The sequence below is a fragment of the Myotis myotis genome, unplaced genomic scaffold (assembly GCF_014108235.1).
Source record: "Myotis myotis isolate mMyoMyo1 unplaced genomic scaffold, mMyoMyo1.p scaffold_m19_p_6, whole genome shotgun sequence".
In the NCBI taxonomy this organism is placed as follows: Eukaryota; Metazoa; Chordata; class Mammalia; order Chiroptera; family Vespertilionidae; genus Myotis; species Myotis myotis.
The window spans coordinates 96,836,340-96,905,398 of record NW_023416368.1 but is presented as its reverse complement, the minus strand read 5'-3'; the positions used below and the strand labels follow the sequence as shown (position 1 = coordinate 96,905,398).

Sequence of the window (69,059 nt, the reverse complement as noted above, 5' to 3'; positions counted from 1 at the left end):
GTACCCCCTGGTACCAACATAGTTATTAAATATTATTGACTACATTCTCTATACTGTACTTTACATTCTCTTGACTATTTTGTAACTACCCATTTGTACATCCTAATCCCTTCACCTTGTTCACTCAGCCCCCAACCCCATCTGGCAACTTTCAGTCTATTCTCTGTAGCCATGAGTCTGTTTCCCAAAGAATATATACAAATAGCCAACAGGTACCTGAAAAGGTGCTCAACATCACTAATCATCATGGCTATGCAAATTAAAACCATAAGATAACCACCTCATGCCTATTAGAATGACTATCATAAAAGAGACATTAGTCCTGGCCTGTGTGGCTCAGTGACTAGATCATTGGCTTGTGCACGAGTGGTCATGGGTTCAATTCCTGGTCAAGGGCACATACCTGGGTTGTGGTTCACTCTCCGCCCCCAGGCAGGGCACATGGAGGAGGCCACCAGTTAATGTGTCTCTCTCACATTGATATTATCTCTCTCTCTCTCTCTCTCTCTCTCTCTCTCTCTCCCCCCCCCCTCTCTCTCTACTCTCCCCCCCCCCTCCCTCCCTTTCACTCTCTCTGAAAAGCAATGCAAAAAGTATCCTCTGGTAAGGATTAAGAAACAAAACAAACAAGACATAACACATGCTGGCAAGGACATGAAGAAAAGGGACCCTTCGTGCACTGCTGGTAGGAATGTAAATTGGTGCAGCCAGTATGAAAAACAATATGAAGAGCCCTCAAAAAATTAAAAATAGAACTACCCTATAACCCAGCAATCCCACTTCTAGTTATTTACCCAAAGGAAACAAAAACACTAATTTAAAAAAATATCTGCACCGTAATGTTCATTATAGCATTATTTACAATAGCCGGCTGCGGTCCACCCCAACCCCCACCCCCTCACCCCCGGCCAGCTGGCTCTATGGCCCTGATCAGGGCAGCCAACCTCCTGCAGTCCCTCCCCCTGCCAGCCAACCTCCTGTGGCCCCAATCGGCCCCGATCACCAGCCAGGCCAAGGGACCCCACCCATTCACGAATCCGTGCACTGGGCCTCTCGTGTTATATAAACAGGAAAACATTAGCATTAACCCCTACCTCACACCATACTTCAACATCAGCCCCAGGTAGAATAAAACTTACCAAAAGTTCAATCACAGAAGTTTTAGAAGTTAGTACAGGACAAGAGCTCTGTGACCGCAGGATGAGGAGGATTTTTTAAGCAAGCAAACACCTTTTAAAAAATCTAAAAGTTAACTATGTTGAAATTTAAAATTTCTGTTCTAAAAAGACATCATTAAAAGAAAGTGAAATGTTCTGTACATGTCTGTTAGGTTCATTTGATCTACAGTATAGTCTAAGTGCAGCATTTCCCCATTGGGTTCCTGTCTGGATGATCTCCCCAGTGCTAACAGTAGGGTGTTCAGTCACCCACTATTATTGTATGTTGTCTGTTTTTCCCTTCAGATCTGTTAGTATTTGCTCAATATAGATAGGATTTCTGTTGTTGGGTGCATACGTATGCATTTACAATTGCTATAGCCTTTTTTTTGTTTTGGAAAGGAAGGGGGAGGGAGAGAGAGATAGAAACATCAATGAGAGAGAATCATTGATCAGCTGCCTCCTGCACACTCCCCACTGGGGATTGAGCCCACAACCCAGGCATGTGCCAGGAATCAAACCATGATCTCCTGGTTCATAGGTTGACACTCAACCACTGAGCCACCACAGCTGGGCTGTTATAGCCTTTTAATAAACTGGCTTCCTTATCCTATATAATAAAAGCCTAATATACTAAGTGTCCAGTCGACCAGTAGGCCGTTCAACCAATCAAAGCATCATATGCTAATGATATGCTAAGGACACTCAACTGCTCACTATGATGTGCACTGACCACCAGGAGGGCAGACGCTCCAACAGGTAGGTTAGCTTGCTGCTGGGGTCCAGCCGATCGGGACTGAGCAAGATGGGCCAGACATGCCCTGGAGCTCTCCCATGGACCTCTTGGGGGATGTTGGAGAGCCAGTTTCAGCCCAATCCCACAAGCCAGGCTGAGGGACCCCACTGGTGCACGCATTCGTGCACTGGGCCTCTAGTCATTATATAATGATCTTAATCTCTTGGTACAGTTTGGTGGTTTTGTTTTGTTTGTTTGTTTATTTGTTTAAAATCTATTTTGCCTGACACAAGTATAGCTACCCCTGCTCTCCATTGATTTCCATTTGCATGGTATATTCTTTTTCCATCCCTATACTTTCAGTCTGTCTGTGTTCTCAAAGCTGACGTGAGTGTCTTGTAGGCAGCATATAATTGGGTCTTGCTTTTATAATCCATTCAGGATTATAGGAATTTGCTGATGCCATCCTATTTTTTTTGTGTGTGTGGCTGTTTTGTAGTTCCTTTCCTCTTTTTCCCTCTTCTGTTGTGAAATGAAGACATAGTGTATGCTGTATTCCCTTCTTTATCTTTTGTGAATATACTATAGGTTTTCACAGTAGGTTTTTGCTTTGTAGTTACTGAGGCTTACAAATAACACCTCATAGATAAAAGTCTATTTTAAGCTGATAACAACTGGACTTTATTCACATACAAAATCTCTTCCATTTGCTCCCCCAGCAAATTTTTTGTTTTTTGATATCACAATTTACATCTCTTTATATTATGCATCCAATAACAAATTATCATGCTATAACCATTTTAATACTTCTGTCCTTTAACCTTTATTCTAAAGGAAGGAAATTCTGATACACACTACAACATGGATGACCTTGAGAACATTATATTCAGTGAAATAAGCCAGACACCAAAGAACAGACACTGCAAGATTCCACTTAAAGGAACAAGGTCCCCAGAGTTGTAAATTCCTAGGAATAGACAGTAGAAGGGCAGGTGTCAGGAAATTCGTGTTTAATGGGGACACAGAGTTTCAGTTTGGGAAGATAGTGAAGTTCTGGAGATGGCTGGTGGTGAAGTTTGCACAAAAATGTGAATGTTGTGGACAAAAACAAGACCACATACTAAACCTGAATGTTCAGGGGAGGTTCATGTGGTGAGCCTTCCAAACTCAGAGACCACACAGGATGGTCTAAACATAAAAATTCCTAACTAAAAGCTGGTCATGGCCAGTAGTCATGTCCTAGGCCTGTAGCTTCCATGACAGAGATCAATCCTTACTTAAGTAACCCTATCTACTGTCTTTTTGCATCTAAGATAGCAAACCTTTGAAATGTCTGAGGAATCTTTTCCAACCACTGGAACCATAGCATGAGACCACCTTATTATCTTGTTGCCCACATGCCATCTCTATGTACTCTAAATGTTAACTGTCCTATATGCATCACTGTGAAAAAAGTATGGGTCTCTCCATTTTGCTTTTTATTCAAGCCCCAAAATCCCCCCTCCACTATGCTTTCTCCCACCTCCTTAGTCTACCACCAATGAATTTTATGTGATCCTCCTTACATCTTCTCCTTTTATTCTAATACTAGAGGCCCAGTGCACAAAATTTGTGCACAGGTAGGGTCCCTAGGCCTGGCCAGTGATCAGGGCCAATTGGGGCCTTCCTTCTAGCTGCTGGCCAGGGGCTCCCTTCGTTCTGCACCGCCCCCTGGTGGTCAGCACACGTCATAGAGAGCGAGCGAACTCCCGGTCTCCTGGTTGAACTCCCAAGGGGACAATTTGCATATTAGGCTTTATATATATATATTAAACTGCAAAACTACCATTCTCCAGAGCATTTTCTCAATCTGTTGACATTTTGCTTCCAGCCAATTGTCATCAGTTTGACTCAAGTAAACTCATAAAAATTCTGTACAGCTTTGGACATTTTTACTTCAACAATGTACTATCTGACACTGGAACCTACACTTAAAAATAGTTAAAGTGGTGCCCTAGCTAGTTTTTCTCAGTGGATAGAGCATGGGCCTGCAGACTGAAGGGTCCCGGGTTCAATCCTGGTCAAGGGCACATGCCCAGGTTGCAGGCTCGATTTCCAGTGGGGGGGAAGGCAGGAGGCAGCCAATGATTCTCTCTCATCACTGATGTTTCTATCTCTCTCTCCCTCTCTGAAATCAATAAAAATATACTTTTTTAAATGGTTAAAGTGGCAATTTTTATGTCATGATATTTTACCATTTTTAAAACTGATTTGACATATTTCATCAATTGCCAGACTTTCCTCCTCCAGCCTGGAACCACTCACCTACCTTGTCCCCCACCTCAGTTGGGCCACACTGAGGTCACCTAAGTGAACCCCCACCTGAGGGCAGAAACAACAAAGACCACATACCTGCTTCACCCTCCTGAGGACCTGGCTGCTCCAAACCATGAATGACCTCCAAATCCCAACCCTACCCCCCAAGTCCAAATCTCCCCCCATTGACAAACCTCCACTGGAGCAACTCCTACCACCCCCAAAAATTTCATCATTATTCCCCAACACCTGCCCCCAAATTCCCCCTCACAAACTAAATGGCCACCCTCACTCCCCAAATCGCAACCCTATCCCTAATTGCTAACTCACTATTCCAAATGTTCCCTCCCACCCCACAGGAGCACCCCCCATGCTGGCACTTTCAGGGATGCTCTCCCAACCAAGGACCACTAAGCTGCATAGAGTACAATGGATGCTTGTACTTGTTGGTCTTCAAACTTTTTTGGTTGACCTGGACGTTCTTTGTCTTTCACATCAAAATCATCACTTTTAAAGTGTTTAAACCAGAGTTCATAAGTATCTTGAGATGGAGCATGTTCACCATAAGCTTCCCAAAGTATTCAGCAGCACTTTTCTTCAAAATAAAGTAATGAGTTAAAACTTCCCACAAATGCTCTTTTCTTGGCATAAAATTTGACATTTTTAAGCATCAAAATATCTATGATGTTAACACCATCAGCAAATTTGACATATGAAGTTTTGAAGCTTGCTGTCAGTACAATAAAATAGCATACATATCAAATCGCATATATATCAACATATGTGTAACTCCATCTATTGAAAAAAAATCCGCATTATTAACTGGTACACCTAGTAAATAGACTTTGGTCACTGAGCCATTTTAATTGAGCAGTCTCAATTCTATTTACCAGGCCAGCAGCATAGGCAGAATCAGAAATAATATTAAGCCCTGGCCGGTTTGGCTCAGTGGATAGAGTGTCGGCCTGCGAACTGAAAGGTCCCAGGTTCGATTCCGGTCAAGGGCGTGTACCTTGGTTGCGGGCACATCCCCAGTAGGAGGTGTGCAGGAGGCGGCTGATCGATGTTTCTCTCTCATCTATGTTTCTGACTCTATGTCCCTCTCCCTTCCTCTCTGTAAAAAATCAATAAAATATAAAAAAAAGAAATAATATTAAGAGGCTCTTGGAAATCCTGTAATGTAGCCTTGATAGCTTCTAATTCAGTTCTTTGCACAGAAGTATGACTGGTCTGGATGACTCAGCCTGAATTCATTGCATGATAAGTAGCTTTACCATTATATGAACCATCAGTAAAGACAATTAATGCTTCAGGAATAGGTTCCTGCCTAGTATTTTTTGGTATAATAATAGGGGTGTAATATAAAAATTATAGTAATTTGTTTTTTACTAGGTGACAACTAAGTTCCCCTGAATAGATACTTAGTCCAATTTGCCAATTCAAATCAGTCTGAAATAACATTTGTAATTGCTTCCCAGTGAGGGGAAGATAGATGTATTGGGGTTCTTCTCCTCTAAGCTGCCTGCAGCGCTTTCTGAGTTGAGATATTAACTGAGCCATGAGTTCTATATATGTAACCACAGTTTTAGAGGATTGATGCCCTAGGTCAGTGATGGCAAACCTTTTGAGCTCAGCGTGTCAGCATTTTGAAAAACCCTAACTTAACTCTGGTGCCGTGTCACATATAGAAATTTTTTGATATTTGCAACCATAGTAAAACAAAGATTTATATTTTTGATAATTTTATATATTTAAATGCCATTTAACAAGGAAAAATCAACCAAAAAAATGAGTTCGCGTGTCACCTCTGACACGTGTGTCATAGGTTCGCCATCACTGCCCTAGGTGGAACCACTCAATAATAGTAGGAGAGTTTTTATTTTGGAAGATGACTCCAGTGGGACTATTTGCAGTAGGATTAATCTGTCCTAATAAAGGCAATTGAGGCTGTACCCGTGCTACTTGGGCTGAGGAGATTGCCTGCTCAATTCTTAGTAACTCCTTCCGAGCTTCATCTGTTAATGTTTGGGGCGAGGAAAGATTAGAGTCACCCCTAAGTATATTGAATAAATTTGTCATTTCTTCCATAGAGATTTTTAGATAAGGCCTTAACCAATTAATGTCCCCTAATAATTTCTAAAAGTCATTTAAGGTTTTAAGGCAATCCTTACATATTTCCACCTTTTAAGGCCTAATACATGGACTTTTTAATTACAGTTCCTAGATATTAAAGGGCATCTCCCTCTGTTTTTTTCTCCCAGAGAAATCTCTAAGCCACATTTAGAGAGTTTTATTTTTTAAACTTTTACTTTCTCTTAAACAGCAACAATCAACTTAGTTGCTTTTCAGAAAAACAGGTAGGAGAAAAACATGCTGGTCAATACTGCAATGCATACATTCAAGTAAAAGTAGCTTTCCTTTTACTTATGGTGTCTCATTAATGGTGAGATTTAATGCTTGCATATTAATTTTTAGTATATTTTGTAAATAACAGCAGAAGAGATTTTAAATTTTTCTCTTTTTTAAAATAGTATTCTTTTTGGCTAGTGTTTATTTGCATATTTATGCAAATTTTACTTTGGATTTTACTAGAACCAATTGCTCATAAAATATTGGCTTCTTATATAAATGAGTTTATATGAGACCTTAATTATATTGTAAAAAGCTAACTTATTAAGTAATTAAAGTAGTCATCTTTATTGAAAAAGACCTATGAAGTACAGATGCTACCCCACCCCCCAGCCAATCTGCTTAAGAAGTATTCAGCAACCTTGTCCTGCCCTCCCTTTCTGTATTAACCATTTACTCTGTCCCTGGCAGGGGAGATAAGGGTAGTGGGCTAGTCTTTGTTTAAACTTCTCTGAGATTTTATGACCCTTTTGCAGCTTTTGCAAATAACTTTAGAATTCATTTCTCTTTCAATATGTCTTTTTTCCTTCTCATCATTCAAACCTTCCTTCCATGTCCTTCAAAAATGCAAGACCATGCCTTAGACATTCCATTAAGTATTTCCACTCTAATATTCTTTCTGTTTACCATCAGCAACTTGTACAGATCTTTTCTTTCTTTCCTTTTTTTTTATGTATTAGAATTCTTCACTCTTAGAAACCTTAATTTTTCAATGATTACCAAAAGGTAACAGCCAGCATCTCTTAGATTGACATTTATCAGTACACTTTTTGTAATTATTCTAAAAGACATCAACCAAATTTAAACCGGTTTTTATATTAAAAATTTGGTTCAGACCATAGAATTAATTCTCTTTGTTTTTAATCAGGCCAATAAAATATTATATCCTAGGTTGAAATTTTACCACACATAGTACACATAAGGATTACAGTATATTTTGAACTACTAATTTCTCCAGAGAAAATACAAGAATTATTTTTCTCAAAAATGAAATTTCTATACTTTATGCATTTTGTTATCATAACTATATAATTACTCCTACTTAATTTGAGCTTTTAATACTCTTAGAAGCCTCAAATTTTCGGTGGCAAGTTAAATACTTAGTATTTCTCAGATTAATAATATATTTATATTTTTAAGAATATATTTTAAATAAAATACAAGACATTCAATTAATAGATTCAAATCTATCCTCTGGATTTTTCATATGAGGTAAACTCAGATTAATATTTCAGTATTGTGTCATTTTTAAATATTTAAGTATTTAATAATTTTTTATTATTTAATTCAGCAATGTTCTAAAGTCTTTAAGTTACCAAGGACTTTGGAAAATTATGTATAGGCATATGAGGCTGGAGAAAAGGCAGGGGAAGGAGGGAGCAGGCCTCTAGCCACTTGGATTTTAAAACTGCCACACTCTTCCTTAGAGATAACATCTAAGGTTACTGCTGCCTCTTCTCTGCTTTTACAGGGAGAAAGGCAGCTGGCCCTTTCCTCTAACAGAGAGTATAGTCAGTCTCCTCCTGAGTGACTGGACTTTCATTATTAATCTATTCATAATTATTACTGAAAAGCTTTATTACAAATCCTTCATTTTAGTTACATTTATTTATTTATGTTTTAATAACTTTGAGATTTTAGAAATCCCAGATGCATCCCTAAATTATGAGAAATGTCTCATCTTATCCAAATTTCAAGTGACGGACTGGGAAATAAAAACATGGCGAAAATGAGACTTTTAATAACACTCCCGAGAGTGGGCATCTATTTTACAGGATCACCAAAAGACTAGTAATTAATGGGCTGGGGCCTTTTTTAGTTACCTCCCTTTGTCTAGGGAATTTTCTTAGAACCTGTGTTATCAGTCACATGTACCGCTCATCGTCTTTCTCCCCACCCCCACATTCTGTTTGCTATGGGGAAATTTAGTAATGGCTGGCCATCTACTGTTTCTTTTCTATTAAATTAAATTAAAGGCATGCTTAATAGACTAACAATAAACAAATTAAGCCAAACAAAAAAGACAGATAAAACAACCAACAGCAGACAAGCGTGCATAACACAGACAAAACTTAATAAATCAGAGCTCTTTTCATGGATCTTTCAGATGCTTTACATTGCTTGGGACTTGCAGCCAGATGCAGCCTAGATCTCAGCCTGTTGTTCACAGATCTTACCAGATTCTGCTCTCCACAGCACTGACTGGCGTCTAAAGTTGTTTTAGCTAAAATCTGCCTGTCCCGGTCTCCTGGTACTTACCACAGGCTGTGTTCTTACACTGACTGTACAGAAATAGGAGGCAGAGTAAACCCACCCCATATACACCTCAGCTCAGGCTCTTTGCCTGGTCTGTATTGTGAATGGAGAGACACTGAAAAAAAAAAAAAATCTGCCCGTCATAAGGTGATTTTCAGACAGAGCATTAGAGCCCTTTGTGAAAGGACTGTTAGCCCCTTCTCTCCAGCTGGGGAGCCTCCCACACCAGAGGCGGAGGGTCCGGGGCCTTAGGTGTGACAGACTTTTGATCCCCAGTACAAAGTGGGCATGATGCAGTTCGAACAAGAGCCCACATAGTTAAAGATGACAAGGGCACTCGTCTTCCTTGAGCCTGACTTAAGAGAGTACCTTTTGACACCTTAATTCCTTTATCCTTGAGCATGCAAGCTAAAAATTTACAATGATGGTTTTGCCTTTTACTCAAGTTCTTCCCCATTATAACCTGGCTGAATAAAAGTCCCCACCCACTTACAGTCATGACTCCGAAGCTGGCATGGGCTTTGGGCACGGTGAACTTCCCCACCTTTCCAGTGAATTTCCACTTTTCCTTTTTCACTTCGATTTTCCGCTCAGGCGAATCTTTTCTCCAGGTCCTGTTCAAGGCATCAGAATGCCGCAACCTTTTACGACTAGGGTTCAGAATCTGAAGAAGGGGCCGTGCACAGATGAAAATGCTGTACAAGAAATATGAATTTAGAAGGCATGCGGGGCCAGGTGGAAACCTCTCTCTTGGAGAGGTACACTGACTTCTGGCTGGTCTGCTTTTTATTCACTTTCAGATACACATCTTGCCCTCAGTAAAGCACAGCAAACAGGTAGCAGATAGTCTCAAAGGTCAGTAAAGATCAGTAAAGATTTACTTTGAGGCTATCAGGTCAGGAAATTGCTTCGAGCCACCACTATCTCAACAGAACAATTGGTGCATGTTTTAGCCCTGCTAATTGTCCAAGGTCTATCGGCCTTCCTAGTTCCTTGATGTACCCTCATGATAGTATTGACAATGGATGGCTTCCTGCACCCCCTCACCTTGGATTGGGGAAACAGGACTGGCCTAGATGGGGGCACAAAGCAGGGCTGGCTTAGATGGTGGGGTGTCAGCTGGCAGCCTGAGTGCAGAAGAGACTGAGCCCCTCCCCACCCTGCCCTCAAGTGGGCACAGAGCTGGAATCGGAACAGCTCAATATGACACAGCATGGCTGTGGAATAGCACAGCTGTGAGCCTGGGCAAGGTAAACCCTATGTACAACTCTGGATGTTGCAGCTCCATGCCTGGAATACACAGCCTTCCACAAAAAACGAAAGTGCAATCCACTAGGAGGAGGCTGACTTATATAGACAAGAGTACCTGCTCCTGATACCTGATTGGTCGATTTCTATGCAAATTAGGACTCCAAATCCCCACAGTTTGATTGGTCCAAATAGCATTGTCCTGACTGGTCAGAATGGAGCCACTCTGATTAGTCAGTGAATATGCAAATAAGGAGATATCTGTGCAGCTCCAATTGGACAGGGAAAGTTTCAATCCTGTTGGTCAAATTGCAATCCTAGGAGCTCTCTTATAAGGGTCAACTCAGCCAGCAGGCACACAGTGTAGGAGGTTTGGTAGCTGAATCTGTGGCTTTTCACTGAAATTCAGCCTGTGTGAGAGGCCTCTGTAAACAATGGCTGCTAGGCTCTGGTTATGAATTTGAACCCAGTCAACCATGAGGAGTCCTTTTTGGCAGGTATATTCTTCTTGGTGTCAACAAAGAAGGAAGAGGAAAAAAACAGCAAGGGTTCTTTTTCACACAGACAAGCTTATTCTAAAATTTATATGGAAAGGTGTAGGCCCTGGAACAGCTAAACAATCTTGAAAAAGAAGAAAGTGGAAGAATCACCCTACCAGACATTAAGGCTGCTCTACACCTACAGAAATCAAGACAGTGTGGTATCACAGAGGGACACACACAAAAAGACAAATGGAAGGTAATAGAGAAGCCACAAACAGGCCCACACACACATCACAACTGATCTTTGACAGACATGCAAAAGCGCTTCAGTGGAGAAAGGAGCCTTTCCACAAATGGTGCTGGAGCAACTGGACGTCCACAAAAAAAAATGAACCTGGACCTAAACTTCACACCTTATATGAAAATTAACTCAAATCATGGGCTTAAAAATACAATATAAACTATAACACTTTCAGAAAAAAACATAGGAGAAAAGCTTCAGAACCTAGAGCGAGGTAAAGAGTGCTTGGACTTAATACCTAAAGCACTTCCATAAAAGGAAAGACTGATAGTTTGTACCTCGTTAAAAGTTTAAACTTTTTCTCTGCAAAAGCCCTCATGACAAGGATGACAAAACAAGCAATAGACTTCAAGAAAATATTCACAAACCCCAGTGGAGTCTCATTGCTCATGGATTCTGTATTTTGTATTTTTATTTTATTTTATTTTATTTTAATATATTTTATTGATTTTTCACAGAGCAGAAGGAGAGGGATAGAGAGTTAGAAACATCAATGAGAGAGGAACATCGATCAGCTGCCTCCTGCACACCCCCTACTGGGGATGTGCCCACAACCAAGGTACATGCCCTTGGCCGGAATTGAACCTGGGACCCTTCAGTCTGCAGACCGACGCTCTATCCACTGAGCCAAACCGGTTAGGGCAGATTCTGTATTTTTTAATTCACCCACCACAGCAGTCCACATTTGTCCGAGGTTTCACTTTCTTAGATTTCAGACATCAACTGGGAGTCTTGGATAAGGAGGGACAACTGTATACTTTGTGTCATCTATGGTTTGTAGGCTCCCAGTAATTTGTTGAATGAATGGAGGAAGGAAGGAAGGAAGGAAGGAAAGAAGGAAGGAAGGAAGGGAGGGAGGGAGGGAGGGAGGGAGGGAAGGGACCAGAACATGGCAATCTTGAGTTTTCATCAACAGCATCCCTGTGTCATTATTTTCCCAGATAAACTTCTCATTTTGAGAGCTCTCTGATATAAAACAAAATTTACTCAGAAATAATTCCTTTTTCCATGATCAAATAAAATTTAAAATGAAAATTTAATAGATAAGGTAATAAGATAAACTGAAGCATTTCAATGTTTCTTAATGTCAGGAAGTTCATCAAGGCAATGATGATAATCACATTACAGGATGCTTTTGCCAATGTGCAAGATAAACACCGAGTGGCCAGATTATTATGACCACCTGATGTTTGTAGGCAAATTAGCCATACACTGCATCGTATGGGATATGGAAGCCGAAGGCCTGTTCGAACACCTTTGCTGTCTGCAGTTACCAAGATAAAACGTCTCCAATTCGCACAGGAACACAAGGATTGGACAGTCGAGCATTGGAAAAAAGTCATGTGGTCCGATGAATCACGTTTCCAGTTGCATCATGCAGATGGCAGAGTGAGAATTTGGCAGAAACAGCATGAAAGCATGCACCCCACATGCATGAGTACAACCCTTCAAGCTGGTGGGGGCAGTGTTATGGTTTGGGGCATGTTTTCCTGGCATGATTCGGGCCCTTTAATTCGTGTGGAACAACGTCTGAATAGCACAACATACCTAAGTATCGTTGCTGATCAAGTTCATCCTATCATGTTGATGGCGTATCCCAATGGAGATGGCTTCTTCCAACAAGACAATGCGCCATGCCTCTGTGCTCGTATTGTGCCGGAGTGGTTTCAAGAACATGAGGGAGACCTTGCCTTGCTTAGGTGGCCCCCACAATTACCAGATCTCAATCCAATTGAGCATTTGTGGGACGAAGTTAAAAGAGCCATCAGGCAGCTGGTTCCACAACCATCAAACCTCACAGAACTGGACAGTGCTATTCATCAGGCATGGTGTCAGATTCCTCGCATCACCTTTCAACATCTCGTGGAGTCAATGCCCAGAAGAATCAATGCCGCAGTATTGAAGGCAAACAGTGGCCCAACAAAGTACTGATGGGGTGGTCATAATAATCTGGCCACTCACGTTCAAATATATCCCACGTTCAAATATATCCCACGTTCAAAAGCTGTTAAATCGCATTGTTTACCCATATCTTCAGGAAAAAAATCACTTCTACTGTCATGGTAAACAACCTGCTTCCCTATTTATAATGGTCTGGCCCTCTAGCAACTTCAGCACGAAATTATAGCTAATTTGCCTACAAATGTCAGGTGGTCATAATAATCTGGCCACTCAGTGTATATTAGAGGTAAACAAAAGCGGGAAGGAGCAAGCAGCATTTATACTGAGATTCCATTTATATTTTAAAGAAAAAGTCCATTGCTTTAAAAAATTTAAAAACTACTGATCAGTTTTAAGTGTTGGAAGTATGTCTGGCTAGGATACTGTCAGTTTAGGTAATATTTTTAAAATATATTTTTATTGATTTCAGAGAGGGAGAGATAGAAACATCAATGATGAGAGAGAATCATTGGTTGGCTGCCTCCTGCATACCCCGCACTGAGGATTGAGCCTGCAACCTGGGCTTGTGCCCTGACCAGGATTCGAACCCTAACTCCTGGTTCAAAGGTCGATGCTCAATCACTGAGGCACACCGGCTAGGCTCAGTTTAGTTAATATTTTCCCTTATGTCTACTGAAGTTATATTGTTAGATGTCCTTGTTTATAGAGTTAAAGATATAAAATACCCAACAACAGGCTTCTAGACTCAAATGAAATAGATTACTATTCACTGGACTAGTTTATCTCTAGGTAAAGGGAGAAAGTGGGAAATTCAAGGAAAGGGAATCAGAGTATATAGAAAATGCAAAAAAAAAATTAATTTTTCCTACAAACCATAAAGTGATCAAGTGGAATCAGCCTCATTTGAAAAGAAACTGACTATACAGACTTTGAGTAGTTCAGGTGCCCAGACCACAGAGGGGACTGGGCCACCCCCACTCTCCTCCATGCGCAGCCAGATATCTGCTCAAGGTGTTCAAAATTTAGACACATGGAAATTAGAAAGACTGACAGCACTACCCAGCCAGCCATGGCTCAGTGGTTGAGCATCAACCCAGGAACCAAGAGGTCACCAGTGCAATTCCCAGTCAGGGCACATGCCCGATTGAGGGCGCAATCCCCAGTAGGGGGCATGCAGGAGGCAACTGGTCCATGATTCTTTCTCATCAGTGATGCTTCTAACTCTCTCCCTCTCCCTTCCTCTCTGAAATAAAAATAAATAAATAAATTTTAAAAGAAAAAAAGAAAGACTGACAGCACCAAATGCTGGCAAGGCCATGCTGTTGGTGTGGGTGTCAACTGTGGGAGAAGGCAGGCAGCTCCTCACACCCAGCTTCCTCCTACCTGTGGTCACAGATCCACCCCTGGGCGTTGACCTGAACTTGATGAAAGCCGATATCCAGTGTAGAAATAAATGAAGACCACAGATGAGAACAGCTATTTGCTCAGAGCTCACTGCAGCAGGGGAGTCGGCCACCGTCACACACGAGAAGAGACATTCGGAGGCCTGGTGGAGGCAGGGAGGGCTCCAGGTGTGTCCTGACGAGGCAGTGTGCCGGGGAGCTGGTGGCTGACTGCAAGTGGGCCTCCTGGATTTTCCTGCAAGGCTGACTCACATTTGTATGCTGAGAGCTGCTTTCCTCTTAACAGCCCCAACTGGGGACATCCCAGGGGCCCCTTGACAGGAGCAGCAGCTAACTAGGATCCACACACCCAACAGCGCTGCTCTGCGATAAAGAACCACAGTGGGAACACGCAGCGCCAGGAGGCTCCAAACTGTACTGAGATGGCAGCCGTGCCAAGGGCGCAGCCCTGGGACTGCACCCACATGAAGCTTCGGAACAGGGTCAGCACATCTGTGGTGGTTGGGGCACAGCAACAGGCTGGGAAGGGCAGGAGCTAGCTGCCCTGGCCACAGATGGAATGTTCTAGACCTTCCTGGGATCTGGGTTACACAGTAGTATGCACTTATCAGAATCAAATAGCAGGATTTCTGCATTTCACTGTATGGAAATTTTACTTCCAAGGGGATAAAAAGAATCGAATGATGTTGATGAAGGCGTGTGAGGGAGCTGCTTGGTTGGAAATGCATCAAAAATAAGAAGGGCCCAGGGGGGCTAGAGGATGGGGGCCACACGCAGCAGCAGTGGCTCATCACGAATCGGGCATCATCCACGGGGTATTTACTGCAAAACTCTGTGACATGTTTTCATAATAAAATCATGGAGAACGCTGGTCTAAACACGCACTATAGACAGGGAGGGGCTCCCCCAGCAGGATATTCCACTCCCGTGCCTGGTGCCCACCCGCCCGACTCCACTCACCTCTCCGTACCAGTCTCTGAAAACGGGGTCTCCGTCCTGCCGTCTCACCCTTCCCACTGCATAACTTTTCTCAAACCTATCTATAAATGCTCTTTGCACCAGTGCCACGTCAAGAACACATCACAGCTGGCCAAGTGTGACCAGCCAGGGGGCAGGCACCCCGCCCACACCTTCAGCTCACCACCACCTGAAATATGAGCAAAGTCCAGAGGAAATCATCCCACGAGACCTATCTGGAAGACGAACGAAAGCATGATTGAACTAAAAAGAGGGGGAAACAAAGGAACCCACCGAATGTTCATCGGCAGCCTCGCTGAGCAAACAGAGCAACATCCAGAAACTGGACATCACCAAAAGCACTCATGGTGAGGACGGAGGGAAACACGCGCATGATATGTGGGGGGAAATACAGGACATGAAACAGTGAGCTGTTTATTACACATGGTGTTATCTCAGCTACACAGAGAAACAACGCACGGACAAACCTGGAAGAAAATGGGGTAACATTTTTAAATGAGCACTTCTGAAAAATCCACAGCTGGGAAGGGGAGTATGGAGAGAACGCAGCGACCTGGCAGGCTGACGGGGCCCCAGGCAGGCCGGGCAGTGGGGGAGCTGAGCCCCGGGGCCCCCTTACCACACCCATCACCCTGCTACTCTCAAAACATTTGATTTTGTTGCCCCTCTGTTGTTTTGTTTTTTATTTTATTATTTTCCTTCCTTTTCTTTCTTTGAGTCTATCCTGTTATTTTGTGAACTCCTTAAGTTGGAGGCAAAGCTGGTTTTCAGTCTTTTTTAATAATATGACTGAAGCTCTAGTTACCCCGAATAAATTTACATCCACAACCAAATTTTGTTGTATTTTCATTGTCATTACATTTCTAAGTAGCTTATAATTTATGGGGTGCTTTGATTTGTTTTAACCCATGAAGTATTTAGAAGCAAGTCTCAACTTTTCAAACATATGAAAGGTTTTTTTCCTTTGTTCACATTATATTCTTATGCTACAAGAAGAACCCCTTTTGTTTGTTTGGGTTGTTTTGAGGGGGAGAGGGGGTGTATTTTTAATCCTCACCCAAGGATATTTTTCCATTAATTTTTAGAGAGAGTGGAAGAAAGAGGGAAACAAAGAGAAAAATATCCATGTGAGAAAAACACATCGATTGGTAGTCCCTGCAAGAGGGCTGACCAGAGCCCGGGCCTGGGAGGAGCCTGCAACTGAAGGACATGTCCTGACGGGAATGGAACCTGGGACCCTTCAGTCTGCAGGCTGACACCCTCTCCATTGAGCCAAATACGCTAGGGCCAATTCACACTTCTTAATCCCTTCACCTTTTTCAACCAGCTCCCAACACCCTTCTCCTGTCACCCATCAGTCTGTTCTCTATGGGTCTGTTTTGTTCATTTATTTGTTTAGATCCCACATATAAGTGATATCATATGGAATTTGTCTTTCTTATTTCACTGAACATAACACCCGCTAGTCCATCCATGTTTTCCCAAAGAGTAAGAGTTCATTCTTTCTTATAGCAGTTTTGCTGGGCTGACAGTTATGTTTCTCAGTACCTGGGGAATATTCTTTTTCCTTCTGTTGATAAACCAGGGTTTTTTTTAAAGACTTTTCTTTCTAAGTACATTTAAATGTTTCCCTGTCTTTGGAACTCTGCACTTTCATAAGCTGTGAGTAGGTAGGACTTTTTATTTACAGTGGAACCTCAGTTCTCAAATTTAATTTGTTCCACAAGGCTGTTTGAGAAGTGATTTGTTCAAAAACTGAATCATTTTTTCCCACTAGAAGTAATGTAAATTGAATTAATCTATTCCAGATCCCCAAATGATTCCTGTTTTAACCTACTTGTTGGTTTACATTCTAAATGGTGTTTCAGAGGTGTTTTTAAATTGTGCTAATCACTTACTATGCCATACTCGGTAGTCAGATCAGACACACAAACACCTCTATCATACTTTGTAATTATTTCTTTTTTAAGCTCTATCAATTTGTCCTCACAACTTTCCTTTTCACTTTGCTGCTATCACTAACCTTCTTAGGACCGATGGTGACTTGCTATACATATTTAATAACAATGAGCAGCAACAAAAGCAAAAAAAAATAAACATGAAAATATTCACAGCACAATTTCCTGAGATGTTAGCAACGCAAGGTTTAGTGGTGAACTGACTCATACTCGCACATTCTCTCCTTTGTCTGTCACCTGAGAGACATGTGACTGGTCACAGAAGTATCAGCATGAAAGGATTGTGGGGCTGAGAACTGAAGTTTTGTTCGACAACCAAGACATTTTTTCCACGAACAAATTGGTTGAGAACTGAACTGTTCGAAATGGGAGACATTAGAGAACCAAAGCTTGACTATATACTGCTGGGGACCTACTGGGCTTCCCGAGTCTAAGAATGACTTCCATCACCCTGGCCCGTGGCTCAGTTGGTTGAAGCAACACCTGTACAACAAAAGGTTGCAGGTTCAATTCCCAGTCAGATCATACCTAAGTTGTGGGTTTGATGCCTGGTCGGGGTATGAACAGGAGGCAACTGGTTAGTTTTTCTCACACATCTATGTTTCTCTCTCTCTCTCTCTCTCTCTCTCTCTCTCTCTCTCTCTCTCTCTCTCTCCCCCCCCCCTCCCTCCCTCCCTCCCTCCCTCCTTGGTCAGGGTACGAGCAGGAGGCAACCGGTCAATTTTTCTCACACATCTATGTTTCCCTCTCTTGTCTCTTTCAACAAATCCTCAGGTGAGGATTTGAAAAAAAAGAATGACTTCCATCAATTCTGGAAAGTTCTCAGCCACTATTTCTGTGAACACCACCCCTGCTCCACGTCTTTTCCTCTCCTGTGTAACGCCCACCACCTTGGATCAGTTATATCCCTCTCTGCCCCTCTTCACCCCATCCTCATTTCCCTCTGTCTTTCTGTGCTCATTCTAGGACCAGCTCTTCATTGGAGGGTCATATTTTCAGTTTCCGAATTCTTCAAAAACTGTATCCATGGACTTTTAAAATATTTTATTTCTAGAAATTTTCCTTGATTCTTTTTCAGTCTCTTGCTCTTACTAATATTAAATTCCTTATTTTATTTCTTTAAATATAGTAATATACATTTTTCATAGTGTGTCTGGTTACATAAATATCTGAAAATGTGTGGGTTTTCTGCTGACCTTGTTTCTTTGGGGATTGAGTATTTCTGGGTTCCTCAGGGTTTTTTAGCAATAAAGGTTTATTTATTCCTTAGAACCTTCTCTGTGGAAGGCTTGAGCTGGAGGAAGGTTTCCATAGGAAGTTTCACACCTACACTTACAGGCTCCTAAAAACACTACCTTGCAGGGCTATTTTTGGGTTTTGTTTTTTTTTACTATGACCACCTATTTTTCAGAACTTGTACACTTTTAAATTTTTTGTTTTTTAAAAGTGATTTCAGAGGGAGGAAGGGAGAGGGAGAGATAGAAATATCAATGAGAAACATTGATCAATCAGCTGCCTCCTACTAGGGATTGAGCCCACAACCTGGGCATGTGCCCTGACCTAGAATCCAATCGGTGACCTTCTGGCGCATGGGATAAAATTCAACCAACTAAAGCGACACCAGCTGAGCTACACTTTTTATAAAATAAACTAAAGCAGATGTAAAAACTAGCTAAGAGCCTTCTGGGCACCTGCACCAATTTTCATGGAGCAGGGTTCATGAAGTTGGAGGCAGATGTGAAGACTGGACCCAACTGGCACTTGGAGGCCACTCCAGAATCACTAGGGGCCAAGCCTTCTGCAAGTTTCTGTGAAAGCTGGTGTGGTTTGACCATGTGTGGCAGTCTCCTTCTAAAAGCACTAAGTTATAATGTGGAATCTGAACCAAATATTTTAAGGTCCCTGTTACCTGGAGAACCCTGAAGACGGTTATAAGAATGTCCCGTGCTGAAAAGAACCCAGGGCCAGCCTCCTTTCCCATTTTCTCATGGCTCAGACTCTTGCCCAGGGCTCTGATGTGCTACAAACACCGCAGTCCCATGAGAAGCGCGCATGTCTTTAGCCCAGATACCGGCTGTGGATGCACGTCTACCCAAGAGGGACAGCCTGGCCTGCAAGGCTGGCCTCTAGGCTCAGATCACACAGACACAGAGGGAACTGGACTCCTGAGCCAAGGTCTCAGCATCAGTGTAAAGACTAGCCAGTGGGCTAAATTTTCAGTAAAAGAAAACAGATGCAAAGGTGCCAGAGGCAGAGCTGCGAGAGGTGACTGCCCTGGCTATTAACACAAGAGCTCCTAAGTCCTTCATTTATATGCCTTCCTGTCCAGAAGCTAACACGACTTAATTTCCTCCACCCAGGAGAAGTGCGTCAGGATGAGCCTTGCCCTTGGGGGCTGGCTGGGCCCTCCCCCATCTCCCTCACCATCTCCTCACTTTCAATGCCCAGTCCCACTGTGGGCCCCCTTCCCCTCACATGCTCCCCACCTCTTCCTGGGGCAACTCCAAACCTACATTTGGCTGCAGGTTCTCAGCAGGGTTTTGACACCCTGCCAGGCACCAAGATGCCTCCTTCCCCACTTGGCCCTCCTCCTCAGACCACAGCTCAGAGCCCCCAAAGCCCTGGCCTCTGATCTTCTTGTCAGTCCAATTGGGCCTGGAACTTTGCTAAACTATTTTATCTGCTGTGCTTGGCTGTTCCAGGGAGACCTTCTTGACATATCTAGTCTGCACAAAACCAAGTCCCAGCACCTTCCACAAAATGAAACTAGAATTCCACATGAGCCGCTTGTAAGTCAAACTTTAATATTCACTCTGAGGCACCAGTGGGTCACCCATAATGTCAATCACACTGCAGTGGGAGGATGGACATCAGCGGTTTAAAGGGGGCCTGGTCACATCAGAAAACAGCGGTGGTAAACCAAGCAGAAGCTCCTCTCTGCACACAGGCTCAGGAAGGAGGAGTGGCTGCCCAGGCCACCAAGGGGCCAATGCTGTGGAGCTGGAGTGCCCCCTGTGAAATGGTACCAGGGCTCCTATGGCCAGCACCCTGAGCGCAGAGGTGCGATTGGAGAACATTTTGTGGTGCCGGTGGGCAGCTGGTGCCTCCATCCACCAAAACGACCACCACACCTGCCACATATGATTGCTGACCTGAGACATGCCCCAAGCCCGCATGAAAGACAATTCCCAGAGCCACCTGCCCCTTGCCATCCTTTGGCTGCACCGCCTCGGTGCCAGGCCTGCCCTGAAGCCGGCTGAGTGGTGCAGGCGGTGGGGGAAGGCCCCGCAAGCACAGCTTCTCACTCCTGTCCTTGGCTGATGGACAAATGGCCTCCAGAGCAACACGGTTTGGAACTCATCTGGGTGTGCTGGCATATGGGGCTCAGCTCAGCTGTGGCAGGTGCAAGGCTTGCTTCTGGCTCCTCCAGCACAGAGCCACCAGCAGAGGCAGGTGTCAGCTGGAAGCACGGCGGCTGGAAAGGCCTGGCACACCTGCAGCCGCAGGAATCCCACGAACACTCGGGACCTTCCAAGGAGGCATGTCTTCACAGGGCCAGCCTGCAAGTGTGCAGAGGGGGACAGAGGCGCCCTGTGGGAGTGCAGGGACGCCTGGGCTACTTGGTGGCTGTGGGCCACCAGTCTGGCACAGATGCAGTCAGGGCCACCCGGCCGCTCTCTGTGGTTCTGATGTGGAGCGGGCCCTTGATTTTCTCTGAGTGCAGCAGGGCCAGCCCCACATCCCCCTGGCCTGCCCTGAACTTGCCGACAGCCTGTCCAGATTCAGTGAGCACCGTGGTGCCAGGGGTGATGCCACCCTCAGGGAGGGGGCCCAAGAGCTGCACTGGGAAGAGGCGCTTTCGGATGACACCCGTGTGGTGGGTGCGGGCTGTCAGCTCCTGGCCAACATAACAGCCTTTGGTGAAGCTGACACCGTTCATGAAGACCAGGTTGGACTCCAGGGGTAGGGCCACTCCTGGGGGCAGGTCGTGGACCCCCTCAGGAACACCTGTGGGGGTGGCAAGGGAGAAACAAGGTGAGGGCTCAGCCAAGGGAGACCAGGCATAGCCCCTCCCACCTCTGTAGCACCCCATCCTCTGCTTGCCACCACTTCCCTATCCCCTGGTCCTCAATCCTACTTGCTAGAAAAAAGACTTCCTCTCTGACCCCAGCCATGCTCACTCCACTGGCTCCTCCCGGTGCCTCCCAGCTCTCAATTGGGCCCTGCATTCCAGCCCCTCCCACTCCACCAGTTTAGTCTCCGCTGGTCCCCAGGTGCCCCCACACCTTGCTGGTACCGGTGCCGGTGATAATCGCAGACGTCCCTGAGCCTGCCCCTGGCCACCAGGGCAGGGCTCTTGTCCTGGGTGAGAAGCCGCCAGCCCATGCGGGTAGTGCGGGGGTCACGGGCGAGGATGGCAGAGCCCTGGTGCTTGGGCAGTGGCGCAGCCCCACCCACCTCCTGAGGAGTGGCTGGCAAAACGGCCCAAACGTGCAACTCAGGGCATGGCTCCACCGTGACCCTCCGCCGAATCTTGTGCAGCACCAGGTGCTTCTGCAGCGCACCCAGCACCGAACTGTCACACTCCAGGAGGAAGGTGGGAGCTTGGTCAGTGTGCTCCGGGTGCCTGCGGGAGGAACAGTGGCACTGCTTGTGGTGGTGATACCCTTGTAATTAACTAGTAATTACTAACAGGAAAGGAACAAAGGGGAGGCCAGACATTATAGGCATGTTCCCTGCAAAACACTGGGGGAAGGGACTGGACAAAGGGCAGATAGACGCATGCCCTGTAAAGTTGGGGTGACAGGGAAGGTTCTCCCTGTCAATCCCACCTGGGAGAAGAAGTCATTGGCCAGGATGGGTGTGGCCATGGTAAGGGGGTGCAGGGATTTGGAACACATAATCCCCTCTCTTGGGACTTGGCATGTGGGGCTCTTTTGCTCCTGCTTCCTTGTATTTGACCCCAGGGCCCATGGCCATGTGGACCCACACACAATGGGTTAATGGACTGTAACTAGCCTGCTGCTGAATTGCACCAGCTCCAGCATGATGCGAAAGGCACTCTGGACACTGGCTTTGCTTCCAGTTTTACTGAAACCCCAGCTACACTTCCATGAGTGGAGGAAGGGAAATGGGACTTTGGAAACCTAGGGATGTAATTCTACAGAAATAAAGCTTTCTACCATATCTCATCTTCCTTTGGGGGCATCCAGCAGTACCCTAAGAACCCCACTTCCTGTCCGGCTAGTGTGGCTCAGTGGTTGAGCACTGACCCATGCACCAAGAGGTCACCAGTGCAATTCCCAGTCAGGGCACATGCCCGGGTTGTGGGCTCCATCCCATGTTGGGGGGGTGTGCAGGGGGCAGCCGATTGATGTTTCTCTTTCATTGATGTTTCTATCTCTCTCTCTAAAATCAATTTTAAAAAATTTAAAAAAGAACCCCACTTCCACCAATAACAGTGCGGGGGTGGGCCCACAGGGCATCACAATGTGGAAACAGCACGCAGAACCCAGCCACGGACCCCCAATCCTCTGGTCCCACTGTGCAGTGCAGTGCACACAGGAGACCCCACAGCCACCACAGGACCCCTCCACATCCCTCCCACCCAGGCCACTGGCACAGACATGCACATGCCAAGGGCCAGCAGATTGTGTCTTGACACTCAAGGTGAGGCAGAAAGGTGCTGATGCCCACCCTAAGGACAGATCTGCCTCCTCTAGCCCCAGAAGCCACCAATAAGCCAGGGTCCTAAGGCTGGGTTGGATAGGGGGCCCTCTGGAACGGTGAGGCCATACCTAACCACACCACCTCCCACTTTCCCAAGGCAAGCCCGAGAACCATCTAACCCACACTCCAGGCAGCCCACATCCACAAAAATGCCCCCAGGATTCTGATGTGCTGACCAGATGGATGGTTCGGCTCCTTCAGATAAAGCAGCACAGAGGAGAGGCTAGTGCAGCACTGGACATGTGGGGCTGGGGGACAGTGGGGCTAGGTGGAGCCATCCAGGCACAGCTGGGGTCCGGGTTGCAGATGTGGATTGAGCAAAGTCCCAGAATGGTGGCAGCTAAGACGGGAGCAGGGAAAAGAGTCAAAGGCCATCATCTGGTGCCCAACCCTCACCCGGAGCCTACCAACTGGTCGCCAGATCTCAGTGGACTCCCCCTATGCACACACCTTGTAGTGTCCATACACACGTCTCACATAACCAGGTGCCACAGGGCCACTAGGAACAGAGTAACAGGGTGAGGAGGGTGGGAGAGGACCTGCCACAGCAAGTCAGCTGACCCCTCACTTTCCAAATGTCCTCACAGAATGTCAAAAATGAGGTCAGCTGAGCAGCCGGAAGAAACAGCAAGAAGAGTTCAGAGAAGTTGACACAAATAAGAACAGGAAAAGAAGTTCAGTGTCACTCCTCAGACACAAACACAAATCAAAACCAGCAGTGACAGGCCCTGGCTGGGTGGGTCAGTTAATTAGAGCATCTCTGGATACACCAAGGTTGTGGGTTCGATCCCTGGTCAGGGCACATATAAGAATCAACCAATGAATGTATAATAAGTGAAACAAATCTCTCTCTCTCTCTCTCAAAACAAACAACAAACCACTAAATCCAGCAGGGTCAGCACTAGGCGATCAGAAGGGCTAAAATAAACACAGTGCCACCCCGTGCTGGTGATGATGTAAGAAGCTGACCACTGAGTGTTGCCGGTGGGAATGTAAGGACAGCAGCTCCAGAAAAGGTTTATAGGTCCTTATAAAACTAAACATCAACTACCACCTGAGCACTGCCATCAGCTGCCACTGCTCCTGGGCACTTACCCGAGAAATGGAAACTTGTGTTCACATAAGAACCTATACACGAATGTTAGTAGCAGTTTTATCCATAATAGCCAAAAAGTGACACCAAACTGCCCTTCAGTGGGAGAAAAGTTAAACAGACTGTGGTTCATCCCCTCGATGGAATACTTCTCAGCAAGGAAGCAGAATGGACCACTGACCCCAGCTAGATGGAGATGAAGGACGTTATGGGCAGTGACCATTTGTACAACATTCCTATAATGCCATAATCACAGAGATGGAGGGAGAACGGGGAAGGGGCTATAGGGCTGAGGGGGTGGCAAGGAGGAGGGAGCCTAGTGATGATAGAGTAGCTCCATCTTGTTCAAGGTCACATGGGTATCCATGCATGGTCAAATCACAGAGACCCGTACTCATACACGCTCAAGCACTCAGAACCTGAGCTCTCCATGGATGGCCCATGTCCTTCCCCTGGACACAGCAGGCAAGATGCTGCCATTTAGGGAACTGGTTACAAGGCATGGGACCTCCCTGTACATTGTTTTTGCCACTGTGTGAATCTATAATTACATCAAAATAAAAAGTTTCTTAAAAAGGAGCTGCTTCGCCAAACCGGTTTGGCTCAGTGGCTAGAGCGTTGGCCTGTGGACTCAAGGGTCCCGGGTTCGATTCCGGTCAGGGGCATGTACCTTGGTTGCGGGCACGTCACCACTGGGGGGCGTGCAGGAGGCAGCTGATCGATCTCTCTCATCGATGTTTCTGACTTTCTGTCCCTCTCCCTTCTTCTCTGTAAAAAATCAATAAAATATATATTTAAAAAAAAAAAAAAGGAGCTGCTTCTGGGGAGGGTAGATCCATGTGGGTGAGCAGGAAGGCAGCAGACAGTTGTGGACGAAAAGGGGCCACATGCTAACCTAACAAGCTCAGAAGAGGTCTGCATGGTGACCTTGCTAATTCAGGGACCTAAAGTAACCATAAAGGATAATCTGAAATTAAACTTAACTAAAAGCACTTTATGGTGAGAAATCATGTCCTAGGCCATATCTTCCCTGACAAAGGTCAATCTTTACCTTAACTGAGCCTGTCTATTGTCTTTTTGCATCTATGATAACATCTATAATAATAAAAGCATAATATGCTAATTAGACCAGATAGCCGAACGACCTTCCAGATGTCCTTCCAAATGATGAAGCCGGGGCTGCAAGGGTCAAGCCCCTTGCATGAATTTCGTGCATTGGGCCTCTAGTATCATTAGAATGTCAAAGTAATTTTCCTTTTTTTCCAGACCCCTCAAAGTACAAGTACTGCTCTGTGGAGACCACAGATCCCCTCACTGTCACTGAGTTAATTGTTGACTGTTAACTATCCTGCACCCATCAAAGTAAAAGAAGTATGTGTCTATCATTTTACTTTTTATCCAATCCCAGAGGTTTCCCCACTTTGCTTTCTCCCACCTCCCTAATCTATCACCAATGGATTTCATGTAATCCACTTATGTCTTCTCTTTTGAGTGTAATATAAAATAAGGTGCAAAACTACCATTCTCTGGAGCATTATCTCGATCCTTCATCCGCTGAGATTTTGCTTCCTGGCAATTGTCAACAGTTAGGCGCAAATAAACTCACAAAAATGCTTCACAGGTTTGAATGTATCTTACCTGAATGTTGACAGTCATTTTCCAAAAGCCTTTTAACATTCTTAAGTTTTTTTTAACCATGTGCAGGTATATTTTTACTTTTAAAATCTTGGGTAGCCTAGTTGGTTTGGCTCAGTGGGTAGAGCGTCAGCTTGCAGAATGAAGGGTCCCAGGTTCAATTCCAGTTAAGGGCACATGCCTGGGTTGTGGGCTCAATCCCCAGTAGGGGGCATGCAGGAGGCAGCCAGTCAATGATTCTCTCTCATCATTGATGTTTCAATCTCGCTCTCCCTCTCCCTTCCTCTCTGAAATCAATTAAAAAAAATATTTAAAAATACACAAATAAATAAATAAATAAAATCTTAGGTAGAGGTAGAGACATCATGAGTGGAAACAAGGAAGTGGGGGACCATCTGAACCCTAGTGGCAGCCCAGGCAAAACACCCCCCAAAGACTAGCATACAGATATGAGAGTGTACCACCAAAGCAGCACAGCTGGAACCAGAGCCAGGAGCATCTCCTCAGCAGCCATCAGGTGAGAAAGGTCTCCACCAAGAAGTGGGAGGCCCAGGAAACACACATGTGGTCGGAATGAGAAAAGACCTTCAAAAACTACAAGCCTTGCCCTAGCTGATGTGGCTCAGTTAGTTGAGCATCATCCCATGCATGGAGAGTTCACCATCAATTCTTGGTTAGGGCACATGCCCAGGTTGTGGGCTCAATCCCTAGTTGGGGGGGGGGGGGGCAGGAGACAGCTAATTGATGTTTCTCTCTTTCACTGACGTTTCGTTGTCTCCCTCTCCCTTCTTCTCTCTCTAAAAAATAAATAAAAACATATTTAAGCCCTGGCCAGTGTGGCTCAGTGGTAAGAGTACTGGCCTGCACACTGAAGGGTTGTGGGTTTGGTTCTGGTCGAGAGCACATACCTGGGTTGCAGGTTCCATCCCCAGTACTAGTCGAGGAGTATGTGGGTGGCAACCAATTGATGTGTCTCTCTCACATCAATGCTTCTCTCTCCTCTTTCTTCCCCCCCTTCCTCTCTAAAAAAATCAATGGAAAAAAAATCCTTGGGTGAGAATTAAGAACAACAACAAATACAATCTCTTCAGAGGAAATAGGAGACAGGCCACAGACTGAAATAAATTTTTTTTTTATTCATTTTTTTACAGAGAGGAAGGGAGAGAGATAGAGAGCTAGAAACATCGATGAGAGAGAAACATCGATCAGCTGCCTCCTGCACATCTCCTACTGGGGATGTGCCCGCAACCCAGGTACATGCCCTTGACCGGAATCGAACCTGGGACCTTTCAGTCCGCAGGCTGACGCTCTATCCACTGAGCCAAACCGGTTTCGGAGTGAAATAAAATATTTTAAAAGTCTCCTCTTACAAAGAACTGTCATCCAAAACCCACAAAAAAAGTTAAAAACCAACAATAAGAAAACAAACAACCTAATTTAAAAATGGGCCAAAAGACCTTAACAGATACCTCACCAAAGAAGATGTACACAGAAGGCAAATGAGCCATGAAAAGATGCTCCACATCATATGACCTCAGGGAAACACAAATACACACCTACTAGCATGGTCAACATCCAGAACACTGACATCATCAAACATGGGTGAGGATACAGGGCAACAGGAGCTGGTGGGAATGCAAAATGGTGCATCCACATTGGAAGGTTTCTTACAAAACTAAACATATGCTCCTTGGTATTAACTCAGGGTTGAAAACATGTCGACACACAAACCTGCACACAGATGTTTACAGCAGCTTTATTCATAACTAGAGGCCCAGTGCATGAACTTTGGGTCCCTAGTGGCTGCCGGCCACCGGCCAAGCCTCGCTCCCTTCCCCTGGCCGGCCTTGCCCCCCTGGTCGAACTCCCAAACTCCCAGCCGAGAGTTCACTTTTATTATATAGGATTGCCAAAACTTGGGAGCAACCAAGATGTCCTTTAGTAAGTGAACAAATAAATAAACTATGCTACAACCAATATTATTCGGCACTACAAAGAAATCAGCTATCACAAGCCATCAAAATATGGAGGAGCCCTAGCTGGTTTGGCTCAGCGTTGGCCTGTGGACTGAAGGGGCCAAAGTTCAATTCTGGTCAGGGGCACATGCCCAGGTTGTGGGCTCAATCCCCAGTAGGGGACGTGCAGGAGACAGCCAACCCATGATTCCCTCTCATCATTGATGTTTCTATCTTTTCCTCTCTGAAATCAATAAAAATATATTTTAAAAAAAGATATGGAGGAAACTTAAATATGTATTACTAAATGAAAGGAGCCAATCAGAGGCAACCACATACTATACAATCCAACTATCTGACGTTCTGGGAAAGGCAAAAACTAGGAGGCAGTAAAAAGATCAGTGGTTGCCAGGGGTTGGTGGAGGGGAGGGATGAATTGTGGGAGCACAGGTGATTTTCAGGCAGTGAAGCTACTCTACGATACTGCAGTGCTGGATACATGTCATTATCCATTTGTCCAAACCCACAAAATGCACAACACCAAGACTGAACCTACTAATGTAAACAATGGATGCTGGTCCATATGGGTTCATCATATGTAACAAATGCACCACGCTGGCAGTGGAGATTTCCCATACTATGTGTGGATGGGAAATCTCTGTACCTTCCCTTCAATTTTGTTAAAACTGCTCTAAACGTGTATAAGTGAATAAAGAAACACCTCATTAAAATCACAGTCAAGAAGCCGTAACCGGTTTGGCTCAGTGGATAGAGCGTCGGCCTGCGGACTGAAAGGTCCCAGGTTCGATTCCAGTCAAGGGCATGTACCTTGGTTGCGGGCACATCCCCAGTAGGGGGTGTGCAGGAAACAGCTGATCGATGTTTCTAACTCTCTATCCCTCTCCCTTCCTCTCTGTAAAAAATCAATAAAACATATTAAAAAAAAAAATCATGGTCAGGAAGCCTTTAAGCATAAGTTCTCATGAATTCCACTCACTGCCTTTTGCAGACTCCTGCAGGAAGAAGAAAGATTTTTCTCTGCCTAGCAACAGAATCACCACATTCAGCCAATGAGAAGCTACCACCACCCAGAACTCTTGCTCTCCTCCAATGAACAACAACCCCTGCCAACGCCCTTCTTTCCTCTGCTGGCATGGCTCAGTGGTTAAGCGTCAACCTATGAACCAGGAGGTCAGGGTTCGATTCCTGGTCAGGGCACATGCCCAGGTTGCAGGCTGATCCCCAGTGTGGGGTGTACAGGAGGCAGCCAACCAATAATTCTCTCTCATCATTGATGTTGCTATCTCTCCCTCTCCCTTCCTCTCTGAAATCAATAAAAATATCCTATCTAATAATAGACAAACATGGTAATTAACCGTAACTTCGCTACCCTTCCCATTGGCTAATCAGTGAGATATGCAAATTAACTGCCAACCAAGATGGCGGCCGGCAGCCAGGCAGCTGAAGCGAACAGGAGGCTTGCTTGCTCCAGTGATGGAGGAAGCCAAGGTTCCCCGCCTGCCGCAGCCCAGCTCTGACCTCCAGATGCAACAATGTTGCAATTATAGAAGCTAAACAAACCCAGAGACCTGCTTTCAGCCTCCAGCGGGCTCAGAGCTTAAAGCACCAGTGATGGCAACAGAGTTTCAATTATAGAAGCTATACAAACTCAGATACCTGCTTTCAGCCAGCCATGGCCTCAGAGCTGGAGCCGGCTCTCAGCTCCAGTGACAGCTATAGAAGGTAAATAAATTCCAGAATAAAATAAATTTTAAAAAAATTTAAAAAAAGAGGCTGGGAGCTTCAGTTGCCCACCAGCCTGAAAACAGCCCTCAGCCCCTCACCCAGACTGGCCAGGCACCCCAGTGGGGACCCCCACCCTGAAGGGGGTGTGACCAGCTGCAAACAGCCATCAGCCTGTCATCCAGGCTGGCCAGGCACCCAAGAGGGACCCCCGCCCTGATCCGGATCACCCTTCAGGGCAAGCCAGCCGGCCCCCACCCGTGCACCAGGCCTCTATTCTATATAGTAAAAGGATAATATGCAAGCTGACCCTAACAGCAGAAAGACTGGGAATGACTGGTCACTATGACACACACTGACCACCAGGGGGCAGACTCCCAATGCAGGAGCTGCCCTCTGGTGGTCAGGTCGTTCTCACGTGGAAGGAGCTCTGCTCAGCCACAAGCCAGGCTGATGGCTGCCAGTACAGGAGTGGTGGTGGGAGCCTCTCCTGCCTCCTCAGCAGCGCCAAGGATGTCCGACTGCAGCTTAGGTCTGCTCCCTACTGGCAAGTGGGCATCCCCCGAGGACTGCCGGGCTGCCAGAGGGATGTCTGATTGCCATCTTAGGCCCAATCCCCCAGGGAGCAGGCCTAAGCCAGCAAGTGGTCACCCCCGAGGGGTCCCAGACTGCGAGAGGGCACAGGCCGGGCTGAGGGACCCCCTACCCACGAGTGCACAAATTTTTGTGCACCGGGCCTCTAGTATTTAATAAAATAAAAGTAGCTCTTCTCTCTAGACTTGTGTATGGTTTCACCATGGTTTGCATGTCCCCAGTTGCAATACCTCTGCTATTCCCGAATAAACTCATTATGCTGGTAAAATAACAGGCTATTTTATTTTTAAGGTTGACCTAAGTAAAATCTACTTTATAAACAAAAAGCTACACCTGAGAGAAGTTGCTGCACCCAAGACACAACAGGGTGCTCTGAGAAATGACTCAAGGATGGGAAATTAGAAGCGTGAGAGTTAAAATGAAAAATTCCAGAGAGAGAGAGAGAGAGAGATGCAGAGAAAACAGCAGGTAGGGAGCTAACACAGAGAAAGCAGAAAGGCACATGGGCCTCCAAGGAGGCAGTCAAACCCAATGTTGCTCTCTTCCCAAAGAGATCAGACATAGGTAAATGGCCAACAGCAACCAGGTGGGAAGAAGCATATGAATTAAGCCCATGAACTAACGAGAGGGGTTAGGCCAGAAAAGAGATATCAGGCGGGGCAGGAGAGTGGACTCTGGCCCCAAAGCCTCACATCACAGAAGAGAACTTGAAGATGAATCTGGACATCACCCACCAACCCCCCAGTTCCAGGAGCACCCATCCAAGGAACGGGGCATGTCCACATGCCCCCTTCCCTCCACTGCTGAGGGGAACCAACACATTACCTCTCTGGTGTCTTTGATGGAATGAAGACCCATTCTAAACGAGGGTCAGGAAGTATCATTACAGTGGCCCTCAATTCCCTTAGCACACCAAACAGTAAGCGATATCCCATTCTCAGGAATTAGCTGGGAGAGAAAAACTAATTTTTCTCCAGGTCAAATCAGGGCACAAGCAACATCCAGAAAGAGATGCCAAATCTGCTATCACAAATTTGATATCTGGGACAAGACCTACCGGCACAGCAGCTAGGCAATGACCTTCCAGGCTACAGGGAAAGTATGAAGAAAGAAAAACTAAGAAACTGCTTTACACCATAGAGCAACTTATCCTATATAATAAAGGCTAATATGCAAATTGTCCCCGTCAGAGTTCGACTGACCGGCAGTTTGACCGCTTGCTATGACGTGTGCTGACCACCAGGGGGCAGTGTGAAACAAAGGAAGGCCCTGGCCAGCAGTTGGCAGCCAGGGGAAGGAAGGCCCCGATCGGCCCTGATTGCTGGCTAGGCCTAGGGACCCTACCAGTGCACAAATTTCGTGCACCAGGCCTCTAACAAGAATATAAACTCATAAAAAGAACACAAAGGCAAAAGGATGTAAAGGCAGATGGCAGACACAGCAACAAAATTTGAGAATCAAAACATCATTGCAACCCAAGCCAGTTTGGCTCAGTGAATAGAGCATCGCCCTGTGGATTAAAGGATCCCTGGTTCCATTCCAGTCAAGGGCACATGCCTGGGTTTTGGGTTCGATCCCCAGTAGGGGGCATGCAGCTGGCAGCCAATCAAAGATTCTCTCTCATCACTGATGTTTCTATCTCTCTCTCCCTCTTCCTTCCTCTCTGAAATCAATAAAAAAGTTTTTTTTAGAAAAAACACATCATTACAATGCTGATAAATTAAAGAGTAATGACTGAAATAGATGTTACTGAAAATTACTGATAGAGGGCTCAAGATAATTAAAAAAAAAAACCTTGCAAGTTCTAACATAAGCAAATTAAAGCAATCAGAGGAATGTAGTAAGATATGTGAGACAAAGATGATGGCATCTCTGAATGGAACACAACAGGGGTGGCAAATGTTTTCTGTAGAAGGCCAGATAATAAACAATGTGGGCTTGGGCGTCTATCACAAATCTATTGGACCCAGGGCATAGTAGCCCCAGACAGTATGCAAACAAATGGGCATGGCAGCATCCACTAACATAGGAAAGCAGGCGGTGACTGCCTGCAGGGCATACCTACTGACGCATTCACTGCCACAGCACCCACCAAGCTTCTGGCAACACCACAGGAAAGAAGACCCAAAATAATCATCAGATGAAGAGCCTCTACAACAAGCATGTCAAACTCAAAGGCTAACACGGGCCAAATAAACAAGGTTTAAGTTTATGTGGGCCGCAAAAAAACCAAAGCTTCAATTTTCATAGAAACATAGGTTTATTTCGATAGAGACCTGCTGAATACAAAGGGCTGAAATAAATGAGTCATTGTTAACATAAATATAACATTTTAATAAAAATTAATATTTTTCTTGAACATTAAATTACGACACTGAATAACTGCACAAATTAATAAGCGTAACGCAAATAAACCTATTTTTCTTGTTCTCGGAAAGCGAAATATTTCCTGTTGCGCACACCAAACAAGTCAGTACAAGACTAATGATGTGGCAATGGGCTACTAAAATATTCGCTGCTAGTATTAGTGGAGAGAAATGGTGCGCCTGCGCATAAGGTGCTTAAGGGAAATGAATGCAACAAGATTATAGTAATCAGTCATTAGTGAACGTTGTAGTTCGTTATTAATAATTACGTACAACTGAATATTGTAAAAATTAAGTTACGAAGTTTTTATTAAAATGTTTCCTACATACCGTTATATTGGCTGGGCCGCAAAAATATTCGTTGTGGGCCGCAAGTTTGACATGCTTGCTCTACAAGCTTGCAGGGCCCCAAAACAAGAAGGCGTGAAGCTTCCCAACAGAAACACCAGCTCAGGAAGACGGGCCATGGTTTCACAATTCTCAGTGACAATTCTGCTCCTGGGGTTTTATTCCAGGCAAACCAGCAGGTAAGACCACTTGCAGAGCTATAACGAGTCCAAGTCACCCGAAGCATCCACCTCTCAACAAGCTACTCTAGAACCAGCTCCTGCGAGTCCAGTGAGAAAGAGGCGGCCGCCCACAGCGAGCGGGCAGCGCGTCCCAGGCTGCGGGCCCGCCCGGCGGGGCTCCCACACACTGGAAGTGCGCTGGTGGGCGGTCCCACGACCGGCACGTGGGTCATGGGAATGTCGCCAGATGGATGTAAAACACCAAACACGGCTCTCCCTGGATACAGGGAGACTTGGGAGGGAAATGCGGAGGACACCCAGAACTCGGAAAGTCGTGGCACAAGCCGCTCACGCAGAAGCAACTCCCTGCAGTCGTGGCTCCCTTTCCCGGGCCATGAAGACAGGGCGACCAGGGCAAGACTGAAGCGGAGCGAAGGGCAGGTGCGGGGGCACCCAGCAAACACCACCACCAGAGCCGGCCCGCCCCGCCCCTCGGCCCCTCCCGCCCACCTACGGAAGCCTTGCCGGAAGCCCTCCCCAGGCTACCTCCCATCTTCCGGTGCCCTTCCCATAAATGCCCCTCCTCCCAGCTCCCGACCACTCGTGGGGTGGTCCTCTTCCCTCTGACTCCCCACTTTCCCCCAAGGTGCGCCTCCCCTGGCTCCCCTTCTCCCCACAATCCGCTCTCACCCATAGAGAATGACGTCATACAGCGTGCGTCCCTGGACGTTGAGAAAGTGGGCGTAGCCCGCACGCGCGGGGGGCGAGGCCGCACCGTCCGCAGGAGCCGGAAGCGGCAGGTCATTGGTCAGCAGCCCCAGGAGGAATGGGGCCGAGTCCGGCCCGCGCACGCGCACCAGGGCGCGTTCGCCCAGCGGGAAGCAGGCCCAGGCCGCGCCGTCAGCGGAGTCGCTGCCGTGGCCGCCCGAGCCAGAGGCCAGGCGGTGCCTTGAGATCGCGCGCAGCCGCCAGCGCCAGGCAGGTCCCCCACACCCTGAAGCCGCGCCCCGGAACAGCGCCGCGGCCGCCATCTTGGGCACGAGCACGGCGGCGGGAAGGAGCGACCCGGCCACGGTGGGTTCCACAGCGGCCCCCGGCGGCCGGCGGAACAAGTGCGGGCACGTGGATGGGGCGGAGCCTCGGGCTGGTCGTCAGCCCCACGCCCCGCCCTGCCCGCGGGGTTGGATCCTGTTCCAGGCCCGGCGCGCCTGCCCTGGCCTGCCATGGATTGTCTGAGCAGTTTCTGCTTGCTTACTGCCGCCTCAGCGCTTTTCAGGTGCACAGTTCAGGAGCATTAAGCGCATCCCCAGTGTTGTGCAGCCATCCCCTCCATCCAGCACTTTCTCATCTTCCCACATTGAAACACCATACCCATCAAACTCCAGTCCCCCTCTCCTCACCCGCTGGCATCCCCCTGCTCCCCTCCACTCTCTCTGTGAACCTGACTTCTCTGGGGACTCATATGAGAGGAATTGCTGATGCCACTGTGAACGATGTCCTCCAGGCTTATCCACAGTGTGTCAGCATTTCCTTCCTTTTTACGGCTGAATAACATCCCCTTACATTTTGTTTACCTGCCTCGTTGCTGGACACTTGGGGTGCTTCCACCCCGTGGCTGTTGTGAATGTGCTGCATAGACATGGGTGTGGGGATACCTCCTATGACTCCGCTCTTGGCTTTGTGCATGAAAATCCATCCTGTGTGTTGTTTACGCTCACACTCCTTTCACTTATAATACTCTGATCACCAAAGATGCACGCGCGCAGGAGGTCCACACCGCAAGCAATTCAGCTGGGTGTCCCACAGGTGAAGAACCAGAGCCTCTAGTTTGTGGCTCCCACAACCCTGTCCTTGGGTTCCATTAATTTGCTGGAGTGGCTCACAGAATTCAGAGGAACATGACTTACTATTGCCAGCTTATTATAAAGAATATTAGTGACCTGGTGCATGAAATTCGTGCACATTAAAAGAGTATTAATTAGAGGAAATATTTTAATATTGCTATTTGCCCTTTCTCTATAATAGAAGTGTCAGAGATGAAAGAAAATTAGTAAAATGTATATGAAAATCTTCATCCTGACAGAGTCTGGGGCATGCCAAGGGAACCAGAGTCAAGTCCCCGCCCTCCCACGTGCACCTAGAAATCACGTGAGACCCAGACCCAGCCGGCCCCACCCCCATTGGGCTAGATCCAGACCTGGCCAGCCCCACCCCCATCAAGCCCTGCCAGGGCGGGGGGGGGGGGGGGGGGCGGGGGGGCCGGCCTGAGGCCCCCCGTCAAGCCCTGCTAGGCAGGGGGTGCAGCCTCAGGTCCTCCGGCCAGGGCAGGGGGCATGCCTAGAGGTCCCCTGGCAAGCCCCACATGATGGGGGGCATGGCCTCAGGTCCCCTGGCCTGGCACCGGGGCAGGGGTAGCAGTCTGAGGTCCCCTGGCCAGGGCAGGGGGCATGCCTAGAGGTCCCCTGGCAAGCCCCACATGATGGGGGGCATGGCCTCAGGTCCCCCGGCCTGGCGCCAGGGCAGGGAACATGGCCTCAGGTCCTCCAGCCCGGGGCAGGGGCGCAGCCTGAGGTCCCTCATCAAGCCCTGCCAGGCGGGGGGGTGCAGCCTCAGGTCTCCTGCCCCAGCCCAGCGCCACACAGCCTCAGGTCCCTACTGATTGCTCTTTAAGGCTCATTACAGGAACTCAGCCTCCGCTGTGTGTGCAGCCATCTTGTATTATAGAATCCCTGCCTCCACTGTGGGCATAGCCATCTTGACCATTATGGCGTGACAGTCAATTTGCATATTCCCTCTTTATTAGATAAGATAATTCAGAACATCCAGATGGAAGATGCGCAGGGCAGGGTATGGGGCTTCCATGCTTTCTGTGCCCACTGCTCTCCCTGCATCTCCACACTTCCACCAACCCAGAAGCTCTCCAAACCCCTGATGAAGTTGACGGAGCCTTCCTCACACAGGCACAAATTGATTGAATCACTGCTCATTGGCCATTGATTCTGTCTCCAGCACCTCTTCCTTCCCTGGGGCAGGATCAGATGGAATGGCCTCGTCTCATCCTCATCCGTTTCCATGGCTGGAGCCAGCTCCCCGGCTACTCAGGGAGACTGCAGGGAGGGGGTGCTCTGACACCCCCAGAACAGGGCAACTTCCTTATCCTGCCTTTGGGAAGGGAGGAGGCCATGAGGAGAGAATAACAGGAAACCACCCCTGGCTCAGCAGCATCTGGGAAGTGGGGTCAGACCCCCACACCCGCCATTTCCCAGCTCTTAGCTCCCCACCCCTCCTGATGACTCCAGTCCTGTGGCCTCAGAGGCAGGAGAGCGCACATTTGCATCTGGCTGCAGCCCCAGCTCTTGGGAACCTCCTGAGGCCTGGCCACAGCTCCTTCCAGAGCTGTGGCATGAGAAGAAGCAATGGGGACTGAGAAGGGGCAGCAGTTGGGTGGTGCTCATATGCCAGGGTCCCTAGTGTGAGGATGGACAGGCTACAGCAGAGACCCAGGAAGGCTTGCTGGAGGAGGGGCCCGGGAGCAGCGCTGGCTGGCAGACTCCAGGATGGTGGGAGGTGCTGTCTGTTCCATTCACTGAGGCATTGCCAAGTGGGGAGAAACTGGAATGTTCATTTGACATTTTTTAGTTAATTTGCATTTAAACAGCCCAGGTAGTGAAGCAGACTGGGCTTAGCCTTGACTGGGATGTCAGGAAGATTCCAGGTGGCCCCAGGTTGCCTGCTGGCCCTTCCTGCAGCAGGGCCAGTGGGAAGCAGTTTTCTCTGCTGGCTGGGGTACAGGCTGACGTGAGGCTGGAGGAATGTGCCCCCACCCCGTGTTGTCCTCAGGGGCTGGCAGGGAGCTGCTGGGTCACCTTTGGAATGCCCGGTGGCAGAGGAAGACCTCCACGAAGGGCCAGTGGTCAGGGGAGCCACATACCAGGTCTGACTGGTCACAGCCAGGAAGCCAGCTGGGCGGGATGGAGGGTCTGGGGGTTCTGGGCATGCTGCTTGTGCCCCTCACCACGCACTTGGCCCAGCTGGGAAATCAGAGTTTGGGGAGCACAGACCCCAGAAGGGGCCAGCCCCACAAGTGGGAACTGTGTGAGCAGAAGACCAGCAAGGACATAGCAGACAGACAGACAGGGCAAAACGTTGACAATTGGTGAATCTAGGTGAAGGGTGGTACAGTTTATTTTATGATTCACAATTTCTGTAAGTTAAATATTTCAAATAGAAAGTTGGAGAAATGCATTCATAGATGGTTAGAGCAGCTTTGCCGGGAGGTGGTATCTGGGCCCAATCTTTTTTTTTTTTTTAACTCTACATTGTTAATATCTCTTTTTAAATGTATTTTTATTGATTTCAGAGAGGAAGGGAGACATAGAAACATCAATGATGAGAGAGAATCATTGATCGGCTGCCTCCTTGCAGGCCCCCTACTGAGGATCGAGCCCGCAACCCGGGCATGTGCCCTTGACCGGAATCAAACCCTGGACCCTTCAGTCCGCAGGCTGATGCCCTAGCCACTGAGCCAAGCCGGCTAGGACTGGGCCCAGTCTTGAGGTGGGGGCAAGTTGTGTGCTCTTGGGGGGTCTGCTAGGGGAGGGGACAGAGGTGGGAGGCCAGAGATGGGACAGAGCTAACTCTGATGAACTTGGAGGGGAGTGTGGGGCTGTGATCTCTGTGGGGAAGAGTCCAGGTGATACAACCACCATCTCATGCCTGAGCTGATACCAGAGACCCCACCAGGCACAGAGGCTTACCCCACTGGCCTGCTCCTGAGCCAGGTGGGAAGACAGGGATAGGCAGGGGGACAGTTCTATGCCCAGATTCAGCCCTTCATCCTCATGGCCATCCCAGGTTGACAAGGACACGGAGAGGGATTTTTGTGGTTTGTTTGTTTGTTTGTTTTAAGTAGCTAAGTGAGCACAAAGGGCATGTTCAATGGTTGGATATCCCATAGAAAGCTTGCAGCCTTGAGCACAGCTCAGATAACCAGGATGGATCAGTCCTTTCAAGGCTCCACCTCTTGAAGTTAACGGACTTTTGAGCATCTCAGACACCATGTCTGAGTGAGAGATGGCCAACCACGTTAAGGTATCAGCTCAGGCATGAGATGGTGATTGTGTCACAGCATCAAGGAATTGGTCTTAGAGATGGGACCATGGATGACACCCAGATTGGCTCCTTAGGTTAGGCCTGGGACAGCCAGTGGGGGGTGTGCAGGAGGCAGCTGATCGATGTTTCTCTCTAACTCTCTATCCCTCTCTCTTCCTCTCTGTAAAAAAAAAGAAATCAATAAAATATATTTTTTAAAAAAAGAGGATGACATTAGAACACAGATGCAGACAGAGGTACGGCTATGTGAGGACACAGGAGGAGATGGCCATCTACACACCAAGGACAGAGGCCTTCAGGGAACCAGCCCTGCCCACACCTGGATCCTGGACTTGCAGCCTCCAGGTGTCATATTGGAAATTCAGTGAGCTAAACAGAAGACGCCACAGTCAGAGGGCCAAATTTGGAGTCTTTATTGCAAACACGGGCGGCAGCAAGAGCACTAATGTCTCTCCAAAACCTTGCGGCCCCGAATGAACTTAGGGGTTAGCTTATAAAGGCAAAAAACCCATGTGCTGGGATGGGGACAGTGTGCTTAGCTGAGCAGATATCCTGTAGAAAGCTTGCAGCCTTGAGCACAGCTCAGATAACCAGAAGACACCTGGCATGGGAGGAACCAAGGACAGACCAGACTCCCATGCCGGCAGAGCGGCTTGCAGGACCAGATAATTAAGAAGGGGCAGTAACTAGATTATAGGCCAGCGGTTCTCAACCTGTGGGTCTCGACCCCTTTGGGGGTTGAACGACCCTTTCACAGGGGTCGCCTAAGATCATCGGAAAACACATATATAATTACATATTGTTTTTGTGATTAATCACTTTGCTTTAATTATGTTCATTTGTAACAATGAAAATACATCCTGCATATCAGATATTTACATTACGATTCATAACAGTAGCAAAATTACAGTTATGAAGTAGCAACGAAAATAATTTTATGGTTGGGGGTCACCACAATATGAGGAACTGTATTAAAGGGTTGCAGCATTAGGAAGGTTGAGAACCACTGCTATAGGCTGATAAGAATATACATTAGGTTACTGGCACAGATTCAGATTGCTAGTCCCTCCCCAAAAATGTCTTATTTTTCCCATTATTCAAGCAAGCATGCTTACAGAAGCTAGAAATAGCAGAGTTACTTCTATCAGGGAGGCTATCTGGTTTAGTTACTTCCTGGAATTAACAGAACAAAGGACCATCTGTGTTTAGTGAAAAATTTTAAATGGCTGTTCTTACAAAATGGAGGTTACAGGAACTAGATAGAGTGCCTATGATTCAGATGGAGGGCGAGAGACAGGATGGCGTCGGTCCTTTCAAGGCCCATTGTTCACAGGACTGGGAGAAATAAATGTCTGTTTAAGCCCCCAGTCTGTGGTATTTGTTATGAAGCCTGAGCCGAGAGATACGTTCCAGAATAAAGCCTCCATTTGCACCTTCCCTCTCAACTAGGATGCCCTTAACCAGCTCTGGCTGATGGGGTGTATATTAGTTGGTGTTCTCCAGAGAAATAGTACCAACTTGTGATATATAGAGAAAGATGTATTACAAAGAATTGGCTCATGCAGTTGTGGAGGCTCAGAAGTCCCGGGATCTGCCATCTTCAAGATTGAGGAGAGCCAGTGGCCTAAGTTCCGACCTGAGTCCAAGTCCAAGGACAGGAGAAGACCAATGTCTGGACATCCTGTCCAGAATGTTCGAATCCAGAATGTTCTCCCCCAAACACAAATCTGCCCAGTGCCTCCCCTATCCGCTTGGCTTCCTTTTCAGATGGTAGGGCCCGTGCCCTACTCCCCACCCTTGTAGACCCTTTCACCATCAGATGTGGAACACTGACCTTCAGGACCCCGGCCAGGCTCCTGTCCCTGCGGGAGTAGAGGCCTGCATTCCTTGCTGGCCCTCTCCAGCCATTAGGGCTGTTATGAACCCCAAGTTCCACTGTTCCCCACCCAGATGCCATTTCTCTGAGCTCCTGAGGGCCTCTACCAGAAAGGAGGCCTGGCTGAAGAGCACTGACAAGGAAGCATGGAGGGACTTGGAGAGAGTGCCCACACACGGGCGTTCTTGCATGTCCATTGCCACCAGCTTTGCCACTCTCAGTGCCCATTCCTACCCGTAAGGGCCAGGTATGGCAGGGCAGCACTGCCCAACCCCATGGACCTAGCCTCCCTGGTGACCGCAAAGCCAGGATCACAGTCCTAAGTCCAAGACTGCCAGTTCTGTGGACCAAATTCTTTTGGAGAGGTGAACTGTATGTCGAGCTCTGGATCCAGATTGGAGTCGCCCTCCAAGACTTCCTGGGGCGGGGCTCCCCTGGGAGAGGGCTCCTGTAAGAGCAGGGCTCCTGCAGGCCAGTCTCCACCGGAAGTGCAGCTCACCTAGGGGCAAGGCCCAGCCTGGAGACGGGGTGCCACTGGGGGCAGAGCTTGTCTAGGAAGGGGCGCACCTAGGAGCGGTACTCAGACAGTCTGACGGACCCCGCAGAGAAGAGGGACTCAGCTTACAGTTGGCATCTGACCCAACGCAGGCTGTGGTTAGGGCCAGGGTTCAGCCTGACTTGGAGCTGTGGACGAAAGGAGCCATATGCTACCTGACAAGGGCAAGGAAGGCCTGCATGACAGTCTTGCAAACTCTAAGACCTAAAGTAACCACAAAGGATGGTCTGAAATTAAACTTTAAAAGCAGCTTATAATGGGTAGTTACCGCCTAGGCCCGTATCTTCCCTGACAAGGTCAATCTTTACCTTAACTGAGCTTACTGTCTTTTTGCATCTATGCTAACATATCATTGAAATCTCAGAGTAGCTTGTAACTTCCCTTTTTCTGGACCCCTCAGAGCACAGCCACACGCCGTGAGTGCCAGGACAGAGACCACAAATTCCTTCATTGTTATTGTTACCGTGTTAATTGTTAACTAAGCAAAAGAAGTATGTGTCTATCATTTTACTTTTTATCCAATCCCAGAGGTTTCCCCACCCCTTTGCTTCCTCCCACCTGCCTAGTCTATCACCAATGGGTTTCATGTAACCCACTTAAGTCTCCTCCTTTGATGTAATATATAAAACAAGGTGAAAAACCACCATTCTCTGGAGCATTGTCCCAATCCGTTGTGATTGCTTCCCAGCAATTGGTGATAGTTTGGCTCAAATAAACTCACAAAAATCCTAGCAGCGGTTCTCAATCTGTGGGTTAAGACCCCTTTGGCGGTCGAACGACCCTTTCACAGGGGTCGTCTAAGACTAGCCTGCAGATCAGATATTTACACTACGATTCATAACAGTAGCAACATTACAGTTATGAAGTAGCAACGAAAATAATTTTATGGTTGGGTCACAACATGAGGAACTGTATTTAAAGGGCCAGAAGGTTGAGAACCACTGCTTTACAGATTTGAATGTTTTTTGTTAACAGGGCTTGGCCCTGGAGGCAGCAAAGAGAGGTTTTCAGCCAGGAGAGGTTATCAGGACCTGAGCTGGGCCTGAGGGAGGCTGGGAGACAGCTGGGGTCACTGAAGTCTAGACCAGCCGTGGGCAAACTACAGCCCGTGGGCCGGATCAGGCCGGATTGAAATGAATAAAACTGAAAAAAAAAAAAAAAAGACCATCCCCTTTTATGTAATGATGTTTACTTTGAATTTATATTAGTTCACACAAACACTCCATCCATGCTTTTGTTCCGGCCCTCCGGTCCAGTTTAAGAACCCATTGTGGCCCTCGAGTCAAAAAGTTTGCCCACCCCTGGTCTAGACCAAGGTGGCTCCTTGAAGACAGCAGCTGATTTCCCCACCTCCCTTGCCCACCTCTGCTCCTCACCAAAGCTACCTTTGCAGGTTCTGGCCGCCATCCAAGTTCCCCGGAGACAGCAGTGCCCCCCTGTCCCTTGAGCCACAGGCCAACCTTGACTCTGAGTGTTTGGGCCTGGCCTGCTCTTTGTTCTTACCATCCGTCTGCTTGGAAAAGCCCACTTGGCCCGCTGCCTGGCACTGAACTGCCCCCGGGTGTCTCTCAGGAGCTGCTCTCCAGGCTAGCCTGGAGCTTAGCTGTGTACCTGGAGGCCAGTGATGGACATGCACACATGTTTGCACACACCACACGGATACATGCATGCATGTGCTTGTACACAGAACATGTGCACACATGTCATATGCACATACATACATACATACACGTGCTTACACCCATCACACATCACACAGTTATAAACAAAAGTTAGATTTTTATTTGGGAGGCTGTGTCTGAATTAGGAAGGGGCTGCAGGGCTGGGAGGCCCTGGGCAGGAGGCCCTAAGCCCCTTCCCCCAACACGGCCAAAGCCGCAGATCTTGGCCACCACCCTGTTGGTCTCAGTAGCAAGGCAGGCTGACCTCCCAGTGGAAGGCCCCAGCCAGACAGCCATGAAGCTCTAGGGGGCGTGGCCCCCACCTGTCTGGGCAGGGACCCGGGGCAGGATGCAGGCCCGCCCCACACTCGGGGGAGGAGGACCGGCAGCTTATGAGCTGGTGCCCAGAGGGCCAAGGAGGAAGGAGGCGCAGCCCTGGGCTGCCTCGGTTTCCCCTACTGTAGGAAGAAGACTCAAAATTGCTTCTGTTCTGCAGGAAGCAGCATGTGGGCGGGAGGCGGGTAGCTGGGAAAGGAGCCACATTGGCTGCTGCAGGGAGTGGGGACAGCATTGTACCCCGAACGCCCAGGCCAGACACCTCTGGGAGTCATATCTGGGCTGCTGCAGGGGAGCAGGGAAGAGGCTGGACCTTCTGTTCAGAGACGTCCTGAGGCGCTGGCTGGGTCCCAGAGAAGCTCTGAGGGAAGGATTGGCTCTGGGGAAGGCTCAAGGTGGCTCTGTAGGGGCCGATGGGGGTGGTGGCGGGGGCAGTGCCCCAGCCACAGTCCAGCCCACTCCTCAGGGTTTACGAACCAGAACTGGGGACTCTTGTGGTTGCCAGGTCCATCCTCCCCTCTTATCCCGGACAGAGAGAGGGTTCAGGTGGGAAGGGGTAGCGCTACAGAGCAGAGGGTGCCCTTCCCAAGGGAGAGGGCGGCCAGTCGAGGAGAAGGAGGAGGGGGGAAGAGGAGGAGGAGACGGCAGGTAATGCTCTGTGTCCAGCGCGGCCAGTACCCAGCTTCATCCCAGAGTCCCCAGCCGATGCCGGCGTGAAGGGAGGGCCGAGTACTGGGGCGGGGCCTCAGATCCAGACGGTGGCCTTCCCCTCCCTGCTGCTGGCACTGCCTTTCTCGGAGCCCGCCCTAGGTTTGGCGCCCGGCCGGCCCTGGTCCCCGCCCGTGCCCCCCGACGTGGCACTGCCTGACCCGGAAGCGGAGGCGCCGGCCCTGGGGGGCCCCCGGGTGGCCGCGGGGAGGCCGGGGCAGGGCGGGCGGTCACGGTCCCCGAGCGCGCGCGCGTCCCGCAAGGTCCGCAGCGCGGGGCTGGGCGGGTCTTGGTCGTGGGCGCGCGCGCGCACCACCAGACTGTAGTCGGGCGGGTAGGCCAGGCCGGCGGGGGCGGTGGGCAGCGGGCAGGGCAGCGGGCGCGGTGCGGGGCTGGGAGAGGTGGGCGCAGGGCGCCGGGCGCGCACGGCGTCCTTGGCGCTGCCCAGGCCCAGGTGCGCCATCTCGCAGAGGTTCAGCAGCAGGCAGAGGCAGCTGACCACGTACATGACCAGCAGGAAGACCGTCTTCTCCGTGGGCCGCGACACGAAGCAGTCGACGACGTGCGGGCAGGGCCGGCGGCTGCACGGGAAGAAAGGCGGCACCTCAAAGCCGTACAGAAGGTACTGGCCCACCAGGAAGGCCACCTCGAAGGCGGCCCGCGCCACCAGCTGGGCCACGTACACGCGCATCAGGCCCTCGCGCTGGATACGCCTCCGCCCGTCATGCGGCCCGTTGGGGCTCGGGGTCCCCACCGCCTTGGCGTCCGCACCGAGGCCTTTGGCCGCGCTCGCATCCTCCACCTCGTCCTCCGCTCCCAGGCCTTCTGCCACCCCCGGCTCCTCCTCTTCCTCTCCCAGGCTCAGCATGGGCTCCTCCTCTCCCAGGTCGATGGGCTCGGGCCAGGTGGGGTGGGACGACGGGGGCAGCGGTAGGGGCGCGCGGGGCCCGCGCTTGCGGCGCGGGGCACGGCGGCGCTCGTACTTGGCAGCGCGGGCCAGGCGGTGCACGGCGTAGCCCAGGTACATGACCGAGGGCGTGGAGATGACCACGATCTGGAAGACCCAGAAGCGCACGTGGGACAGGGGCGCGAAGGCGTCATAGCAGACATTGTCGCAGCCCGGCTGCCTGGTGTTACAGGTGAACTTGGTCTGCTCATCCGAGTAAATGGACTCGCCTCCGACGGCTGTGAGCACGATCCGGAAGACCACCAGCACCGTGAGCCACACCTTGCCCACGAACGTGGAGTGGTGGTGGATCTCCTCCAGCAGCCGCGTCAGGAAGCTCCAGCTCATGTTGGTCATAGGGGCGGGGGGCGGGACCTGTGGGCCACAGCAGAGCTCAACCCGGGGTGGGAAAGAGGAGGGCGGCAGGGGATGTGGGGATGTGGGTTGGCAGGACCTGAGGACTCAAAGGGGAGCTCAACTCTGGGTGGGGGACTAGAGCTAAACCCATGGCCAGGAGGAGCACTGGGGCAGGAGTCCTGGCGCTGGAGCCAGGGCCCCAGAGGGCAGCTCAGCTGCCTTCCACTGAAGGAACAGCCCCCCCTTGCCTCTGCCCCTGGGGTGTGTACACAGGGAGGTGGGGCAAAGGACAGACCCCATGCAGATGGACAACAGGCTGTGCTGCTCCCGTGGACCACTCACCCCTGCTAACCCCAGGTCCCAGTGGCCTGGAGTGCAGCCAGCCCCTCCTGCTCTCCCCAGGAAAGCTTGGTTCTATGCAAGCCTCTCCCATCCCTCACCTCTGGGAACCCCACCCTAGGCCCTGAGAGCCACAGGGAGTCAACTGGGTGAGCCAACTTCATGGGGTCACCTAGAAGTCAGAGGCCAGCCTCACTCAGAGTGTGGGGGCCGCACAGCCTCAACCCTCACGCACGCTTGGCCCCCACCCTCCTCAGCCCCCAGCAGCACCTAGCTGCATGAAGTCCTCTTCCCAGCACGGGAGGGGGGCCCCAGCTTGCCCAGCTCCCCAGTGCCTCACTCCGTCTAATCTCCCATCCCCCACACACTCTGCAGCCTCATGCGCCCCTAGGCTCCCAGCAGCTCACCCCTCCCCAACCCACACCCTCACAGGGGAATCTGGTCCCTCTGCCTCTGCAAAGGACCCCCAGGCTCCTTCATGCCCTCCCTCTGGTCCAGATGCACCAGGGGCTGCTGCCCAACTCTCCGGCTGCTCCTCCCTCTCATGGGTGCCCTCATGTCCTCTGCAGTCATAGTGAGGAAATCCCAGCTGTAAGAGGGTGGGGTGGGGAGTGGATTAGGCCAGGCATCTGTGCAGATGAAACCATGTCCATTGAGGCATCTGTGACACTCAGAACAGCCACAGGCCACTCACCACATCCCAGACCAATGCCCCTTTCAGGCCAGCTGATCCCTGGGTAGGCCTGTGCCCAAGAGAAGAGCCTCTTTGGGGAGGGCCACACAACCCCAACTCCCTGTGCCTCCCAACACCCACCTTCCCCACAGCCAAGGCCAGTACCTGCTCCCAACACCCACCTTCCCCACAGCCAAGGCCAGTACCTGCTCCCAACACCCACCTTCCCCACAGCCAAGGCCAGTACCTGCTCCTGGATAGTCTGGGAAAGGAGACCCCTGAGTGCCCAACTCTTCTGGCCCTCCCTCCTAGAACAGGCCTGGAGGCAGTGTGGGCAGGTGTGGGATGGAGAGGCAGAGACAAGCCGGGCTCCAGGCCCTCTTTATGCAGCTGGGCCTCTCCCTGGCGGGAGGTCCTCTCCCTGGCGGGAGGTGGGGAGGAAGAGGGGGTAGTCAGGGTTCCTGGGGAAATGACCCCACTTCCTTACATCTGTGTGCACGGCCCACCTCAGAGCTACACATAATGCAATGCAAACACAGACACACACTCATGTTCACTCAGACACACACATGCATACAGGTGTACAACTATCCTCACAGACAACATGCACTCTCACATGAGTACACATATAAAAAAATACCCCGTGTACGCACATTCAAACACTCAGACACGTGCATACAGGTGTACAATGAACTCACAGATATGCACACTCAAGTGTGCACACACTTAAACACTCGTGCACACAGTCACCACACACATACAAATACTCAGACACATGTGTATGCAGATATGCACACTCCCATGTGCACATACACTCGTGCGTGTGCAGACTCATTGCAGGCCAGTCCCTTCAGGGCCACCTTCTCCCTCACTCTGCCTCAGGCAGGGACTCACAGAGGACCCCTCAGGCCTGAGACTGGCTGTTATTCATGACAACCTCTGCTCTTCCAGGACCTGTTCCACCCTGACCTGACACCTCACAGGAGGCTAAGGCCCACACCACTGCCCAGGAACCAGAAAGGGGTGGCAGAACAGCCCCCACTTCTTTCCTCTCTCCCAAGACATGGGGGGAGTCTCAGGGTGCAGACAGACTTGACTTGTGCTTTGGGGATCAGTATTCACAACTGGTTCTCTGGGGAAACCCTTTATGTCTCATTTGGCAATCCCTGTGGTGGAAATACTCCCCTCACACCCATGACCAACTCATGAGATGTGGCAGGGGGAGCTTGAGACCAGCTCTAGCTTGGCACAGGTCAGACCCTGCCCCGGGGGGTAAGGGATGATGCAGGCAGGGCCACAGAGACCTGGTGTACAGAGAAGAGGGCAGATGAGAGTGGTCAGTTGAAGGGCCATCCTGAGCAGTCGGAGGGGGAGGAGTGAGCCTCTGTGCTGTGGGGTCTCAGACAGCCTTCGGGCAGGGCCAGAGGCTCTGGCTCTTCAGACCAGGTGCACGTCCATGTGCTCATACATGTGTGTGCAGGACCCCTGTCACACATTCCACAGTTGGGGGCTGGCATTGCTCAGGTCTAGCCTGGAAGACCCCTGCCCTGGTCTTAGTGACATGCACAGGAGTCCTCAAATCCACACCTTCAGCTGATGCTGCCTCCTGACCTGGCACATGGATCCAGAGGACCAGTCCCAGCACTTTAGGAAGTTCGCCTGGAGCATCTGGTGGTGCCAGAGTAAGGAAGTGCTAGCACGAGCCCCCCACCCCCACCCCCACCACACACACACACACTGCGGAAGGGTATGGCAAAGCAGTACAGTAATTCATGGAAGGAGCTCCCCATGGGTGTCCGAAACCAGATCAATTTGGGCAATAGAGTGGATAAAGTAGCAATACCAAGGTATAAAATAAACGAGTCCCTACTGATACAAATTATTGAATAAATAACTAAATGGGGAAAAGGAAATTCTAAATAGATTTTGCAGCCACTGTACCCTCCAGGAGGGGAGTCCAACCCCCCATTCCTCAAGGGCAACTGCCCAGAGTGCACAACAGGAAGGGAGAGCAGAACTTGTAAATGTCACCGCAGGTGGGGACCAGAACCCACCTGCAGTGAAGAGCCAGGTTAAGAGCACGGGCCTTGCAATGGTGTGGAAGGGCCTGCCTTTGCTGCCTCCCCCCCAAACCTCAGCCCAGGTGACCATGAGACAACAGGAGACAAGTTCCAGGAGGGGCTCCTACATCATACCCAACCATCAACACAGCCAAGGGCATCAGGCCAGGGGCTCTGAGGGACCAAGGGGACCCAAGATATGCATGCCCAGTGGGGCCCTGGGGACAGAGAAGTGAGGACCACATGCCTCATGGGAGTAACCGGGAACATCAAAGGTCATGGGAGCCCTAGCCGATTTGGCTCAGTGGATAGAGTGCTGGCCTGTGAACCAAAGGGTCCTGGGTTCGATTCTGGTCAGGTCAAGGGCACATACCTTGGTTGCAGGCTCCTCCTGGCCTGGGCCCCGACCGGGGCCCATGCTGGAGGCAACCAATCGATGTGTTTTTCACACATCGATATTTCTCTCTGTCTTTCTCTTCCACTCTCCCTTAAAAAAAAAAAAAATAAATGGAAAAATATTCTCAGGTGAGGATTAATAAAATAATAATAAAAAGGTCATGGGAAACATGGGAAAGCACTGGTGTGGGAAAGTAGTTAGAGTGTTTGCCTGTGCACTGAAGGGTCACAAGTTCGATTTCCGGTCAAGGGCACATACCTGGGCTGCAGGTTCGAGCCCCCACTCTAGTCTGGACTTGTGTGGGAAGCGACCAATCAATGGTGAGCGACCTTCTCACACCATTGCAAGGCCCGTGCTCGCACACTGATGTTTCTCTCTCCCTCCCTCCCTCCCTCTCCCCTTCCCTCCTTCCCTCCCCGTCTTCCCTCTCTCTAAAAAAAATCAATGGAAAAAATATCCTCAGTTGAGGATTAACAAAAAAAATTAAAACATTTTATTTTTTTAAAAATATATTTTATTGATTTTTTACAGAGAGGAAGGGAGAGGGATAGAGAGTTAGAAACATCGGTGAGAAACATCAATCAGCTGCCGCAACCAAGGTGCATGCCCTTGCCTGGAATTGAACCTGGGACCCTTCCACCCGCAGGCTGATGCTTTATCCACTGAGCCAAACCAGGTAGGGCAAATTAAAACATTTCAAAAAGGTCATACGAAACATAGGGAAATCTGAGGGAAGTGTGGGTGGGCTACAGTTTTGATTGTCCCATGGGGTATGGGCGTGGGGGGGGGTCACATGGTCTTCTTGGTCTCTACAACTTCTTTATAAACCGCAACAATAGTTACCGCCCTATCACTCCGTCCCCGCTCCCATCTTTTCTCCCTACCTGGCATATATTTGTCTGTCTGGAGGCTGCAAGTTTGGAGTATGGACTTTGGCTGGTGACCTGTTCTGGGCTGCAGTGGGGCTATCAGTGCTGCTGGGAGGCTGTGGCCAGCAAGGGCCCAGCTGGGCCAGCAGGAAGGGGGGTTGCTGGCCCTTCAGGGATCCAGACCCTGGGGGTTTGCAGGGACCTTTGTTCACAGGGAATCTCACCCAAAACTCTTTATCAGAGCAAGTGTAGATAAGAACTGCTCAGAGATCCAAGATGAGGTGTGTGTGTGTGTGTGTGTGTGTGTGTGTGTGTGTGTGTGTGTGTTTTGCAGGGGTGGGGGCGGGGGGAGCAAAAAGAACCTGGGTCTGGGAGGTGGCAGATCTTGAATAGTCAGCAAGGGTGTTGGGAGTGAGGACTGCTGGGCCAATGTGAGCACAAACAGGGGTTCTCCATGACAGCTGGCTGGTCGTCCCCACCAAGAGCCCGGAGGGAGATGCCTGACTGTGGGCTTTAGGATGGCCTATCCTGAGATAGCTGGCTTACTACCCCCAGGCCAGACCTGGAGAGTGGCTTCTGCAAGGGTGGGCAGCTGAGCTCTCCCTGCTTCAAGTACCCCCACCCCAGATCTGAACAAAGGTTCTAGGAAGTGGGGGTGGGGAGTTAGGGCTGAGAGCCAGGACAGCCTAGCGCCATCCTGAAGTGCAGCAGGCCATGGCCTGGCCAGCAATTTCCTTCCCATCCCTGGCCACACTTCCTCCCAGCACCCCTTAGGGCCATGTGGGTGGGACTTTCCTCTGCTGAGGTGGGGCTGTGGGCAGGGCCCCAGTGCTCAGCTTGTCATGTGGCAGGGGGACCCTGCCCTTGGAACCTTCGGGCAGTGGAATGATGAGTCTCAGGCAGCGCTTTCCCCTCCATGAGGACATAGGGACCCTGCATGCACCTGCCACTGATAGTCTTCATCCACAGGTGAGCATCCATGAATACCTCAAGATGGCCCTGCCCTGCGAGCCTGAGGCCTTAGCTGGAGCCCAGAGTCGGCTCCCACCTGTCCACCCACTGAGGGGACCTGGGGGGCACAGGCCTGGTGCTGCATGCCCACCTCCCAACCTTAGCTTTTCTCCCAGGTTTCCCCTTGTCAGCTCTGTGGTGATCCCATGGGGTTCAGTCTTTCCAGGTCCCTCCCCAGGACACTTAATTCCCATCCTGGAGGTCCCAGTTGTATTTTGCCTAGACCTCCTGGGCAGCCAGGAACCCAAACCCCAGGCCTGGAGATCTTTTACCATAACTGCACAGCAGCTCCTATGCACACCACAGTCTACCCCCAACACCCACCCCCATCCCTACCCCCAGCAGCCCAAGGAGGGTTGCAGGCTCTGACAGATTGGGTCCCAGGGAGTCTGGGATCTCAGCCAAAGCCCTCATCCTCCCAGGGCCTTCAGGGCTGGCCTCTGGACTCTGGCTCACACGTGTGCACACTCCCTCCACACCAGGAGGGAGAGGTGCCCTCACCATGCTCAGTAAATGCAGAGAGGCGAAGAGATACCTAGTTCTGGGGAGAGTGGGTACATCCCAGGGCTATGAGGTGCAGGTGGGAACCCGAGGGGGCAGAGACCCCATTGAGGACCCAGGAGCCCCTCTTAGGTGCAGCTGGAACTGGGAAGTGAGGGAGTTCCTCCTGAAAGGGTGGAGGTGTGGTGGGCGTGGCCTGGGGAGTAAGTCATGGTGGCACAGCCAGAACAGCTCCAGCAGCCTGGCCTTTGCTCCCTCCAGAACTCCCCATGCACTGCTGGCCCAGGTTAGAATGCAGAGCCCCTCACCCACCCCTGCAGGGTGCCCACAACCTCCACTCCTCCTAACCCCCTCACCCCCACCTCTCAAACTGCCCTGGGTAAAGCCACCGCAGCCAGCACGCGGCCACCTTTCTCAACGCAGAACATGGGTCACTTTTTCTCTGCACTCCCCAACCCCTGCCATGTCTACCTGGTCCCCCACAGCCCAGCACACCACAGGCCCTGAGCAGGCGCTGCTCTGCCCTGTGCAGCAGCCCTGATCACTCCTGGATCAGCTGCTGCCCCTTGCCAAGCCCTCTGCTAACTCCTGCTCACCATCCGTGCTCTGGCAAAGACAACTCATCATTTCTGTGGCATATTGGGGGCACCTCCTGGAGGACATGCGCCTGTTCTACTCTGTTGGTCCCCCAGGCCCAGACCTGAGGACCTGGGACCCAAAAAGACTTAAGGAAAGTCCGTCCCAGGCCATGAAGAGGCTGGCTGGTGCCAGGTCAGGTGTGGAGGGCAGGGAGGTGTACCCATCCTGGCTTGACTGCCCACATATAGGGGTGGGGCTCCCAGATTTCCTCCAGGCATCCACAGCCTGAGGCTCCAGCCTCTGGACACACTGCAGCTGCCTCCGTGGGCTGGTCAGTCCCACACAGCTTAAGGGTTCCCAGCTGCTGGGGGAGGTTCTGGGCGCACACCCCTTCTCTCCCTGCTGACCAGCTGGCCTGAGCAGCCTCCCCCCTCAGGTCTTGCGATCCCAGAAGACCCTGCTGGCAGGATCTACCTGGGCAGTGGGCTTGAGACAGATCCCCCAGAATGAAGGGACACCTGGCCAGGCCCAGCACCTGTGACTTCCTGGGGAATGCCCTTTCAGGAGAGGCTAGACCAGGCCTGAAACCCTGGTCCAGAGGGGAGGGTGACACTGCTCAGCCCCAAAGGGCACCCCGCAGCTGGTCCCCTAGATAGCACCCTACCTTTTTCAGGCCAGAAAATGCAAGTCCCTCTGAGCCCTTCCACCTGCTGGCTGGTCAGACACTGGCCTCCAAGGGTGTACACCCGGCAGAATCCCTGCCCGATCCAGGGCCACCTCTCACCACCAAGCACAATGCAGGGGGCAGGGCCTTCAAGGGCCCCATTGTTCCCCCGAAGGCCCCGGGTCTGAATCCCTGATTGTCCCTAGAATTGTATGGGGCCAAGAGAAGGAAGGGCCTCCCCCAGGCTGGGTGACAGTGCGTTGGGAGGCAGCCAGCCTTACCTGCCCAGCACCCCTGCCCACTGCCCTATGTCCAGGCCCAACTCCTGCCAGGCCTCCTCTGTGCATCTGAGGGTATGGACCACGCCCAGCCTCCCCTATTTTTTCTGCCTCCTCCAGGTCTGTGTCCACTGTTTGTCTTGGTCCCATTGCAAGAATATGGCCTAGGCATGGACCACTATACCACAGGCCACCACAGCTGCCCTGACCTGACCTGAGTGGCAAGGGAGGTGTCTTCTCGGCCCTCAGGGAGCCTGTAACCTCAACAGAGGCCCCCAGGTGTCCTTCCAGAGCTGAACTCTCCCAGACCATCAGGCCAACTGGGCTCAGTAGACTGAGGGAGTGTATGACACAGAGGCCTCCGGGACGCAGGGATCCAGCCCTTGTAGTCTCAGACCCCATTACCACCCCCACTTGGTTCAGGGACCAGGAGGTTAGCCGGGGCAGGATGAGCCCCTGGGGCCTTCTTGTCCCAGCCTCATTTCCTTGGGGAGACAGTGGGAGAGGTGTGTACTCCCTGCTTCAGGGCACAAAACAGCCCAGCCCTGGGGGACCCCTTAGTGCCCCTGGGCAGGGCACCCCTGCTGGTCTCCGAGGTGTGGAGCTGGGGCATGTGGAGAGCCTGGGGAAGTAGTGTGAAATCGGGGAGCAACCCCACTGGCCACTAGCCCAGAGTAGCCGATATGGGGTAGAACCTGCTGCAAGCAGCCCTCTTAGAGCTGGGTGTTTAGGACGGGGGCTGCCGGAGTGGGGGTCCAGCATGAAGGATTCTGGGCCAGGGCGGCAATCCAGGGACTCAAGGACACTCTAACCAGCAGCTCTTTATTAAGATGTGGGCCCAGATCCCACAGGAGAGTGGGACTGATCAGGGGCACCCAGAAAGAGGCTGGCAGAGCCAACCTTGTAAGGGGCACCCTGGCCACCAGGGTGGGTGCAGGGTACTGTCCAGGGAGGACACAGCCGTTGGCATCCTCAGGAGCAGCCAGTCCCTTGGGCCTTCTTGATTTCCTGCCGGAGAAAGAGGGGCTTACCCTGGATCCCAAGTCCGCTGTCCCAAGCCCTTCCCGGCACAGAGATCTATCCCTTGCCCCTGGCAGAGCCCACCTCCGAGAGTGCCTCCTTCAGGCTCCAGTAGGCCTTGTCCAGGTTGTCGTTGACAATGATCAGGTCAAACAGACCGGGTTCCTTGCCTGAGAAGGGGGGGGAGGGGGTACAGGGCCCGTGGAGGATCAGTGAGGGGAGGGGGCTGTGGGTGACAGCTCTTGCCCCTGCCTCCCACCTCTAGCAGATGAGTTGCCTGCTATTGGGGAGGGTGGGGGACACTGGCTGCACCCACACTCACTGCTTTCCATGTCCGCCTGCGCAGCGGCCAACCGTTTGGCCAGGCTCTCCTCTGTCTCCGTGTTCCGCTGCCGCAACCTCTGTTCCTGAGGTGCCTAAGGAGGGTCAGAGCCTGCAGGGCAGCCTTAGCCCCTCCTCCACCCCTCCCGCGCCTGGCTCCCCACCCCCACCAGGACTTCCAGCGTGGGTGGCTGCACAAAGATGTAGATGGGCCTCAGGTCGGTCTTCTTTAAGTTCCGCACACCCTGGAGGTCCACGTCCAGCACGCAGATCCGGTTCATGGCCTGCACCACTCGTACAGCCGCTTTGCTGGGAGGCAGGAGGGGCGGGGCCATTCAGCAGGGCTCCTTGGGTCCTAGCACCCAGACCATCTCCACTGCCATTCCCTGGGGTTCTGCCTCCCCCATTCCCTGCTCTGGGAGCCTGAAGGGGCCATCAGCATCTGCTCCCCTTTCCGGAAGCACTCCCTCAGTAACCCTTTCATACTGGGCCATCTGCTAGGCTGGGGGCAGCAGTGGGTAGGGGCAGGAAGGCCCTGGCTGTCACCACTGGGCTCAGGGCTCCCAGGTGCTCACCATCCAAGGGTAATAGCAGCCCCAGTGGCCCCCATTGGGGGCCAGCTGCACCTGGGGTGGAGCATGGCGGTCACAGGGGGACTCAGGTACAGGCTGCGCATAGCAAGCCTGGACCCGCCTGTGCAATGATACTGCTCTGGATGTGTGGGAAGTGGACAGCTGTTGCTGGGCTGGGGACTCTCCCAGGCTGCCCTAATTGTTGGAGGGAAGAGGAGGGGGGCTGAAGTGCAGCCCACAGACCTCTGAGACCCAGGTCCTCTGAGTCTTCACTGCACACCAGCCCATCGCTGGCTGCCCGTGCCCACAGGGGCCTGGCCAGGTGGGGTGGAGAGGGGACAGGAGGGGGCAGCCTAGACAGCTCAGGCTTCTCTTCGATCTTGATCCCTGGAAGGGCTGGGTCCCTCACCCTGACAGCCCATAGGGAGAAGCCCTTGCCTGGGCTGCCCACTCCAGGTCCCCAGGAGGTTTGGAGGTTGCTGAATGTGACTCACCTAGTCCCATACAGGTTTCCCGAGAACTCAGCGTGCTCGATGAAGTCCCCGGCAGCAATGTCCCGCTGCATCACCTCCCTGGTCACAAAGTAGTAATCTACAAAGAGCAGGAGCTGTTGAAGCTGTCCACAGCCAGGCCACATCTGCCCATGCAACCACATGTGCAGAACCAGCTTCTGTTCTGGGCCTGTCTGTCCATCTGTCCATCCACACCTAGAGTGTTCCAGTCACTGGGCAGGGAGATATCGAGGAACGGACAGACACCACCTCTCACACCATCCTCACTGAAGGGACCTGGAGACTGCCAGCTTCCACAGGAGAGGTTGGGGACCTGGAGACTGCTGGTTTCTAGGGGGAGTTTTGGGGGGGTCCTGGTGACTACCAACTTCAGTGGAGGAGGTTGAGGAACTTCAATGCTCTGCCTCAGGAAGGTACAAACACCCTACTAAGGTTTTGATGTCATTGAACCGTAAAGGGTGTGTATGGCTGACCCCAGCTTTACAGCCATGTGTAATGCAGTGCACCAGCAGGGATCAGTGCCCCACAACTGCCTGGTGTTGGGATCAGAACCCTGCTGTGGACAGCTGGTGTTAGCATGAGATTTGATGCCTATTATCCAACTAGGCCTGCCCACCCACCCACCCTGAAGGGCCCCCATCAGATGGGGAGAATGAGGCCTCATGCATCACCCTGACAAGTGTGTGTGTGTGTGGGCTCCAGGCCTGTCCTGGGGCACTGAGTAGCAGGGCCAGCTTACCTTTGCCATTCTCCTCTCCAGGCCTCGGGTCCCTTGTGGTGTCTAGGAACAAGCATCTGTGACCCATCTGGAACATCACATCCAGAGCCCACACAACCCATCCCAGGGCCTTCCCAAAGGGCCCAGTTCAGCCTATGTGGGAGACTTCGGTGGGGGGGGTCAAAGTATGGGCAAATCCCCTGTGTGAGAGAGGGTTCTTAGGGGTGTTAGCAGTGTGGGCAAGTCCCTATGTATGTGGATCAGCAGGGCCCCACAAACCCCCTGGAACCTCACGGGACACGCTGAATCCGAAGATGCTGCCATGCTCCTGCAGAAGTCTCTTGAGCAGGGTGCTCTTTCCGGCCCCAGAAGGTCCACTCAGGACAACAGGCCTTGGTCCTGACATCCCTGTGGGTGAGTGGGAGCAGATATCAGCAGGCCTGAGGGACCCCAGTGAGTGGGATGGCTGCAGTCACCACCCCCCCCCCCCGCCCACCCCCATTCTCCCAGCCAACTCTCCCCAGGAATCAGAGCTGAGGGCCATACTCAAGCCTTGGCTGCACCTTCTCAGCTGTGCACTCCTACCCCACCTGTGGAGCCTGGACTTCCCCTCCTGGGAGAGGCACATCTGGGTCCCCACCCCGGCATTTCCTAGGCACCATGCCCTAGAGGTGGCTGAGATTAACATCAGCAGAACCAAAACCCTGTTCTGGGAACTTCCATCAGGAAGTGAGGGGCTGATCCAGAGGGACTACAGCTTCCTGACCTCCCCTCCTCTCTGATACTCGACCCTCCCAGCCAACAGCACAGGGCTCAGACATCTGCCACAGATGAGTGTGGGTGAAGCAGGGGTTTAGGAGGCATCAACCCTGACAGCTCTGTGCCCGCCTGACACCTCAAGGCCCTCCCCTGAACAGGACCTACTTCCTGGGTGGGCTAGGCCATCTCTGTCAGCCAGGGTGCTCGGAATAAGCTGGGAGGAGTGGGTAATCCCAGCCTGCTCTGACCTCTTAGCACTAAACTCCTCCCAGGACAATCAGCGCTGCCCACTCGGTGCCTTTGGGAAGAGGAGGCTGCTCCCGGCCCTTCAGTAGTGGCCTACCCACCCAGCCACGTAAGCCCAATGGCAGAATGCCAGGTGCAAGTGTGCCCTGCCTCAGAGGGAAACCCTGATGGGCATGTGGGAACTGGAACAGCTCCTTATGCAGGCCTGGCCCTGCAGGCTGTCTGGGGGGCCCTCTGATAAGGTGTGGAAGCCTCCAAGGTGCAATTAGTGGCCAGCAGACTGGCAATTAGGCCCAGGAGGGAAGGGCCACTTGGCTCAGGGATGCCCTGTTGCCCATCCCCAGCAGGGCCCCCACTGGGCACTGTTTTCCTAATCCACAATGTAGGCCAACTGGGTAATCTGGCTTAAGCACTGCTATTCTGGGGCTATCACACCACACACGTTTCCTGGAGAAGGTGGCAAACAGACACAGGAGGAAGGACCCAGAGGAGCCCATCAACACTCTGTCATCTCCAAGTGACTGACTCTTATCTCCTTGGCCTCTTGCGAGTAGGGGAGGTCGGGGGGACTTCAATGCTCTGCTTCAGGAAGGTACAAACACCCTACAAACACCATTACAAAAAGTACCGTTTCTATCTAGAGATAATCCCAGTGGACTCCTAGATTCTCACTGGCATCCCAGCTTTCCGACCCAAATACGTGCCACATACACACCTGCACACACGTGCGCTGGCTCTGAGCTCATGGCCATTAGCCAAGTGCAGCCCTGTCTCTCCCTTGAGGCCTGGTACACAAGAGGTCTCTCCCTCTCTGGCAGCCTTCACAAAGCCCAGTCCTTTGCAGGAAGAATGTCCCATTGGCAGCCCAGCCTACTCCCCTGGATCTGTCCTGACTACCTAGCACTGGGTGACTGGGGAGGGGAGTGGAGGGAGACCCAGCAAAGCAGTGGGGAGGCTGTGTGCCACCAGGTCCCGTGAGGGACTGAGGACTGGGGTCTGACCCCCACAATGCCAGCCTCTGGGCAGTGCTGGGTCTTTGTCTCTAGGGCTGGGCAGCTGCAGCTGTCCAGTGGCCTAGAACTCTTGGACCTGTGGCTGTGTTTGGTGCTACAGGAACATTAGTTCTTCCTGGGCAGGAGCAGCCCCGAGTGGACACATGGTGATGGCCACAGCCATGGACCAGGAGGCCTGCTGGAGCTGTGATCATAGTGGCAAGCCCTCAACCCAGTGGGCACTCATCCCCAGCACCCAATTTGGGGAGTCTACCTCTAGGGAGAAGAGGACCCAAAGGCACCCCTACCCTCCTGTTAGGGACTTGGGAGGTGCCCCTCAGGGGGGTTGGGAGCACAGAGAAGGGAGAGAGGCCCATCTGCCTGTTTGCACAGAAGCCCCTCAGGGACGCTCTGCTTTCTGTCATGTGTCTGCCATGGGAGGGTGCCCTACCTCATACCCCCACAACTCTGGGGGGCACCCTCCAGCCCTCAACTGTAACCTCGTCAGCAAGACCCAGGGCTTTCTCCAACATGCTTCCCCAGCAGTTGCTGCATTCCCCACGCCTGCAGTAAGGCCACACCTCCTGACTGTGAGTTCTGACACCTGGAGACTGCCAACCTGCACAGGACTAGCCTTCAGTTAGGACCAAACATCACACACCAAGTCCCAGTGCTGACACCCCCACAGGGCATGTGGCAGTCCTGCTTATCACCTCACATCCAAACACTGGTTTCTATCCTGCGCCCTCCACCCTGTGGTGGGACACTGGGTAGGGGAGCCTGTCCCACTGAGCAGCACTCCCAGGCTCACTACCTACCTGCACTGGGCCAGCAGTGAGCAGGGGATGTATCCACACAGGACAGGCTGGCAGCTGCAAAGCTCACTCCCTGCCTGACTCTGAATCACTGCAGCCCTCAGCCTCTCCTGAGCCCCCACCTACATCAAGCCCAAGCTCCATGTGCCCCAGTGCAGCCATTACCTGCCCCACTCTGTAGTCTCATGGTGGTGGAGTCCAGCCTGCTCAACCTGGCTCAGGGCATGTGTGCTGAGTCTTACCCCGAGGGGCCCACACAAACCACCAGGGATGGCCTGGCCCTGCACAAGTGCCTAGAGAGCCGTGGGGGGACAGGGCTCTGTCCAGTAAGCACGCAACAGAGCACTCAGTAAAGTCACCTTCCACAGGACACCCAGCATGGGACGGTGCTTTGGCCCCAGTGCCTGCAGAACCAACCAACTGAAACATGTGAGTCAGAGGAGTCATCTCTTGGGCATAGAGCCCTCTGGCTGGGGTATTCTGTGTTCTCCATTTCTTGACTATCCCACAATCCCAAACCCTAGTGGCCTGGCAAGAAACGGCAAAGTTCACAGGACTGCAATAAAAACCCAGATGCAAGCATGCGCATTCCGGAATGCTCTCCGACAGAACCCTGTCCAAGAAGCACCCAATGTAGCCAGGCAGCCTTCTTCCAGAAGCACAAGGTGGAAGCTCCTCTTCCCAGCTGCCACTTTCATCCCGCTCCGTCCCAAGAGGACACTGTCACCACCCGCGTCTCCTCCCACGCCTCCACAAGACACCCAAGAAAAGGCATGGCCTCTGAGAAGAAGGAGAGGAAAGGGCAAGCCCTGCCAGCCCTCGAGTAAGCTACAAGCCACAAGACGGGAAAGAATCTGGCTCAGGACAGCAGGTCATGGCCCACCCCCCAAAGAGACACATCCTGGCCAAGTAGCCTGGACAAACCACTCAGCCTTTGGGAACTTGGCTTGAAATGGGGCAGCCACAAAGCACCAGCCATTACTCCTCACTTCTCCCCACAGTGGGGCTGGAACTATTCCTCTCATAAAAGAAAGCTGGCCCCTCAAAAGCATGAGCAAGAGCCACACTGTCCATGCAGGACTTGGGCCTGTATCGGTGCTGCATGGCATGTCTGGGTCTCTTTCCATAAAGGAGAAGAACCAGGATTCAGTCTTGTACCAAATCCCAATTCTGCACCACAGACAGAGGGCAGAGGAGGCACAAGAGGGGAGGGTCCCAGGCAAGCAAGCTACAAAGCAGGAAGGGCAGAGGTACGACGGAACCATCCTTGCTCTCAGAGAAGAAACTGAGACCCTCAGGTACAGTCAGCAGGGACTGGGGGAGACAGAGGCCTGGCACGCGGAGGTAGCAAGGACTTGGAGCTGACTACAAAAGTACCTGCCCCCATTCCAGTGCTCCCAGGGGCTCGCCCTCATTACTAACTTTCACTGTTGGCGGGCTGGAGTCACCTCTTTCCACCCCAAACACATCACAATACCCTCTTCATTTCTGCTCTTCCTCAGATCAGCTGCACATTTTTTTCAGGCTACGGTGAACATGCTACAAAAAACCCTGAAGTTTACAGTTTAGGTGTAAAATAAATTTTTTTGGTGTGGCTGAATAGAAAAGTAGTGACTGCACTGCTGTAACTCCCGGAATCTGCTACTCAAGAAAATAACTGAGCCCTGGCCAGTTTGGCTTAGTGGATAGAGCATCAGTCTGCAGACTGAAGGGTCCCGGGTTTGATTCTGGCCAAGGGCACATGCCTAGGTTGCTGGTTAGATCCCCAGTAGGGCGCGTGTAGGAGGCAGCCAATCAATGATTCTCATCCTTGACATTTCTCTCTCTCTCCCTCTCCCTTCCTCTCTGAAAGCAATAAAAAAATATATTTTTAAAAAGAACAATTGTAAACCTACTTTTAAAAAAAAGGAAAGGAAATAACTGATATCACCCATACCAAAGATCAAGGGCCAGGTCTAAGTGAACCCAGAATCTAAACAAAGTCCTTGCACACTACACCTGTCACAGGTGTGGCCCTGACCTGGGCATAAGAGAGTTTGGTGTTGCAGGCAGTTGTGTGACATTCTATGAGCAGGGATAGAGTGGAAACTCACATAGCAGGAAATTAAGCTTGTTAGTGGTAAGACAGGAAACCCCACCCCTCCCAGGTCCCTCCTAGGAGTGGAGAGGGTTTCCTGCATTCTTCACAGCAAGTCAGGGTCCGGGAGGTCTAAGAGTGACAAAAAGTCCAGAAAAGCCTGCAGGCAAGCTGCCTAGGGCACTCACAAGAGGCCAAGTCCTGGTTCCTCTTCCTGTCCCTGTGGGCCCCACCCATACAGGCCAGCTGTCAGCTCAGCTCACTGCTTCCCTTTTCCCAAGTGAGGGACCACAGTGGTAACAGGCGAGGCGACTCGCCTCATTGCTCCTCCCCAAACCAGCACCTTCCCTCTCTGTTCCCAAAAGAACGTCTACGAACAGCAGATGGGCAGCCTCAGCAATCCAGACTTGAGGTCTCTGGGACTGAGAAGCCGAACATCCGATTACCACGTCCAAGTCAGGAATGCCTGCCCCAAGAACCTGCTCTAGGTGGTGTCTCTGTATCTGCACTGCCCAGCAGCCTTGGGGCAGGCCGGGACCCTGCAGTCCTGGGGGCCCCGCGAGCTGGGAGGGGCGGTGGGGACGATGCCATACCAGGCTCCTCAGGCGGCCACGCAGTGGCCTTTCACCTCCCGGGGTTTCCGGCTCTGCGGTGCGCCCACCTTGGGGGGGAGTGTCAGACTGCTTCCCTCTCTGCCCCTCCGCGTCCTTCAGGGTCCGCAATGGCATCCGCATGAAGTCCTCGGGCTGCAGGGGGTTACAAGCTGTCTGGAGCTTTCCGTGCCAGGAGAATGTCCTACGTTTTGAGAACTGGCACAGAGGAACCAGCTTTTAATGTGTGTAAGAAATGTGGCCACCAAAAGCAACTTTAACACCCAGACACACAGGACACAAGTTCAAGACGAAGGGCGACCCTAAATGAAGTCAATTCACCTCCATGAAAGACCGCATTACCCAGTCCCCGTGTCCCCGGCTTCGCTCGCTAGGACTCCGCGACAAGCCAGCCGTGCAAGCTACTGAGGACGGGGGGTGGGGTGGGGAGGGTGTTCCGGTGTCTACCCCCCCCACCCCCGGTCCCCTGACGCACCCTGAAGCACGCGGGAAGCCACGTCCTGGGTGCAGGGAGAGAGCGGAACGCGAACGCCTCCGACTACGCGGGTCGCGGCGGCGCCCAGGAAGGGCCTCCGGAAGCTGCGTGCGCTCAGACGCCACTCACCGTCTGCGGGGGCGCGGCCCAGGGCGGCCGCCGCCAGCCCCGCCACCGGGCGCCGCAGCATGAGAGGCCACGGCGCCACCCTCGGAGACGTGCGTCGCAGCGCCGCGCCCGCCCACTTCCGCTGGTGGGGCCGACGTCAGCGCAGCGCCCTGAGGGCTGTACGTAAGCGCTGCGCGACGGAGTGCGCGCGGAGACTGCGGCCGCGCCGCGGAAGGGCTGTGTTGGCTCGGGGCTCCGGGAGCGGCGGTAGGTGCGGCGTCGCGCGGCAGGGACGGCTGCCCCCAGGGCGGTTTCGGGTCCCGCCGGCATCCTCCTGGGCAGCTCACGGCTTTCCCCTCTCCCGCCGTGTCGCCGCCTGCAGTGCCCGGCTCTGACAGATAGGGGGCAGCGAGACACCTGCATCTCCGCTCGGCCGTGGGGTCTGAATGCAGACCCCCCAGGCATTTGGTTTTGAAACTTCGGGTTTGTCACGCGGGAACCTCAGCACAGACAGAGGCTTCCCTGGGAGTGGAGTAAGGGCTTAGTAAGAGTACCTGGGCCTCGGCTCCTGCCACGCCACAGGGTCCCTTACCTCGCTGAATTGTGAGAATTAAATGACCTTGGAAAACAAGTTTCTGTTGCACTCCATGCTCAGAGCAGCTTCCTGACTCTAACTCACGAGAATGGGCCCAGGCCCTGCCCAGAGTTACCGAGTCAGGCTCTTTGGGAGTAGGACCTGGGCATCTGCTGATCACAAACCTTCCACAGGTGATTCTCATCCCAGGTTAGGGCGAGAGCTTGCTGGTTACTGGGAGAGACGGGCAGTGACCTGGGAATAACACACCTGTTTATAGATGTGATTTGGTTTGTGACTTTCTTCTTGGCTGGGATTTGGCAAGGATCGATTCCTTTGGAAAAGCCGGCCTGTTAGAAATACTTTTCTTGCCCGGCTGGCGTGGCTCAGTGCTTGAGCGTTGACCTATGAACCAGGAGGTCGCTGTTAGATTACCAGTCAGGGCACATGCCTGGGTTGTGGGCTCGATCCCCAGTGGGGGGCAGGCAGGAGGCAGCCAATCAATAATTCTCTCTCATCATTGAAGTTTCTATCTCGTTCTCCCTCTCCCTTCCTCTCTGAAATCAATAAAAACACATTAAAAAAATACTTGTTCTTCCTTAGCAGGTCACACACTGGGCCAGTGACTGGTCTTGGGCCTCCACATGCCACAGTGGCCCTCAGGAGGAATGGCAGTTGTGGGCAGCATGCTTGGGTAAGCACCAGCTTCCAGGCCTCTTGTGATTGCTGTCATGGGGTCACCCAAAGGAATATCAACTCTGGAGCCTCAGGCCGCGCTGCCCAGGGAAGCCTCCCAAGCCAGTGTGTTATCTGGAGAATATACACAAGTACACATGTACAGATGCTTTGACAGGGCGATGAGGGAGGAATAGAAGCCACTCGTGACTATTTAGCACCAGAGAGTGGTGGTCGTCACTTTCCTATTCAGACCCTGTAACCAGTCTCTGCTCTGGGTCCCTGGAGAATGCCATGGCTTTCCTGCTGTTCCCACAGGCACTGTCTGTTCCCCTTGCCCCATTGCTTCCCCCAAATGGGAAGCATGGTATGGTTAGTGTTGCCAGAGGAGAAAACGAGGGCAGGTTCCTTGTTTTTGTGGAATCTGGGGACAGGGATGTGACACTTGGAGTCTAAGTCAGTGTGAACATGGGGAAGGAACTCTGGCTACAGCATTCCCTGGAGGGCCCTCATCCTGGGAAAGGTTCATGTGGGAACCAATGCTATAGTGGGAGAACACCAACATTCTCCAAGGATTGGCTCTCTCCCCTTCCAGAAGCCTCCCCAGCCCACTGATCTCAGGTTCTCAGGAGAGGCTGTGCCTTGGGCTCCCTGGCACTGCTAGGCATAGGCCCTGCCTGACTGCAGGCTCTTCTGGTGCTGGCGCTCCGCCACCACCTCCTTTCTCCTGCCTTAGACTTCTGAAGGCAGAGACTGGATTCATTTGGCCAAAATTTACTGAGTGCTCAGCTAATGGTAGGATTTAACAGTCAATAAGTTGTGGTTCTTGCCCCCAGGCCATCAGAGTCTAGCAGAGGAGATGGGCCCTCAGCCCTGGGTGTCAGCTGGGAGGTGCAGGAGGTGGGTCTAAATTCAAATTTGCATGAAAGCCACGCTGTAGGGGACTTAGGGGGTAATAAGGCAAGGCCCCAAGTGGGTGAGAGATGGGTCAGGGCAGGGCCTTGCCTCAGAGTATGTGCTTTTCCCCGTGTGGGAGGTTTTGAGTGTATGCCATGTTCAGAAGCTAGTGGGCTCCACAGGTCTTGCTGGGCTCAGGCTGCCCCAACAGATCGCAGCAGACCAGGCAGCTTATTTCCCACAATTCTGGAGATGTTCTTGGTTCAGATGGCCACCTTCTCCATGTCTTCACAGGGCAGAGAGAAAGCCAGTTCCCGTCCCTTATAAGGGAACCATTCCTACTGTAAGGGCCCTACCCTCCTGATCTCTTGTAACCATAACCACCTCCCAAAGGCCCTGCTTTTGATGCGTTCTTATTGGGGGTTAGGGCTTCAACATGTGAATTTAGCGCTACAAACATCCAGTTCACAGCACCAAGTCTGTGTTCCCCTAAAAGATTGTTTCCTATTCCATGCTCATGTCCAGAACTGCAGACATCTAGAAACTGCTGTCCTAAGTCCCCTGTCCTCAGCAGTCTGAAAGTCTCTGTGCTCACCCTCCTTGGCCTCTTCCAAGACATGGGGTAGAAGGTCCTTTGACCATATCCCAAACCTAGGCGATTCCTGTGGGCACCCACAGGAGCTGGCCATTTTGGGCTTAGGGGGCACTCTGGTCCCAGCACCTGCCACTGACCAACATATGTGTCTGCAGCCTGTTGCGGCAGCATGTGGTGATAGGGGCTGCCCCTGTGGTCCGCTGCCTGCACATATCTTCGCGTCGGGCTGACAGCAGCAGAGCTTCGCTCACTCGTGTGCACAGACAGGCCTATGCACGCCTCTACCCCATGCTCCTGGTCAAGCAGGATGGCTCCACCATTCACATCCGCTACCGGGAGCCCAGACGAATGCTGGCGGTAAGCTTCCCTCCCTGGGGTGCAGGTCTAGGCTGGATAGGGGGGCGGGGGTGGGAGGGCAGGTTATGGAACTCACTCCACACACCAAGATCTTAAAGAGTAGAAACTTTGAAGGGAGAGAAGTGGCATACACTTTCTGGTCCCTTCCAGTGAATGAGTGCATGCCTTCCCTTCCTCTCCAGATGCCTGTGGACCTGGATGCCCTGTCCCCAGAGGAGAGGCGGGCACGGTTCCGCAAACGTGAGGCCCAGCTCCGAGGGAAGGAGGAGCAGCAGCCAGAGCTCCTTGACAACTTTGACCTGGAGCGGTACAAGCAGTTTTGGACCAAGAAGTGATCATACCCACAAGCTGCCCTGGCTCAGGATGCTGCAGAAGGGGAGGGCATTCATCTTTAAATTGAGTGTCAGGATTTTAAAACCACCTTGTCTTTCTTTCTCATACACCTGCTGGACAGGGCTCTCTGCGACTGAGCCCACTGGAGGGATCAGTTGGGTCAAATTGTGGTTTTAGGAAGAGCTTCAAAGGGCACATGAGCTGTTGACATGACAGAAGTCAAGGGTGCTCCTCCCACTGCAGGAAGTGCCTGCTACTGTCCAGCCAATTCTTAGCTCTGGAGCCTCCTCTGCCAGCACTGCCTTTGCCTCAGTACCAAGGGCTCTCCCAGGCAGCACAACAACATGGGGAGTGGGTGGGATCCAAGGATGGTAGCACCTGGCCTGCAGCTGGCATACTCTGCCCCTCTCCAGTGCTCCCCTAGCCCTGCCCCCTGACAGTGGGAAAGTGCTATCTGACAGAGGGGACAAGCAGAGCAGCCAGCCCCATTGCTAACTTTTTAAGTCTTGGCAAAGAGCCTTGGTGGGCTGCCACCTTTTGCTCTTTCCTGCAAGACCTGAGTGAGCAATTACCAACTTTTACACAAGCAGCTGACCAGGCCTAGACATGGGGCTGCACCTTGTCCTGTCCTGTAGGTTGATCATGGGACCCTGGCTATCAGGCTCTTTTTCATAAACCTGAGGGCCCATGGTAGAACTGATATATAGGTAGACAATGGGGAGGGCATTCCAGCCATGACCAGGGAGGCAGAAGCCTGTGGGAAGTGACCCTGCTCACATGGAAGGATGCTAGGCTGAGCACCCACCTTGGACTCATACCTTGCAATCCTGCCCTGTGGCCCACTGAGCATGCAGCCAGCCATTTGTAGCTCCTAGGGTGGCTCCCCTACATGATCTACCAACCCTCTGGCCTGCTCAGGAACATTCCCACCTGGGCAGCCTCCCTGGATCCCTCAGCCCTTCATCTGGAGGAACCTAGCAACAGTGTCTGTACTCACTATTCAGGACCAAATTATTCATGACACTATTGAAGATGTGGGTGCAGTGGGGGGAAGAAGTTAAGTATTGCATGGGAAAGTGTGGATTTATGCCAGGAGCAGGGTAGGGGTCAGTGCTGGGAAGTTACTAAGAGTACTTACCCTGCTATTGAAGGCAAGCAGGTGATCAGACTTCCACTGGGAATGAGGAACCCAACTAGATATGGAAGATGGGGTTTCTTGCCAGAACTGGAGGTGTAAAGATGGACCTAGAGGCCCCATGCCTGGTGGGAGAGTTCTGAGGAGCCTGAGAGGGCTCAAGCAGAGTTTCATCTGCACTCCCTCCATTAGGGTGGTGGTGGTGGTGCACTCTATAGCCCCTCAGCTCCTTCCATGCCTCTTCTATTCCTCCTTATCCCCAGTCACCTCACTCTAAAATGCCATCAGTGCTGATTACTCCCAATATCCAGAGTACAGATGGGCCTTCCCCATGGGGTAATGTGAGCTTGGGAGAGCAGACTTAGAGCTGACCCTGCTGCTCCCCAGCACCTCCTGCGCCCAACTGGCATCTAGCCCTTGTCAGACATGGCAGTACAGCCTCTGGACCAAGGGTCCTCAAACGCGGGCCACATGCAAATACAAATGTTGTATTTGTTCCCGTTTTGTTTTTTTACTTCAAAATAAGATATGTGCAGTGTGCATAGGAATTTGTTCATAGTTTTTTTTAAACTATAGTCTGGCCCTCCAACGATCTGAGGGACAGTGAACTGGCCCCCTGTTTAAAACGTTTGAGGACCCCTGCTCTGGACCCACCACAACTGCCCCGTAAGGTGCCATGCCTCCCACCACAAGCTTTCCTGCACGGCAGAGCTGCTATCCCTCACTGGAGGCCCCTGAGCATGTGCAGGGCAAGTCTGGAGCTCCCACATGGGGGGGACTGAGGCTCAAACTTGACTTAGTGGTAGTGTACTACAAGGCTGAGGTTCAAACCCTGTTAAATCCCACTGTGGGAGCCTCCAAGTCCCAAAAAGCTAGTGAGGGAATCAGTGGTGGCCAGGGGAGCAGGTAGAGGCCTCTTCTTTGCCCAACCCACTGAGTACTTGCAAGACACATAAGCAGGGTACACACTAGGGCAGTGATGGCGAACCTTTTGAGCTCGGCGTGTCAGCATTTTGAAAAACCCTAACTTAACTCTGGTGCTGTGTCACATATAGAAATTTTTTGATATTTGCAACCATAGTAAAACAAAGACTTATATTTTGGATATTTATTTTATATTATTTAAATACCATTTAACAAAGAAAAATCAACCAAAAAATGAGCTTGCATGTCACCTCTGACACACGTGTCATAGGTTCGCCATCACTGCACTAGGGCAGCGTCCTGTAAAGGAACCCAAAGAAATGACAACCCAGGGAACGCCCTATTACATGTCTGCAGCTACCCTACTGAACGGGCCCTGCATTCATTATTCCATTGCTACCGAGTCATGTCTGCAACAGGCTGTGGTGACAAGTGGGATGCACTTTGTCCAATGACCAGCTGGTGGAGCCTCCGCCAACACCGGAGCAGGAGGGGGCAGAGATTCTCCGCAGCGTTGCCGCCAACCAAGGGCGATGCCCTACTGAGACCACAGCTGGGTCCCAGCGCGTGGCCAGCCTCTGGTTCCCACAGCTGTAGACGTGATGGCCGGAACCTCGGTGCGGCTGGAGACTCATCTCCGCAATTGTTCCTCCGGGCTCCTGTCTGTGGGCCCCGGTACACGGCGCATATCGAGACAGTGACTTTCGGGCGCCGCCCCTGGATCCTGGCGTCACCACACAGGACTTCTAATAATAGCTGTCCGGCCACTCGGGTCCAGCTTCTGACCTTTCCGGGGTCGGGCTACGGCGGGCAGTGTTCTGCCGCGTGGGTTCGAAGCCAGAGCCCAGCGGCACAGGCGCGTACTGCGACGCGGGGCTGGCGCTGGCGTGACGTCACGGCGCGCGACGCGGACGCCAAGGCCAGGGAACCGAGGCGCGGGGCGGCCTGGAACCATGCCCAAGCGGCAAGTGTGTTGTGTGTTGCGGCGGGGGCGACAGCGCAGGACCAGTTCAGTTGGGAGGACGACTTGGGTGAGCCCGGGGGTGCGTGCCGACTGGCCTGTTCCGCAGGCAACTCGCTGATGGCGCTGGTGGGCCGCGACCTCACCTGGTACGCTAGGGGCCGGGCGCACGGCGCGGTGCTGAACCGGGGAGGGACCAGAGGTGCTCTTGGTGGCGTTGTGTGACCGGGACGGGGCGCACGGGGGAGGCGGGCCGCGCTCACGCACGGCTCCACTGAGGCTCCAAGAACGTGAAAAAGCCTACTGGCCTGAGCAAGGTGAGGGACGTCTTTCTCGAGGTGGGTACCATGAGCTCCTGCCAGCCTTCCCACGTTACTGTGGAGGTCTGCAGGCTCAAAGGAAGTGACCCCAGGGGAAAGGGAGTGGACAGGCTTCTGGGCCTGAGGAGCTACAGGTGCGGAGTGGGGGCCCTTACGAAGGGCAGGGGGCTCGGCCCTTCAGCCCACGTGGAAGCTGGTATCCACAAGGAAGACCTGGGCGAGCAGGGGTGTGTGTGGAGGGGTGGGGGAGGATACCCCCTGACCAAATGGCAATGTCCCGAGAAAACGAGGCAGCTAAACTGGGGTTCTTGGTATTCACCCCCCCAAATGTCCTGGCATTTCATGGGCGTAGGGGCCTAGGTGCCTTGTTCCTGCTGAGGGCTGGGCCATCTCCCCTCGGCATGTCCTGGAGCCCTGCACCCCCTAGAGTGGCTCCCTCCGCAGCACTACAGCCTGGAGAGCAGTGGTGCCAGGAGCCCCCCTGAACTGTAAGACCCAGAGGCCCGAGAAGGTGGAACTGGGGTGGAAGGGCTGGCTGGGAGTATAGGACTCAGGGCTCTCAGTAGGCCTGCTGACTTCCTCTTGGGCTAGTAATGTTCCCGTCTCCAGCTCCTTTTTCTTCTGGGGAGCCTCTTTAGGTTGTGAGCCTGGGCCATCGCAAGACTGCCCAGTGGAGCCCAGATAGCCCGAAGTGCATGGGGCCACCTGTTGTGGAGGCCACTTAAGGGGTGCAGGAGGAGGTACTATCTGGCAAATGTGTTGGAAGGGAGCATGAAAAGGTCCCACAAATTTTAGCTCCTATTAGAGCTGCCCATTATGCCAGTCGCTGGCCACATGTCATACTGAGGAATTTCAACCTGAAATAGCCGTATGGTGATTGCTGGCACTGTGTACCCCCCTGACGGCCCTGACAATCAGAAGAGCAGGGAAAAGAAAGAAGCACAAGAATGAGGAGAAAAATAGCACAGGACCAAGATAAGCTTCTTTGATGTCCCTGGCTCCTGCCATGTAGGAGCAGCAGCTCTGCCTTTGGGGCTGGGCCAGGTGGTAGACAGTTCCTCATACTCCCCAGGGCTTGCCATCACAGGCACTACTCTGACTTCTTGCCCTGTTGTAAGAGAAGGCGAGGGCATGACAGTGACTAAGACCCAGCTCACCCCAGGCAGGCCCTGTCCTCAGTGAAGCCTTTGAGCATGTGCCCCGCCAGGCCCAGGGAGCTGGAGAGCAGGCTTCTGGGGGCGCTACCAGGACCCTGTAAGCAGGCAAGGTATCTAGATGAGGCCTCACCTCCAGGTGGCCCCAGGCCGATCAGAGGAGGACAAACCTGCCCAGGAGAGAGAGGTCTACTGCTTTAGGCTCAGTTACTGCTACCTTCTATTTTTCTTTGTG

At 51.5% G+C, this 69,059-nt stretch overlaps 4 protein-coding genes and 1 non-coding gene across 20 annotated transcripts; 2 read left to right on the top strand and 3 right to left on the bottom strand.

Annotated features, from left to right (window-relative positions):
• The first annotated feature begins 8,839 nt into the window (after positions 1–8,839).
• On the top strand, positions 8,840–8,971 carry LOC118659494. The gene has a single exon (XR_004968605.1). It is a non-coding gene; the product is annotated as a small nucleolar RNA SNORA51 (small nucleolar RNA).
• Positions 8,972–19,904: 10,933 nt separating this feature from the next.
• Positions 19,905–33,831, bottom strand: IBA57 (iron-sulfur cluster assembly factor IBA57). 6 transcript variants are annotated; one of them, XM_036314133.1, is made up of 4 exons: positions 32,572–33,245; positions 23,032–23,195; positions 21,412–21,752; positions 19,905–21,133 (listed from the first exon to the last, which is right to left on the bottom strand). In XM_036314133.1, the coding sequence occupies exons 3-4, from the start codon at positions 21,509–21,511 to the stop codon at positions 20,742–20,744; spliced, it is 492 nt and encodes a 163-aa protein (XP_036170026.1). In that variant the 5' UTR covers positions 21,512–21,752; positions 23,032–23,195; positions 32,572–33,245; the 3' UTR covers positions 19,905–20,741. The 6 variants fall into 6 exon arrangements, with proteins under 6 accessions (XP_036170026.1, XP_036170027.1, XP_036170022.1 ...); XM_036314134.1 differs by having other exon boundaries at positions 33,103–33,243; XM_036314129.1 differs by lacking the exons at positions 23,032–23,195; positions 32,572–33,245 and adding an exon at positions 33,441–33,831.
• Positions 33,832–42,056: 8,225 nt separating this feature from the next.
• GJC2 (gap junction protein gamma 2) lies at positions 42,057–47,780 on the bottom strand. Its single transcript, XM_036314739.1, has one exon. The coding sequence runs from the start codon at positions 44,300–44,302 to the stop codon at positions 43,037–43,039; it is 1,266 nt and encodes a 421-aa protein (XP_036170632.1). The 5' UTR covers positions 44,303–47,780; the 3' UTR covers positions 42,057–43,036.
• Positions 47,781–52,474: 4,694 nt separating this feature from the next.
• GUK1 (guanylate kinase 1) lies at positions 52,475–61,041 on the bottom strand. Of its 10 annotated transcripts, none has more exons than XM_036313414.1 (9): positions 60,921–61,026; positions 60,367–60,514; positions 55,111–55,224; positions 54,838–54,879; positions 54,081–54,177; positions 53,185–53,323; positions 53,016–53,109; positions 52,778–52,863; positions 52,475–52,681 (listed from the first exon to the last, which is right to left on the bottom strand). In XM_036313414.1, exons 2-9 carry the CDS (start codon positions 60,437–60,439, stop codon positions 52,646–52,648), a joined length of 681 nt encoding a protein of 226 aa, XP_036169307.1. In that variant the 5' UTR covers positions 60,440–60,514; positions 60,921–61,026; the 3' UTR covers positions 52,475–52,645. The 10 variants fall into 10 exon arrangements, with proteins under 10 accessions (XP_036169307.1, XP_036169308.1, XP_036169309.1 ...); XM_036313415.1 differs by having other exon boundaries at positions 53,016–53,100; XM_036313416.1 differs by having other exon boundaries at positions 60,367–60,451; positions 60,921–61,014.
• A 7-nt stretch (positions 61,042–61,048) lies between these two features.
• Positions 61,049–64,414, top strand: MRPL55 (mitochondrial ribosomal protein L55). 2 transcript variants are annotated; one of them, XM_036313424.1, is made up of 4 exons: positions 61,049–61,166; positions 62,080–62,167; positions 63,796–63,997; positions 64,180–64,414. In XM_036313424.1, the coding sequence occupies exons 2-4, from the start codon at positions 62,118–62,120 to the stop codon at positions 64,330–64,332; spliced, it is 405 nt and encodes a 134-aa protein (XP_036169317.1). In that variant the 5' UTR covers positions 61,049–61,166; positions 62,080–62,117; the 3' UTR covers positions 64,333–64,414. The 2 variants fall into 2 exon arrangements, with proteins under 2 accessions (XP_036169317.1, XP_036169318.1); XM_036313425.1 differs by having other exon boundaries at positions 61,050–61,166; positions 62,077–62,167.
• The last annotated feature ends 4,645 nt before the right edge of the window (positions 64,415–69,059 follow it).

Coding starts and splice junctions, on each gene's coding strand:
- IBA57 (XM_036314129.1), bottom strand. CDS start 33,781: ATGGCGGCCGCGGCGCTGTTCCGGGGCGCGGCTTCAGGGTGTGGGGGA. Junction 21,753..33,440: donor TATGACGTCATTCTCTATGG/GTGAGAGCGGAT, acceptor TTCCTCCCGCAG/GCACCCGGAGCACACTGACC. Junction 21,134..21,411: donor CCGGCACCGGTACCAGCAAG/GTGTGGGGGCAC, acceptor CCACCCCCACAG/GTGTTCCTGAGGGGGTCCAC.
- GJC2 (XM_036314739.1), bottom strand. CDS start 44,302: ATGACCAACATGAGCTGGAGCTTCCTGACGCGGCTGCTGGAGGAGATC.
- GUK1 (XM_036313417.1), bottom strand. CDS start 60,981: ATGCTGCGGCGCCCGGTGGCGGGGCTGGCGGCGGCCGCCCTGGGCCGC. Junction 54,880..55,110: donor CTTCGGATTCAGCGTGTCCC/GTGAGGTTCCAG, acceptor GCTTGTTCCTAG/ACACCACAAGGGACCCGAGG. Junction 52,682..52,777: donor TGAAGGAGGCACTCTCGGAG/GTGGGCTCTGCC, acceptor TTTCTCCGGCAG/GAAATCAAGAAGGCCCAAGG.
- MRPL55 (XM_036313424.1), top strand. CDS start 62,118: ATGCCACAGTGGCCCTCAGGAGGAATGGCAGTTGTGGGCAGCATGCTT. Junction 62,168..63,795: donor GTTGTGGGCAGCATGCTTGG/GTAAGCACCAGC, acceptor ATGTGTCTGCAG/CCTGTTGCGGCAGCATGTGG. Junction 63,998..64,179: donor AGCCCAGACGAATGCTGGCG/GTAAGCTTCCCT, acceptor CTTCCTCTCCAG/ATGCCTGTGGACCTGGATGC.